Below are 72089 nucleotides of genomic sequence, written 5' to 3' on the forward strand. Positions count from 1 at the left end.
TTTTGGGGAAAAATTTTCAAAAAATGGAGGAGGAAGTTAAGAAATGAATAGCAGATATAAATGTAACTACACCATCTGCAATTGTTATTTAATGCAAGTACATAGAAAAAGTACGTAAAAAAAACTCAATCTGACCTTTGATAGTTTGGCGGTATGCCTGACACTGCTGAAAATTATAATAATTTTTAATACAAAAAAAAATTATTATTGCTGGGCTAACTGGTTGTATGAAAATTAATAAAGAGTTATAATAAATTGACATCTTGTGAGTGTTATACACACTCTTTGTTCATTTAAAGTTAATTTATGTATGTATATAGCATACCATATGTATAACATTGGAAAACGTATAAACACTTTCTGAAAATTACTCGTTTACTTATCCATTTCTGTTCTTGAGGCAGATTATTTCAGATTAATTTAGATTTTAGTGTATAAATTTTTTTAAAACTTTGCTACAATAAAAAAAAAAATGCTCATGTTTACTGACCTAGACCATTAGTGGTGCTATAAAGTCATGAATGTCAAGTTTGAATTATTTATCATAATTTACTTCAATGAGCTTTAATAATATCTGCCATTTATTCATACTATATTTACAGCTTAAGCTAATTCATTTGATTTTAATACAAAGTACTATAGAAATATAATACAATTTTTTCTAAAAACATTTTAGAAATCTTTATAAAAATAAAATATTACATAGAAACTGAAATTTACATGAATGGTTTTTTAATACTTGAAGTGATTTCTTTGATTAAAAAAATAATGATCATTAATTGTGATCAGCCTTTATTAAATAAAGACTGATATTACGAATTTTAATTTACTATTAAGGTTTTGAACTAATTTAGCATAAAATAGAATATGTGTTATATAGTGATAACTCTTGAGTTTCAATGAAGATCTCTTCCTGCAGCAGTAGATTTTTTTTATTCTTATTTAGTAGCAGATACAAAACACTCGGTTTGTAACTTTCAAGTAGTGTCCGAGTTGGTATGATGCAAGTGTAGATATAAAGTTTTAAAAATATAATACAGTATTTTAAATACAAATAGATGGTCAGCAAGTAAATTAAAGGCCAGTATAATCAGAAAACTATGCAAGAAAATTTGTAACAATTTGATAACTATTATAGATCACTGGTGATACTTAATTACTGTTTCTTTTTTCTTTTTTAAGGAACATTAAAACCAAAATTAATTTTCAGGAGAGGTTAAAACTTTTTTTTGTCGTTTGTTTAATAATACAGTTCTATAAATTCCCTCCACTTAGCAATCTGTCAGAGTTTACTAATGGAATTCTATGCTTTGTACCAAATTTATTTCTTTTTATCTTTTATGTTTTCTTCCTAAAATGTTTTCTCCTGTTAATGTCATTAACAGGAGAAAACATTTTCAACTGTAGCACATTTCGTTGAGTCCTACAGGTGGTTAAGCGTTTTTAATCAAGACTCATTAAACACTGTTTCTGTAAGAAATTCAAGGAAACGTGCGCTTTCAACTATTTGTGATTTATTGGATGTTTCACTGAATGGTATGAGGAAAAAAGTTTCCATTTAAAAATTTTTATTTTTAATTTTGTTTTCATGTTTTCCATTTAATTTTGGTATACATATTATTTTCATATATATTCTTATTCAGTTAATATTAATATTTCATATTAAATTCATATTTAAATTTAAGTTCTTTTTACATTTTCATAGATATAATTAATCAGAAATAATTGAATTATTAGAAACAAATATGATTTTATACAGTTTCTTTACTCTCTGGTTGCAGCTTTCTTGTAGCCCAAAATTGTTCACAGAATTAACCATGATTTTTTAACCACCTCCCTTAAATTTGACTCAAAATATGGATTGCTATATATTAAATATTGTCGCCGAATGGCTTCGACGGCACATTGCACTTACTAACCTTATGGTAGCCCTGGAAAGGACCGTTTTTTTCATCGATTGGTTTTGACAGCTCATTGTAGTCACTAACCTTATGGTAGCTCAGAGAAGGGTTGTTGTTGTCAAATGGCTTTGATGGCTCGTAATTCATAACCTTGTGATAGCCCTGAAAAGGGCTGTTTCTTGTGTTAGCTCTGAGAAGAGCTGTTCAGTCTGGAAGCTGGTCTCTGGCGAAGTCGGGGAGTTGTGGCTTTTCCATTGAAGTGAGACTGGGCTTCCCCTCAGCGGCAGTTAGGTCTCCACTACAGCGTGGTAGTGGTGGCCCCCAGAGCCCCGCAGTGTTGGGTCAGCATCAGTCATCCTTCACCAGCACAGCTGAGGTGGTTTCTCCTTGAGCGATCCTACACTGGGAACAAAACATTTCCTAAAATGTTTTCTCCTGTTAATGTCATTAACAGGAGAGAATTTTAGGAAGAAAACATAAAAGATAAAAAGAAATAAATTTGGTACAAAGCACAGAATTCCATTAGTAAACTCTGACAGATTGCTAAGTGGAGGGTATTTATAGAACTGTATTATTAAACAAACGACAAAAAAAAGTTTTAACCTCTCCTGAAAATTAATTTTGGTTTTAATGTTCCTTAAAAAAAAAAAAGAAACAGTAATTAAGTGTCACCAGTGATCTATAATAGTTATCAAATTGTTACAAATTTTCTTGCATAGTTTTCTGATTATACTGGCCTTTAATTTACTTGCTGACCATCCATTTGAATTTAAAATACTGTATTATATTTTTAAAACTTTATATCTACACTTGCATCATACCAACTCGGACACTACTTGAAAGTTACAAACCGAGTGTTTTGTATCTGCTACTAAATAAGAATAAAAAAAATCTACTGCTGCAGGAAGAGATCTTCATTGAAACTCAAGAGTTATCACTATATAACACATATTCTATTTTATGCTAAATTAGTTCAAAACCTTAATAGTAAATTAAAATTCGTAATATCAGTCTTTATTTAATAAAGGCTGATCACAATTAATCATTAATTGGCATAAAATATCATTAGCAAAAAATAGAATATGTGTTATATAGTGATAACTCTTGAGTTTCAATGAAGATCTCTTCCTGCAGCAGTAGATTTTTTTTATTCTTATTTAGTAGCAGATACAAAACACTCGGTTTGTAACTTTCAAGTAGTGTCCGAGTTGGTATGATGCAAGTGTAGATATAAAGTTTTAAAAATATAATACAGTATTTTAAATACAAATAGATGATCAGCAAGTAAATTAAAGGCCAGTATAATCAGAACCTTAATAGTAAATTAAAATTCTTAATATCAGTCTTTATTTAATAAAGGCTGATCACAATTCCGGACGATAATTATAGATTGCTCATACTCAAATTGTTTCATTCGGACTATTTGTATTGCTACTACTAAGAGAGTGATACCCATGATCTGTGATGTCTTCATTGTCAATGCTATTATTGTTATTATTATAACTGACTTCATTATTTGCATCATGCACCTCATTACCAAACTGTTTACTGTAAAGTCTGAAAAAAAGCATAAATGGATCTCTTAAAATTCATAACTAATTTTACTCATTAAAAAATTAAATTAAAGAAAAATTTATTAGTACATAAATTTGTTATACAAGAAGTATAAATTTGTTACACAAGAAGTATAAATTTGTTATACAATTTGTTAGTACATATATTTGTTATAAAGGCAATCAGTCTGCCTTTATAAAAAGGTCTGCTAATCTGGAAGAACACCATTTAAAAGACTATCACCTTACTTTTCCAATCTGCTGGGATTATTACCATTAAATTAACAAAAAAACACCAGTTGGCAGATCTCAAAGAGTTTCCTCAAGTGAAAAATGTAGATTTTATTTTATTTTTAAAAAAATTTAGAATAAAGTAAAAATTCCAATTAATTTAAAACAATATGTTTTTGCTGTTTCACAAATCCTGGAAAATAGATTTGTAATAACATACATTACCATTTGAAACAAGTCTGTGACATGTATGATTCTACTTTCATTTGTATGACAGGTCTGTGATACACTGGAGTTTTGATTTCGACACAAGAATATAATGGCATAATAATTTTTATGATTTATTAACCAAAATTGAAATAATTTTCAATAGCTTTATTTAACATTTTTTACAGAAATTATTTTAGTTGTACAAAAAAAATTAATCATGAAATATTTCAGAAAAAATAAATAAATGAATGCAGTCAAAGAAATGTTTTCAAAATAATATAATCATTAGAAAAATCCTTTCTAATAATAAGTAACAACCTTCATAGATGGAAGGTATTTTTATTATTTTTCCATTGTTGTGATTAATTTGTTCTAAAAATACAACTCAAAAATGCATTTAAATATAAGAGTAAGTTGGAAAGGAGCATTATCTTTTTAACCCAAGTAATACGAGGGCAAGTCCATTATTATCTGCAATTTAGTTATATTTTTGTTTGTTTACGCTGGTAGTACTGTCGTGTTGTGTAGATGACGCATGCGTGGTTTTAATTGTTGTGATGTCTGTGCAGGTTTGATGCTGCTAGGTTAGTTCCATCATCGCTGCCCTGCCATTAACCATGGCTGCTCCGCTTTCTATTTGCACCAAAGAAGAGCAACGTTCAGCGATCTGTTTTTTGTGGTCGGAAGGTATATCAGGGGCCAAAATTCATTGAAGACTTTTGGTACATTACGGGAACAGTGTGTTACCACAATGGAGTATCTACAAATGGATTCAAAAATTCAAAAATGGTCGCAGAAGTGTTACACATGACGAAGGAGGAGGACGTTCCTGGTTTGCAGCTCAACCAAAAACCTTCTTTTATGAGGGCATCAGAAAGCTTGTGCAATGATGGACCAAGTGCATTAAAATGCAAGGGGACTATGTTGAAAAATGATGGACATGTAAGTTTCCTATTTGTATTACAATTAAATTTATAACAATATTGCAGATAATAATTGACTTACCCTCGTATTTCATTAAATTTAACACTAAAAGAGGCAAATCCAGGGTGAGGTGGTAAATTACATCTCTTTACAACATGATACTTCTACAATGTTTAAAATGCCTTAGGAAATAGTGTTCTGTAAATTGAAAGATAAAATACCAGTGGTAGAAGTCATATATGATTTTTTATAAACAATTAAAGATTAGTTCAATATCACTTAAAAATCAAGCAGGGGTAGAAGTTAACGTTTCATAAAAAATTCAAATTTATTTCTTAAAAAAACAAAATGTAAGCCAGTCATCACGTAATTTTTCACACAATGTTATTATGAAAATTAATAATAAAAGGGACTTCAAATGAACTCCTATAAAAAAATTAAAAGTTAGGATATACATACAAAATAGCAATTATTGGGAAGAATTTTATAAATAAAAATTAGAAGATTTATTTAGGTGGTCTTCCACCTTATTAGGTGGAAGACCACCTAATAATAATATTTACCCTTAAATATTCCCCTAACCTAGTATTTCCTAAGCCTAGATTAACCTAATAATCCCCTAACCCTAGTATCCCACTTTAAGGTGGAATACTTCCATCTAATCCTATTTAGGTGGTCTGGTATTTATTAAAGGGTCTTCACCTAAGGCTGAAAATAACAGATAGACGAATACAAAATAGAATAAATAATAAAGAAAAACCACAAACACAAAACAAAATAAAACATAATCAACAAGTATCCTGTAATATTAAATTAAAAACAGTTTGGAAAAACCAAATTTACATAAGGATAAATACACAAACATCATGACTTCATCCTGTTAATGTCGTAATATATATGTATAATATATTTTTTGAGAACTCAAAATAATTCATTAACATATTGACACCACTATGTTAATAAAATTTAATATTATACAAAATATAAACCATCAAAACACAGTAATTAGATAAGTTATACTTACCATATTAATTTCAAGAATCAATTTTCACAGGGTCTGCATCTTCAGTTATCAATTCTTGGAATTAATGTGGTAAATATAAATTATCTAATTACTATATTTTGGTGGTTTATATTTTGTACAATTATATATATATATATATATATATATATATATAAAACATTTTTTCCACTGTACTGAATTATTATTTAATCAATAATCTAAATGTATACTATTATATAATAAGGAAGAGGGTTCTTGTTTGGTCAGGATAAACAAAAAACTACTTTATCAATTTCAACCAAATTTTTACTTATGCTTCTTGGCATAACTAAGAAGATTTTTAGATATATTTTATCTCAAAAAGAAAACAAAAAAAAAAAAATATATATATAGTGGAAATTTGCCAGTTGAATCACAAACTTTAATGAACTGTGAGTCTTTATCACTGTGCGAGCTGGGTTTGAATTGAATAATTCAAATCAATCAAATGAATAACATTACTCAAACAATCGAATATTAAATTTACGTTAAATAAAATAATATTAAATAAATTTCTGTTTAATAATAATGGCCTTCTTGGGGGACTGTATGTGAGGCTAGAGTGGCAAGGAATGCGAGCACCTCATGGGAGGCTAGACCAATCATCACCATCAACTGATAATGAACAGGGTGCTTCTGGGGCACTGTTTTGGGAGATGCAATGGGATGCTGTTATAATATATCTGTAAACAATCATCCAATTTCCAAATTTCAAACGGGGTATTTGTTAGTAGATTGAAGGCTAACTTTTGCATGCATCAGATACACTTTCCATCTAGCAGATCATGGTTATTCAGAAATGTATATATACATATATATATAGTTTGTCTGTCTGTTTGTTATTGCATCAAGTGAAAACTAACTGACCGATTATTTTCAAATTTGCAGGATGCATTTTGTATTATCCCAGGGAAGGTTTCAAGCCTTTGACTGAGGCCCTAGCTCCCTTGAAGGTTAAGATATTAAAAATACTTATTATTGCTTCACTTCCAAGGAGAGTGAAGTTGTGAATTAAAGATATTCATTCAAGAAAAAAAAAATAATTCTTTTACTTCATTAGGATATTTATGCCACCATAGCAAAGAAATAAGTTTTGAATTTTTCATCATCAAAGGTGTGGGTACTTTAGTTACCATAGTTACTATTCTATCTTTTGTAATTTAGTTTCTTTTTCAGGTTTCTATAAAGCCTGAAAACTGTAATTATTATTTATCAGTATTATTCTCACAACCATGAGAGTAAGTGCAGTGAGGTGGTCCAGGGGATGGACCCCTCTGGGTAGATGGGAATGGCAATCAAAGCAAGCTCTGTGGGTGTCCAGGGCGCCAGTCCCCTGCAAAATTGGGAATGGCGAACAAAGAGAGCTCTGGGGCATGAGGTAGTCCCTGGGAGGTCCTGAGGAGCCCCTGAGTTGGTTCTGGGGTTCACCTATGCTGACCTGAGCCCTGAGGGTCCAGGTTCTGACTAGATGGGCTGCTAGTAAAAACTATAAAAACCACCAAATACAGTACATTAAAAAGAAACACGTACCAACTGTAGAAATTGAAGTCAATACTTCATCGTCAGCATAATTTAAATTAAAAATTACGCATGAAAAATATTCGCATCATGCGGATATTTTGCATGTGTGCTTTGTCATTTACTATTAAAACTTCTATTCCATACCATGGCATGACATAGTATCATAATACAATAATACAGAGTGATCATAAAGTCATGCAACCCAAACTTTCTGCTGTGTAGGAATTACAATTAAATTTGTAAAAGATATTTTAATTAGGGTAATTTTTTGTGTGACAGAATAGTGTATGGTAGCACTGCTACATCATGCCTTCAGGCAACAGTGAGAGTGGCACCAAGCAGTTTGTTTAGTCCAAGCAGCAATGTCTTTTATGCAAGAAAAACGTGTCTTTATTGTTGTGAGTTTCTGCAAATCAAAATTGTACGTGAAATGTCAAGAAGATTTTTTTAAATGCTTTTCCAGATGCTAATGTGCCAAACAAATCCACTGTATGTTGTTTATTTAATCGTTTTCAGGATACAGGTAGTTTGCATGACTGTAAGTGTACTGGCTGTCCATGTGTTTTAACTAACATCAGTCTGCAGACGATAATGAAACACTTCTTCGTTCTCCAAAAATGTATCTTCAAAAACTTTCTAACTAAACTGGTCTATCTTATGGAAGTGTTCATAAGGCTACTAAGGTTCTAAAATTACATTCATACTGGATAACATAAGTCATCAGTTCCAAGAACCAGATAAGAAGAAACAAATGCAGTATTGTCCATGGTTAAGAAGTTTCATTTGAAATGACTTATCTGTTCTAGACAAGGTTTTTTCAGTGATGAAGCTTGGTTATATCTTAGCGGATTATGTTAACAGTCAATTGCAGATGTGGTTTTCAAAGAACCCACATGTGTTCTTTGAACAGTCATTATATTTGTAAAAAATTGGCATGTGGTGTGGTGTAACTCATCGAAGAACTCTCAGGCCTATGTTTTTTCACAGACCATCACAGCTGAACAGTAATAATCACAGAAATAATCATGCAGTTTACAGCTTTGCTACAGTCTGATGAAATGATTGCTGGCTACAACTAGATGGAGCAACTGCACACACGATGAACAGTAGCATGTAATTTCTTTGATGACCTAACAATTTCTCCTGGTCTATGGCTGTTCACCAGACCTCGTTCACCGGGATGTAATATGTCAAAGACATAGTTCTGTATGAAGTAAGAAGTTGATTAACAGTATCGTAGTAATTGTCAGATTTCTGTTTGCTGAGAAAATGTTTGCAAATGTCTTTAAATGAAGCCCAAGCTGCACTTTCCACATTATTTAACATTAAGTTAAATACATCATCATCTTTGACCAACTCTATTTGGGGACCAATTAATATTTCTCTTTAATTTTTCCTTCACTTACATTCGGAAATTTCTGCCTGATGTACAACTATCCTTCTTCATTGCTTTTACAAAAGTTTTCATTAGTCCTAGCTTAATACGGAGAGGGAGTAAAAATATTTGTTTGGGTTCAACTAAGGGCTCATGAATAATATTTTTTTTCCATTTGGAGTTAAGTTTTCTCTTTTCATCCACTCTTTGGTAACATAATGTTTATTCCTAGCTCAGCTGTCCCATGTACTTAGTATAGCATAACTGCATGCATAACAAAATAGTTATAACTTTCAAACACCACATATGTTCCAGCTATTTTTTTTTATAATTTATTTTTTCAAGAACATCTTTCATCACAATGTATGTTAATTTCAAATTAATACCATAAGCAATTTGTATTGAAGAATATTTGTTACCATTGTGTAGTAGAACTACTTTTAAATTAACTATACTTGGATGAATCTATGAAAAGGTTCCGGTCCTCAGGCTTATGAACTTGTCCTAAGTGTAACATAAGCTCTTCAATATTTGTGCAATAAACCAAATTACTTTCATCAATAAAGTACTGTGAAAATTCTTTTTGTTGCCTTTGAAAGCCCAACATTTTTGTATTTTTTTTAAGTAAATTCCAATCCTGCAGTCTTGATCCTAACAGTTCAGCTTGATTTTTTGATAAATTTAAATCGCTAACAAAGTCATTTAATTCACCTTGTGATATAAGATATGGCTTATTGGAAGGTAATTCAAAATCAAAATCGTTGTTGTCTTCTTCAGTATTGCCTGATTCTTCATCACTGCTTTCGAAACATACATTCACAGGTGGCTCAGGAACTGGAATAATTTCACAAACATCATATTACCTCACTTTACATCCGCCTGACTGTAGATTGCAATGAAGGATATTTTACAGTATGTTTAGATTTTTTAGAAATTCCAGACACACTTGTTAAACAAAAGTAACAATCAATTACATAATCCTTTGGTTCACGCCAAACCATAGATACATATGTCATAATATGTGACTATGATATGATTTATTGTTTATTTATAGCTTACAAATTATGTTAACAAAGTTAAACAATAAAAAATGAGATAACAAAATACAATATAGGAGCTTAAAATGCTAAATAAGTTGAAAAGTGGAAAAATCCTTTAATTAAAATTTTTCAAAAATGGTGGGTGATAAAAAGATTCTGAGTTTATATTCGTTTTCAGCATCAAAAAACAGATTAAATTCATGTATTGCATGTTAGGAGAGAAAAATTATGTTTATCAATGTTATCTGTTGTAGTTATTACACTTTGCTTAGTGGATCACTAATAACCAGCTTATATGAATAGATTTAATAGAAAAATTAGCTTAAATAAGTTTAATTACCTTAATAGCAAAACAGAGCATTCTTCAAGACTATCTTCACTGTAACTAGTTACAGCTTCTAATATTGTTGGCCATTTAGGAGTAAGCTTCAATAATTTTCTAGTTAGATAAACACAACTTGCAGCTACAAGTGATGGTTTAAACATATTTACATTATAATCTGAAAAAAATTAGAATACAAAAATTGGAGTATGTAATCATAATTTACTAGTTATTTGTTACTAAAATCAACAAAACAGAATTAAATTAAGGTAATATTTAAAAAAAATCAAAGGTGGTAATAGATATAAAATGAAGAATTCCTTACAATTTTTATTATAAAATATATATTTTTTATATTTATTTTGTTATTCTATATTTTAGCTATTCAAAAAGGATTAATACACTTATTGTTTAAGGCTTAAATATATTTTATTCTAATTTTACAAAAGAAAAATATAGATACACTTATGGTTCTTTTTTAGGAGCAGTATTGATGTAAAAGTCAAGATATAGATCAAAGACGTTACCAATCTAATTTAAAGGCAGTAACTTTCTTTAATCTGAAAGTTCCAAATTTGAATCCCAGTCACATATGGTACTTTTTCATGTGCAATAAAAATTATTTTTTTTTCATCATAAGAAAAATAAAAATATATCACAAAACAGTAATTGGGTATGCTTTATCCAATTGGGTATGCAATACCCAGTATTGGCCTGCTTTACTGAAAAGAGAATAATTAAACGAAAAAGATAAAATTATATTCTGCATTATATACAACATAAAAAACCAATAATTTCTATTTAATTTCAATTTATATGAATATTTAAAAAAAAATACTCTCCCCTTTTCTGACTTTTCCTACAGACAACAGTTCAGATATAAACACAGATAAAGATTCTGTACATAAAATCTTCTATTTAACGTATTCAGGCAGTAATATATTGTTACCACATTTATGCCTAATTTAATATTGGCGGATGAACATGCTAGCAATGATGTGAGCTGGCGCACAGTATACCCACGTGCTGATACAAGCATCACTCTCACTGCGTATTTGAGTGTGCAGTTCTCCCACCACAGCAGCCCCATCACTCTCAGGCTCCAATAAAAGAGTGTGCATGAGAGTGAATTTTCAATTCATTGTCTACCACCACCTGAAGAAGACCTAGAAGAAGGAAGAGGAGAAGAAGACAGAAGAAGTTCCCTGGCCGCCTCAACATGGGACCTCCCGGCGGATGCCAACATCCCCGCTGGATTAGCAGGCCTGGCTGGCCCACCAAGGGAGCCACTGGACGTGGATGCTACCTTCCTGCTCCAGCTCGCTGGTCTTCAATTGCCCTGGCCGGCAGACTCCACAGCAGTGGTCGGCCCAGTGTAGGATCGCTCAGGGAGAAACCACCTCAGCTGTGCTGGTGAAGGATGACTGATGCTGACCCAACACTGCGGGGCTCTGGGGGCCACCACTACCACGCTGTAGTGGAGACCTAACTGCCGCTGAGGGGAAGCCCAGTCTCACTTCAATGGAAAAGCCACAACTCTCCGACTTCGCCAGAGACCAGCTTCCAGACTGAACAGCTCTTCTCAGAGCTAACACAAGAAACAGCCCTTTTCAGGGCTATCACAAGGTTATGAATTACGAGCCATCAAAGCCATTTGACAACAACAAACCTTCTCTGGGCTACCATAAGGTTAGTGACTACAATGAGCTGTCAAAACCAATCGATGAAAAAAACGGTCCTTTCCAGGGCTACCATAAGGTTAGTAAGTGCAATGTGCCGTCGAAGCCATTCGGCGACAATATTTAATATATAGCAATCCATATTTTGAGTCAAATTTAAGGGAGGTGGTTAAAAAATCATGGTTAATTCTGTGAACAATTTTGGGCTACAAGAAAGCTGCAACCAGAGTGTAAAGAAACTGTGTAAAATCATATTTGTTTCTAATAATTCAATTATTTCTGATTAATTATATCTATGAAAATGTAAAAAGAACTTAAATTTAAATATGAATTTAATATGAAATATTAATATTAACTGAATAAGAATATATATGAAAATAATATGTATACCAAAATTATGGAAAACATGAAAACAAAATTAAAAATAAAAATTTTCAAAAGGAATTTTTTTACTCATACCATTCAGTGAAACATCCAATAAATCACAAATAGTTGAAAGCGCACGTTTCCTTAAATTTCTTACAGATACAGTGTTTAATGAATCTTGATTAAAAACGCTTAACCACCTGTAGGACTCAACGAAATGTGCTACAGTTGGTCGAGCCAAATTCCAATCAAAAAACTGCAAAATCATCAATTCTAAGGTAACATAATCTTTTTTTGGATATCTGTTTTCAACAAAATTACTCAGTTGTGAAATTTTAGGAAATGATCCATCTTGTTCTTCAAATTTGGCTGAAAAAAAGTAAAATTAAAGATAAATAAATTATTATAATAATTAATACTGAAAATAGAAAAAAGTGGTACTGTAGCTAATTTTAGTTTTGGTTATGTTCATGAAAATAAATCATCCTGATTTCCTTAGGCTGTTTAAAAAATATTTATTATTCTCTTTAACTGCTTAGCATACTAATTATTTTAAACATTGCAATTTTTCTAAGATTCTGTAGAGGGATTCTTAATCAAGACATGTGATCACACCTAGGTCTAGTAACAAGTATGAAAATAAGATTTTTTGTTGCATGATTAAAAAATATCAATGTTACAAAATACTGATTCCCAGATTATGAAACTACATATCAATCTCTGATTTAGAAAATACTTCTGAATGTACATATGCACTATTAGTTGCAGATGGACAGTAGCACTGTCCAAGTTATGTATAAGTTTTTAAAGAACACAGTCATGATCTATATAAAAAGATGGGAAAAGTGAATTTTCACACAATTTAACATTGACATAAACCATTTGTAAAAAGCAAGTGAAAATTCTACAAATGACTAAAATGTTTAGTGACACAAAAGTTGCCAACATAAAATTTATAAAATGTTTATTGCATGAAATTAGAAATGAAAACAAAATTTCAGAACTTTATGTTTTCTGTAACTACTAACTCCAAAAATCTAGATACTATTTTGAAAATTTTTAAATGTTAATGATATTTTTTTTTATAAATGTCCAGTAATTCTTCTCCCCATATAGACTGAACAGAGAGAAATGACCTTTTAAAAATACTAATTTGATGTTGAGCAATGAGCTGGGGAATACTTTTTGCCTGGCCAGTCATACACAAGGTTTAATCAAATGTTTAATTTTAAATTAATAAAAAAAGTAATACATAAATTTAAACAGAGTATAAAAAAAAGTAGAAATTATAAATCTTTCTAAAAAAAAGAAAGTAAAAACTAATATAAAAATGTTATTAATAAACTGTAGTTTTTTTGTTATACTGCACATATGTGCAGTAAAACACTTAATAGAATGTCTAATGCTATAAAAGTAGGAGATATATCCTCATTTACCACTAAGTGAAATGCAAACAAGAGCAACTAGATTAAGTCTACCAGCAATTATGCGATAATTATCCATAAAATAGTCTAATAAATGTACTGCAAGGTGTACTGTAATTGTTGATAGCTCTAACTGCCGACATATGGAACGCATGTTATTAACCAATTGTAATCTATATTGTAACTGTAAAAACAAAAACAAAATTTACATACATTGATAAATATGTCACATATTTTAATTAATTTTTTTTTTCTTTATTGGTATACATAAACAAGTAACATTAAAAAGAATTACAAACTGATTATAAAGCAAAAAGATTATGTTATTTATACAATGACCTCTATAAGTTAATAAAAAAATACAGTCTCCCAGATTTGTCTTCATTTTCATTCTGTTCATCTTGTCCGTTTAAAAAGCAGATGAGATGAAAAAATAACATTTTTCAGTTTTTCTAATGACGATAAAACTAATGCAAAGAAGAGAAGATTACAAATTCTGTTCAGACATAATTTGTAATGTCGTTTTAGAATGAATATTTTAATAATAATAATAAGTCTTATCAGAATAGTTTATTAGATCTGATGATGATAGCATATCATTTTACATAAATTTTAGTACAATATTAAAAATATTACTATCTATGTGAAAAAAATCACTTTGTGAAGATTACACATTGGTCATCCTTTCATTTTGGCACTTCCCTTAAACATTTTTATAAAAGTAACTGCAATTCTTATTTTTCATTATTATAGTGAATAATTTTTTTTATGTAATTTATGTATTTTATGTAAGTGTATAATTTATAAAATAAGTTTATTTTACTTTATAATTCAATTTGAATTTTATTATTGTGAATTATAAAAAATGTTACATCTCATATGTAAAAGATTATTAAGCTATAGCTGTGGTATTTTATGTGTATAATTTTTCCTGTACTTTAAATTAAGTTCAATTTTAAAGATAGAAATCTATTTTTTACTTATATATTTATCTGTTTTTACATTTAATAATTTCAGTCCAACAACTACATGCAGTAACTTTTTTTTTGTTTAACCTTTGGGACCACCATTAGCTATTATTTCAGAGGATGAGATGAACAATTTGTAGTGTGTGTGAAAATGCCATGCCTGACCGGGATTCAAACCCGGGACCTCTGGATGAAAGTACAAAGTGTTCAAAAAGTGATGCAACCTTCTGGAAGAGTGTTTCCTTCTTTGGTTGCCGATTTAATTGAGGAAAATTGAAAAATAGGTTATACAATGCAGCAAAGTTCAGTTCATTGTCTCCCAATACATTAGATGTACCAATTATGCTAAGTTCCAAGAGACAGGGAATGTGGAAGATGCAGCTAAAAGTGGCTGACCGAAAGTGCTAACACCAGAAAAGTTCAACATGTCAACATGCAGACTGTATATCCTGTTAGTCCCAAGAAGTCTGTGTGACACCTATCTAGCCAGTTTCATCTCTCAGTTGATAGTGTCCACAAGGCACTGTACAAGTGTTTAAGGATGCATCCATACAGAATTCATATTCTTCACGAGTTGTTATCTGCAGACACTGGAAAACACGTAGCTTTTTGTTAGTGGTCATGCCATCTGTAATGCCAGATGGTAAAGAACTCATGATTGATTTTTATCTGACATGCCATGGTCCATCTTGATGGATACGTGAATGCCCAGAATTCATGCATTTGTGTATGGAAAATCCAGTTGCATGAGTCCCCCCCATCTGCACAGACAAAAAGTGGGTGTTTGGTGTGCAATGTCATCTAGGCAAATCTTCATGTCATATTTTCATGGCACAGTGAACAGTGAGTGCCACATATAGATGGTGCAACAATTTATGAACATTATACCTGCAGACTGGCTAGAGTACATGTGCTTTCAGCAGGAACCTACGGCTCATACAATCATGACTTTGTTGGAGTAGTGTTTTCATAAACAAGTCATTTTAAAGTGGTTATGTCTTCCTCAGTCTCCTGATCTTTCCCCTCCTCAGGGGAATTGTTGTGGGGATACCCTAAGGATGCTGCTTATAAAACTTATCCTCACCATTCCTGAATTGCAGAGTGAAATTGAACAATCTGTTGCTGTCCTTAACAAATATTAAAACATGTGTTTAAGAGCATGCAATGTCATATTCAATAATGTGAACTGCATAATGGAGGCCACTTTCAACAACTATTGCAACTTACTTATTTTCCCATAAGGTTGTTTCACTTTTTGAACATCTGTTACTTTCATGTATAACAGTGGGTAGCACTTTATAATTTGCAAGAGAAACTAAAAAAAACTAAAATGGAAAATGTGTTTATTTTAAAGGCATAGATATAATCATTAAATTAAAAATAATCAAATTATAAAAATTATGCACATCAATAAATTTAGAATTTAATTTTTGTGTATATTAATGTAAAAATTCAATACCAGTGAAATAAAATATTTTATTGTCAAAAGTACAAATATTACTCTATCAAAAGAAAAATATTATCTTTAATTTTAATTCTGCAATGCTGTTGAAGAATTATTGAATGAAATTCATTTTTTTTTTATCTTCTTTAAATTATTTCACTATTTCAAAGTGCAATAAATACATTCCTGATTTAAAATTACTAATGATGTTACCAAGATAACTAAAGACATAAAAAAAATCAAAAGTTATTAAAAAATATACACAATTTGTAATCAATTTATTACTTGTGTTTACTTGATATCAGTTTTTGTTTTGCAACAAACATTTCTTAATGAGTAATATTAGGTTTATTTGGTATATAATAAGGTCCTTTAAATGTATGAACAGAATAACTACTTTTTAACTCTGGCTGAATATCCTCATTATTAATCGAATTTTTTTTGCAACTGTAATGGAAAAAGCTTAATCACAAAAAAATCTAGAATCAAGTGAATGTAATTTTTTAAATAGTAATTTTTATGTGTTGAATTCATTGTGGTATAATAATCAATTGTAGCAGTGTGAACATTTGTCTAAATAATAAGTTATTTAAAGCGCCACTGTAAATTACTTACTACTTGTGTTATCTGTTGGCTATAAATTGTTTTTGACATTGAAAGTAATGTCTTTAAACACTGAACACAAGAGCCAAAACTAAAATAGTGATGTATTTTTTTTTAAAACAGCTATGTGTTTAGATTAAAATATATAAATATAAAATATATATCTTAATAATGATGTCATGACTTTATGTAACCTAATATATTCTAAAGTTTCACAGCAAATTCTATCCAGTTTATCCCAAGTTTTAATGGTTACATGAGGCCTGGAGTTGTGAAGGAAAATTAATTACATCACTGATTGGCTGATAGTGTCTTTTGTTCTGTAAGCGGCTTTCACTCTTATTTCACACCATTCTTGCAGATTTTGACTCAGTGTAATGACTGACCTGTGTTTCATCACATGTGACTATTCGATGGAAAAAATTATTTCTCTCTTATCAAAATCAATTCAGCAGCCTTGGTGAATTTCCTGGTAGATCTGTTTCTGATTTTGGGTAAAAAATCATGGCATCCACCTCAGATAGATTTTGCAGAACCCAAGGTGTTTTGTTTTAATGGAATGGACACTTCTGTGATTAATACTCCAAAGTAACCTTATTAACCCAAAGGTGTCGATTGTCTTTAATGAGGCCATGGATAGATTGAATGTTATTATTCGTCAACTGATAAAAGTCTGTGAGACTCAATTTCTATAGCTTCATGGCCTTCTTTAAATTTTCTGCTAGTTGTAGTCTTGATATGCAACATCATTTCCCAAACTGTCACACAGTCTAGTCAAAATTTTGGAGAATACCACATCCTTTATTTGTGAGAAATTTCATGATAATATGCTTATTCTGACATGACACAATGACCAGAGAGATGCATCTGGAGTGACCATTTCCTCCCTACATCTCCACCATCAACATCTCTCCAATCAGCAAACTTATTTTCATACATGAGCCATGAAGTTAAAATATGGTTCATATTTGATTGCCTCATATTATTAAAGTAACAGTGGATTGTAGAAGATCTAACATGAGAAGTTTAGATACTAATGTGGGTTTGAGGCGGGGTCTCTTACCTTCCCTGTCTAATGTTTATGTTAGTGACTTGAGTAGATACCAGAAACAACAAATTAACAAAGGAATTAAACTGAATCAAGAAAGAAGCATAATTCTTATTCTGTTTGCCAACTTATAATGCAAGAGTTGGAGGTTGATCCTGAAAGAACTCCTGGCCAATTAATTCTTATTACTTCAAACTATAATTTACAAATTTCAGCTGAAAAACCAGCTACAAAAAGTCATGATTATTGTTTTACATAATCAATTATCTACAGTTTTTTTTTATGAATATATTCTTATAATGAATCAGTCACTGTATTGTGTAATTCATCATTAGAATAAATACTATAGGTAGTAGAGGAGCACATTCTTTTTGTGCACCATTGCACAGAACTTAAGCAGTGCAGAAAGTAGCTTCAACTTGCACACAATTATTTTAAACAATATACACTGAATTTAGAAAAAAAAAAATCTAATAAAAATAATACTGCAATATGAACCTGAGGTGCTCGGCACAAAAATGGCATGCATTCACTTTCCTTTTTTTTTAAGTAACTATCAATTTCTATAGCATATGGTGCATGTTCCAATATAGTTTTAAGTTCTGCACAAGATCCAGTAAATGGCATCTAAAACAAAATGAAATGCAGATTATATCTTCTTTACACAAACTTGAGTCTACTGATTTTCTGTGTAATCAGTTAAATAAATAAAAGTGGGAAGGGTGTTTAGAAACTTAAAAATTATTAATAATAATGATGAAAGCAAAATAATTTTTATTTCAAACACAATTTAATGTTAAAAGAAAGTTTACCAATAATCCAAGTAGTCAATAATATTTTATAAAAAAATCCCACTACCATTTTCAGTTTTATTACCTGTAACACCTTACCTAATATCCATTCAGAAATCTCCATAGCATTTCTTTCCATAAAAAGATAAATGCTTTATTGCTTCAATATATTTGCTGTTATACCAGTCTTGGTAAGTTGTTCTACAGATACCTTCTACAATATGAACAACTGTAGTCTGATTGGGTGATTTCACCCTTTTATCATCCTTGCTATCTCTGCACTTTCATAAGAAAGGTGCTCACTGTGCACAACTGTACTCAACTGAATTGATTTTATGGGGGTTTTGAACATAGGTAGTTACTCACATATCGGTAAGTTGTTTTTATGCTTTTCCATCACATTTTTATTATTACAAATTGTACCCATTTTTTTTAAATAAAAGAGTTTTTTGTTTTTATTTTAAAAATTATAATTTATATGTGTATATATATAATATGTACATTTAAATAATCATATAAAATATGAGCTAAACATGAATTATTAAAATAAACTAGCAAAGGGAAATGAACAAGAACTGTTTAAATAAAAATACAAGTGTATTTTGACTGTAAAACATCCATCATCATTAAATGTACAGTAATAATTAGTAGAAATAAATAAATACATAAACAAAACTTAAAAGAATAATTTTAAATATTTGTGGTTTCAAGTTTTGTTTATGCATTTTTTAAAAATTTATGGATTGTTTAACCATTGTAAACATAAACTTTTCATCTTCTAAGCAGAAACTACAATCTAAATACACTTTTATTAAAACAAAAAATTAAAACCTTTTTTGATGCTATTGTGGTACATCATAATTATTTTGGATATTTAATTCACAAGTAAGTTTAAATCATATGTAACAGAAGAATACAAGCATGGCAAGCCTAACTTGGAATGAAATGCCAAGGATGATTGCCAAGGATGATATTTTCCATGTGAAAGGGAAAGATGCAACTACTACATGGTAAAAATGAAAATGTATATCAATCTATTAATACCAGGCTAACTAATTATTTTATCAATTTTGTTTATAGAAAAATATTTAAAATACATACTTGTGCTGCAGATCTAATTACTGGGGTAGTAATTTTGAAACAAAGTCTTTATTCATAATAATAAAATATATGTATAAATTAAAATTTCTTAAGTGTGATTTTTGCATTACTCAAATAATGATAATGGTAAACTGAATTGGCAGTTCTCTTTTGTCATTGTTATCATATTTTCAAGGTCTATTTTTTGATCAAATTAAATGTTTTCTTGTTCATTTCCTTAATTTTATTTGATATCATGGGTTTCTTCTTTTTGTTAGCAATAAAAAAAATGTTATTTTTAAAAGAAATATTGAGATTATAGTTTCTGTAGAAAATCAGTTTTGAAAACTGTATAAATGCTTTACAAAATGGTAATTTTATGTCAAATTATTAACTTGGAAGAAAAGGTTTGTAACCCAAAAATATGTAGAATGGTTACTTTATGGTTTTGCATTTAAGAAAATTATTGTGGGCTGTAGTTACTTCATAAAAACAATTCTTTCATCATATAAAATGTACAAAATGCAGCTGAACAATTCTTTGAAATTAGGCTAGCAGAAGAAGGTAAGCACTGGCATTTCAAAAAGTGTTATGTTAGTAGATAAAAGACAGATGTTAAAGTGTGGAAGTACATCTAAGTCAAGTAATTTGTCAGCTAAGTCGTTCAGGAAGGAATCTCAAAAATGCCATTAAACAGAATCTCATAAAGGGATAAAAGTATTCATGTAAAACAAAATTATGTAGAATCTTTACTCTGGAGATTATAATTTTTTAGATGGGCTATAAAACAATAAATGTGTATGAAAACCAAATACTTCTACTAATATTGCTTTAATTTGAAAACAGAAAATTTTATAAGATATATGGGAAAAAATATGAACAAGCAAAGATATAAATAAAATGAATTGAGAAAGACTGTAAAAGCACAAACATTGTGAAAATAACATTGTAGAAATGTATGATGAGACTATGAAAAATATACAGGTTGTATATAAATTAAAAGTGTAACATTTAGAAATTATGGAAATCATAAAATAAAATTCATGTAATCTTATATTTATATTAACAGTTATATTTAAGTCATGAAAAACCATCTTGATAAAAAGAAAAAAATCTAATTACCATACCAAAAATTGCTACACAAAAAATGTAGCTAATTGTATAAATAAAATATTTAAAGTGCTTTTATCTGGCACTTATTTAAAATATAATATAACTCCTTTAATTCTTAAAATAAACTTCTTTATCCAGAAAATACTGTATAACACAAGAGACAACGAACATATCGTTTATGGTCATCTTCGAGTTTAATATAAAAATTATAACTTTGTTTATTGTCACATTGTGTAGTTAAAAACAAATATTTTTACAACCAAATCACAAGATCATAAATTCTGGTCAGAAAGAAAATTTACCAGAAAATATTATGTTAAAATTACAAATGATCTTACTTCTATATAAGAATTCAACGACCACTGTGTTTTCAACAAACCTTAATATAACATAATATTACTTGTTATATTTAACTCGATCTTACATGCACGTAAAAAAATCAAATCACATGTGCCAACCATTTATAGCGTTGCCAACTCTTGAAACAATCATCTAGTTCCTGAATATTCGAGTTACATGTTAAATTCAATAAATATTTTTAATTAAAATGAGAATATTTATTTTTAATTTTAATCCTCCAAATTTATTTTATGAACATAAATTATTGAAATATAACCTGTTTTTTTTTAGGTAACAGTTTGATGAGCTTTATGTTGTAGTCTTGTTTGTTGATGCAACAGCAGTGTGTGTTACGAAGAGAGTGAGGTTATATTTATTATCACCATTTATACTTTTAATAGTTTTTTATTTAACACATATAATGGCAGGCGAAGTTGTTGTTGACGCTTTACCGTATATAGATCAAGGGTATGATGAACCTGGTGTTCGAGAAGCTGTAAGTTTGTAAATTTTAACCTGTGTAATTAATTATTTGCGATATTGAAGTAATATTTTATAAATAAATTTACATCGGTATGAGCGTGTTCATCGCTGGATTTCAAACAGCATCCTATCTATTAGGGTGAAATATTATTTCGTAAGTGTTTAAAAAGATCAGTATCCAGTTCTAAATTAGATGAGTGCCTAAAATTGTTTAAAGAATACCGTCATGTTCTGTAATCAACCAGTAATCATTTTTGAGAACAACCTGACACAATTAGACGTAGTCAGGTTTATCAGGAGGTAGCAAATTTCTAATTAGATTTTACGAAGAAGTATATTCTAATTTTATGCAACAGTTATGTCTATCTTAAATGTACCTCAATGACAAATCTACCTTTGTCATTGAGAAAACTAAACTTTTTTTAACGGAACATAAAAAATAACATTTCTTGCTAACGAGTCCCTGAAACATTGTCTTTTCATGATTTTCCCTTCTCATTGATAATCCACATTAGTTTCTTCACTGTGAAACAAATTAATAATTGTGTTACAGTCTTCATGATGTTGTTCACAGTCGAAATCTTGGTCAAAGACAGTGTCCAAATATTATCAAACAGGCAGTTAAGTTAATAGAGAATTAAATGTGTGGTGATGTTGTGTACTTAGTACAAGATTCATAAAGTCCTTGTCATCTCAGTTTTAGAGGTGTTAAGCCCATTCTGAATTTCAGTTAATGTGCTTTGCCATTCAGATTGCCTCTTTTCAGATTAATTAGCTCTTCTGTGATTATTTTTCAGGGTACCTCCACAGAATTCAGTCAACATTTCTCATAATTTATTTATAATTTGTGCTTATGTTTAATCTGATTCATTGGGTCTATTTGAAATTAAATATTGCTAATTACATCACAGACTGCATTAGCTCATACGTGATATATGGTCTTTATAGTCATTCAGTATAATTCCATGTATTATTAAAAAAAGAAAGATTATATTACTCTAGAATAATTTGAAATATGATGTATATTAAACTATCTTTTTTTCAGTTTCTAGGACAAATTTTGTGGATAGTCTTAGCTTGTCTTTCAATACCTTTAGTGTAATTAAATAATGTTTATTATTATTACATTTTTTTAAATCAAAACTTTTTTTGATAAATGTATGTTTAATGCCCTACCAAAATAATCTGTTTTAGTACTTTATGGTAAGTTACCATTTACTAAATTTTTACTGGTATTTTTATTTTTTAACTTCACACTTAATTTTTTTTAACTACTACTGGTATAAATTTTCCAAGTTAGAAATTCAGTTCAATCCTTAAATTTTTTAAATCATGAAATAGTTTTAGAATTTGAGTTGGATCATAGAGCTTAATCAGCAAATATGTAAATAACCAAACTTTTTTATTATTTAACTTTGTAGTTTTACTCATATTATTAATTAAAAATGATTATATTTTTCCAGGCTTTGGCTATGGTTGAAGAAGAGACAAGACGTTACAGACCTACCAAAAATTATCTAGAACATTTGCCTGGCTTGAATCTTACTGCCTTTGAGGTGAGGAAAAACGTGCTATTTCTGTGTATGTAAATATTTGGAAATGAAGATCATGGCATAATTTGGCTATCTACACTGCACTTTCAAGATTAATAATAATCATTTTAGATAAATAATTACATTTTCAGCATCTCTTGTTAGGATAAACATTTTTATCTTTTTTAAAATTTTGTTTACCCTTCACTGTTTTGTTTGGTTTTTTGTAGTATTCAGAGCCTCAAGAAAGCCATGAAAAAAAAACACAAAATTGTGTCTTTAAACACTAATAAGTGGATGAAATTTTGCACTGCTTTTTCAAGAAATAAAATCTCAAACTGTGCTGGTCTTAAAATTTTATTAATTTTTCATTGAAATGCCTGTAACCCAGAATATCTTCTTCAGATAATTGTTAAACTTGAGATATCTAAATTTCCTTGGTTGAGACTGTTAAGATATCTTCTACAGAAAGCAGTTTTGTTAGAATTAAAAATTAATTATATACTAACCAATTTTTTCATTTAATCCTTCAGCATATCTCTTCACACGTTACTATGCTGTACCTGTTAATTATTTTACAGAAAATTGGCCATTCAGAACAAATATTTTTTTGAAATTTCTATTAGAACTAAATAGACCTAATTACAAATGAATGTTTTTATTTATATTAGACCCATTTTCAGTTAAAGATAAAAAGATTGAATGTTCTATTTTTAAATGACTAAATGAATGAAATTTAGCTAGCTGAAGTAAAAGACCCAGACCATGTAATAATATAAAACAGGTTTACTACCTATTGTTCATACCAGCTGTGAATGGGCATGCTGATCTATCTAACGCTGTTATTGATGAAATTATTTTTGAAGCAGTCAAGGCGTCAGTTCACAACGTATTTCTAAGTGGTTCGTAGTTTCACATTTGGTGGTTTGAAGAACACTTTAACAAAGTTTAAACTTATCATAAACATCTATACTCAGGAGATTGTCCGTTTCCTTTGGAGTTCTGAAATTTACAACTCTACAAGTATGTTTTGTTTAGAGATGAGGCAAATTTTACTCAGGTGTCAACAACTTATGCAATGAGCATACATGGGCAGAAGTAAATCCTCATGCAAAGGTGGAAGGCAATTTTCGATACCGATTTAGTGTCAATGTATGGTGTGGGTTCTTCAAGTCAAATGTTTGGATTCATATTACCTGGCTGCTTAAATGCTGAAGTACTCTTGCACTTTCTTCTGGAAGAATTGCCACAGCTTCTTGAAATTGTTACTCTACTGCTGAGATGCAAAGCATACTTTGGCACACCTTCCCACTTCTCTTGTGCCGTTTCCACTCACTTAAATCATTTCCCTGAGAAATGAATTGGCTGTGGAGGTCTACATTCCTGGTCACCTAGGTCACCTGATCTAACATCTTTAGATTTTTGTATTTGGGATGGATGAAAAATATTTTATACAAAACAAAAATAAATTTTCATGAGGAATTAATGTCCACTTATGGATGTGTTTGAGCAACTTACGGACAGTCCTGAAGGACTAAAAAGAGCATCAAAAGCAGTACAGAAACCTGCCAACAAATGTGTTGAAAATGGCAGGCTCATTTTTGAACATTTTTTATAAATTGGTAAAGAACTGGCCCCAATAAAACCCTGTAAAAGCATCAATAAAACCCTGTATAACAGTAAACGTGATGAAATAGTGGAGAAGAGGCGTCAAGCTTAGCTATTACACCAATCCCAAAAATCGAAATATCCTTCCAAAATCTAGTAAAAAAAAGAAACCACCTGTACCCTAAGGAAAATAAAAAAAGACACCATAAAGATTCACTGAAATCAATGGAAGAAGAATTCAACAACACATATGTATATAAAGACTACCACAAAGCCTTAAAAAAAATATGAACCCCCAACCCTACTAATGAAAGATGAAAAACATAATCTGGCCCATAACAATAAAGACAGTGTGGAAATCCTAGCTAAATATTTCAACAAAATTCCAGTAATATCAGTGGAAAACATCAATCCTTCCACAATAAAAAAAGTCTACCTAGCGTTGAGTGAGGTGAAAATTACAAAGCAGCAGAAGATCAGACCTTTGTAGAGATCTGCAAACATGTAAGAAAACCAGCAAAAATTGCCCTTCATCAACAGCTTATCAACATCTGGATCAAAAAGAACACTACCAGAACACTGGACGACAGCCCTCATACACCCGCTACCCAAAAAAGCGGACAAAACAGACCCTAATAACTGCAGGGAAGTCTATCTCACTCCTAGACATAATATACAAAATTCTTTCAAGAATCATCCTCAATAGGATTGGTTTACAACTTGAGAAAGAACTACAAGAATACCAGGGAGGTTTCAGACATGGAATCAACGGTCTGGAGGAACTATCCAGACCAGATCATGAGTCTCAAGCTAATAATGAATTACAACAGAAAAAGAAGCTTAGAATTTGTGATAATGTTTGTAGACTTCAAGGAAGCATATGATTGCATCCACAAAGAATCCCTACTAAAGATTCTAAGACACCTCGGAGTATATCTCAAATTAATAACCATGATAAAACTGACCCTCACAAACACTATCAAAAGTGAAATTCAGAGGTGAACTCTTGGAACCATTTGAGATCAAAACAGGACTGTGCCAAGGCGATGGACTCTCACTGCTACTATTCAGCTGCACTCTGGGAGTGGTAATGAGGGAATGCCTCAAAAAATGTCCCCAAAAAGTCAAAATAATTTGTCTTGGTTTTGACAACTTGGCACTGCTAGCACACTTGATATTGATGAAGCTAAAACACAGATATTAGAACTTCAAAACATTGCAAATAAAACTACTTCAAAATATCACTTGAAAAGACAGAAATTATGCCCCAAAAACCAACACAATTAAAAGATGTAAACATAAATAAAGTTGAAATAATAACCCAATTTAAATACCTCGGGAAAATAATAATAAGCAACCTAAATGAAAAAACCTCAATCCAAACAAGAACAAACAAACTAGCTAAAGCACTAAAATTAATGTTGTACATCTATAGTAAAAAAGTCTATTCATAAATGAAAAAATAAGACACAACACAACTATAAAACCTGAAGCTGTATATGCAGCAGAAACAATTTTCCACCTTAGCAGACAATCAGAGGTCGACATACTCCAATAAATCGAAATAATTGGAAGATCTTGCATCAACAAAAAGTACCAGAAAGATGGGCAGTGGTGGATAGTGCTCAACAAATTTGTGTATAAAAATTTAGAACCCATCACTGATACCAGACGTAAGGGAGACCAGAATGCTCTGAACACATGAGGATGTAAGATTCGAGACTTCTGAAACAGCTGGTACAGTACAATATTAACTTGAAAAACATCAGACAGTATGCAGATGGATCAGAGAAATAAGAGAGGATCTGAAGGAAATTGGTCTTAACCAGAAGACACCACAAACAAGATAAAATTAAACAAAAAAATTAAGGACAAAAACACTTACTTTACACACAACACGAACATTTTCAACACTGGAAGGATTGGAAGGCCCTGAACATTACCTTCAAAGAGACTCATATAATGGACTGACTAAAGTCATTTCATGGGGTCATAAAAGATGAAAAAAAACTGGTACATTACAGTGCACTTTGGTTTAGTGCATTGTTTCTAAATAAAATTTGAATTTTTCTAACTCTTCTTTGTTTTATTCAACTTATCTTACACCACTTGTTCAAAATTAAATTCTCTACAAGTTTTGTTTCTAATTTTTATAAGTTTATTACACAAAAAAAAAAATTATTGTACATTAAACATAAAAAATAGGGTTTTTTACCTGAGATTTCTCAAAAACTACTCCCAATATGGTTTTGAGACCTATTTTATTCAATTTTTCAGATAAAAAACCATGAATCACTAAGTCTGCCCCTTAATTAACGGCCTAAAAATTTCAGTACAACCTCATTTCACCAGAGTAGATGAAATCCAAGCAAAATCTTTCACTAGCTGTAACTTGTAAATGAAGCGTTTTAGCACATATGTTAATATGTACTTTTAAAATTATTTTCAGGAGTGGATTAGGTTATGAAAGTCCTGGGAGAACTTTGGGATACATTCTGTATAAAAGAAATTATTTTGCTTGTTCTGAAGAATCTTTTCTTTTTTTAATTTATAGACTGAAATAATGAGAAATGAGTTTGAAAGGATGCAACAGCGACTTCCTATGGATGTATTAAGTATGAAACGTTATGAACTGCCTCCACCTCCAGCTGGTAAAATGACTGATATTGCAGCTTGGAATGAATGTGTTGAAAATTCAATGGCACAATTGGAACATCAAGCAACACGGTAAGTAGGTGTTAACATTTGCATGAATAATATTTTATAGTAATTTATATATATTAATTAATCCAGTCATGTCATTTATTTGTTACTACATGTTCATTTACTGACTACATGCATGAGTGATACTTCACTCATGCATGTAGTCAGTTCACTTCATGATTCTGCAATGAATGATTTAACCAGCTTCAGTAATTATTTATTTAAAACTTTAATTTAATTTAATTAATTTTTTTGTGTTTCACAATCTAATTAAAAAAAATTAATTTATTAATGTTTCCATCTACGTGGGTGTTTTTAATTTTTACTGGTTTGCTTAAGCAGAATAATACATATTTATTTACAACCATATATTTATGGAAATGAGTACTTATGAAATAGATATTTCACTTTTGTTGTATAGTATTATACTGGGCTTTTAAAAAGTCAAAATGACAAACATCAGACAATATTTTAAATAAAAAACTAAAATCATTATAATTGGTCAGTTACATGCCAGCAAATGTTAAAGAGTACTAAAAAAATGATGTGTATTACATTTCAATAATAATAAAATAAAGCATGAATAGTTAAAATTTTAGAAATTAAGTAGAAAAGAATCATGAAAATATTGACAAAAATAATTAAAACAAATTAATAATGATTAATTGAAGATATACATTAAATATAGTAATGAAAATTATTTAAAAATTATATTTAAATAATTATTGTAAAATCAGAAGAAAAATACCAGAAATATTGTTACAAATTCAATAAATATGATTAAAGAGAAAGCTAATTTTTATTAATAAGATATCAAACTTTTCATCTTGATCTTCTTAGTGACATTGGACATACCAATTTGAAGAAATGTTTAAAAATTATTTAAAATTATATTTCTTTGTTTCTAAGATGTATATTTTTTCAATTTAACTCAATGTCAACAAATGTAAGACGTCATTTGTTCTCAGTAAGCATTTTTGTCATAAACTGTTGCTACCTTACCTTTTAGTTACACATTGCATGTCATAAAGGCTAGTAACTGGTAAGAGAGATTGTTTCATTAAACTAGTAAGAGAAAATAGAAAAAAGAATTGAAAGGTGATATGTTAACGTGAAGGTGTAAGTTTGTGTTACTTCAGAGACATTTTACGATATCTTATGCTGGTTATTGTAGCTAATCTTGTTGAGATACATTTTATTTGTAAGCCATCTTAAGCACATTGTGGTGTTATAGATAGTAAAATATGTCTTTAAAATGAATACATTACATTACAACGTTATAATGAGATAAACATTTTTTTTTAGGGAGAACTAAGTTGTTAAAAAAACAATTGCTGCATAAATTAAATACATGTTGGCAAAAAAAAGATCAAGAAGTAATCTTTACTCTAATAAATAAATAAATAAATTCTTTACACTAGTAAATATTTGTTTTTCTTTGTTTACATGTTTAAATTTCTTAGCTATAATTCTCAATTTATATTAAATGACTAGTTTTAATTATAATACTATTTTTAATAAAATAATTTCTAAATATTTAAATATTAAAAGCTTAATCATTTATAAATTTGGGATACATCTTGCGATTGCTTGCATCTTAGAATCAAAGATCTCTACACATTACTATTCATAAAGCATCTACAGTAGTTATTTCCAGCGCAGCAACTCAGCCAGAAGAAATCATATAGATTTAATCTTTTTTTTCCTTTATGTATTTTTAATATTTATGTTTTCTAAATTTTATTAACAACTGTAATGTGAAATTCATTCTTGTTGGGTTTTTATGATAATTTTCACATTCTATATTTTTAAGAGTTATATCTCATTTTTAACTAACTTATTTTCTTTGTCAAAGAAAATTAAAGTCTTGTTTAAAGTCAGTGATATATGTTACTGGTATTTGAAAAAAAATTTTCTTGAGGTATGTTATTCTGTAAATTCGTTGCTTAACTGTGATCAACTTCACTTAATTCAAGTTATTATTTGAAGGTACATTAGAAAGTGTTTCTTATGGGTTCCTTTTGGAATTCACAAAAAAAAAAAATGTTATGCCCAAATATTCAATGAAATATTTCTTTAGATTTTTATTCAAATAACTACCTAAATATATTACTGAATTTATTATTTCTAAATAGTTTACAGATAATAATGAATATTTGTTTGAATTTTATTTATATATTTGCTGCTCACTTGATCTAATGCCCATACACAACATACAAACAAGAAGAATTGTTGATGCAGGTTGTGGATAAATATTGAAGGACACTTTTGTTCTTGAAACTTTCTGTTGACACCATATGACTTCCTTATACACATTTTTAAAAGTACATAAAATTTTATTTCAATAATAACTTATGATTATTTTTCATATTTTTTTAATATTGTTTTTGAATTATTATTTTTTTTACAATCACAGGTTAATAATTATTAATTAGTCAATATATTTAAATTAAAAAAAAGGAAATGAAGTCAAATTTGAACCAATGTGCCTTCCCCTTGTAAAATTAAAATATTTCATTAATTAAATTTTTATTTGGCTCTAACTCTGGAACCAATGAAAATGAGTGCCACTTACATATTGTTGAAAAGCTCACAATGAGGGCTTATTATTGTAGTTAAGTAAGAGTCCAAAATCCAAATTTTTTTTCTGATTTTTGGGCTTTTTTGGACATTTTTGGTCAAGTTGATTGCAATCAAAAGGGGAGGGGTGCATAACTAGATGTTACAACAGTCCTAAATCCAAAATTTCAATATCCTACGGCTAATCATTTTTGAGTTATGCGAGATACATATATACAGATGTCACCCTGAAACTAGTCAAAATGGATATTTTTCTTGAAAACTGAAAACCAAAATTTTTTGCGGTCACAGTACTTCCTTTACTTCATACAAGGAAGTAAAAAATGAATCAAGTGTTATTTAGTTCGTTGTTTTTGAGGTACACATCTCATGCTGTATCAACTCTCATACTAATATTTCTGTATATTAATTTTAAACAGCAGATATCCAAGAAGAAATATCAAGATTAAAAAAAATGTGTGGGGTTAAATCATAAAAGAATTAACAATGTAGAAAAAATGTACATTCATTATAAACAAAACTAAAAAGGGAAAATCTGACTTAAAACTATACATTAGTATATTGCAATGTAAAAAAAGGAGTTATAAAAAATTAGTATTAGTTGCTGTACATATTGGAAGGTCTTTTTTTTTGCTCAGTTTTTCGCTCTTATTTGATTTTAGGTAACACAGCCTGGAAGTTGCATTTTCCATCTGGCATAAGACTGTATTGTGGAAGAAAATTAGCACGAGTGTTAATATTAATTTATCACCTTGTGATGTAAACATTTGTTTTAATTCAAAAAATAATTTTTTTGTTATTAGCATTACTCTCTAAATAGAATCTATTTTACTTAAATTATTAAATATTTTTTTCTGAAAATTCAAATATTTTATCATCATAGTTACTATTGTCTTAATTGATCTTAATATGATGTTGTAAACACCAAACACAGTTGTAAACAATTAATAAACCTCCTAGAGTTAACTTTTGCGATTATCCCGCATTACCAGTTGGTGATTAATATTAGGTTGATTAATATTTAGTATTATCAATATGAATTGGATAATCGCAAAAATTAACTCTTGGAAGTTTATTAAATGTTTACATAACTGTGTTTGTTGTTTTTCTTTACTACATCATATAATAGAAAAGTTATAATTTTAGATGTAAATATTAAAATAAATGAAAACAGACAGATAATAACTACAGTGTATAAAATACCTACTTCAAACGAAATTATTATAAACAAAAATTCTAACCATCCATGGTCTCAAAAAATTAATAAAATAGAGCATTAATAAATAGGGCAATAAAAACAAATGATAAAAGGGAATTGCATAACAAAATAAATAGTATAAAGAATGTTGCTATTAAAAATGGATATGATACCTGATTGTTAGATAATATTTATAAAAAATATAACTCAAAATACTTAATATAAACATCACTACATTAAAACTCATAAATGGAAACAAATGCAAGGAAAATATTTTTATAAATTACTCCTATACTAATAAAACTATAGAAAACTTAATTAATGCATATAATGATAAAAAATATAAACCTGATAACTATGTAATAAAGCATTTAAAATATTATAATGTTAAAAAAAAATAAATAAATGATTTTTCTGGTATTTATAAAATAAAATGCAATTATTGTTAAAAAATATATATATTGTAAAAACAAATATGTCTTTTAAGAATAGATTTAATGAACATTTTAGATCATTGAAAAATAAAAAAAATCCTTTTTGAAATGCAGCTGACCATTTTATAACCAATAAACATAATATAACTAGTTTGGAGAATAATTTAGAAATAATTGAAAAAGTAAATATTAGAAATTTTAGAAAAATTTTATATATAAAAAATAAAAACGTGAATTTAGCTTCATGAATCTGCAGACAGAATTTGTTGGGGATATTTTTATAAGAATTATTTAAGTTGGTAATATGTTTGATAAGATTTTAAATAAAATTAAATAATTGATTACAGTACTGTATAACATTATATAAAACAACATATTGAAAGAAATTTTAAATAAATTTTGGTAAATTTTAGTAAAAAATGTTAATCTTAATTGTAATTTTTAGTAGATGTTTTTAAATTTTTTGAATGAACAAATGTATGTTCTGTAAGTGTTTAAAATTTCTTATAGTTTTACTCAATAACCAAAAGTGTAAAGGTGTTGAATGTAGTTATATGTGTAAATGTAAATGAAGATAAATCAGAAAACATTACTGAGAATGGTGCCTGACCAAAAGTGCTCTAATGTAAAGGAAATAAAGTAAAGAAAAAAAGGTAAGAATGTTTCTTTAATTCTGTACTTGGCAGATTGGCTGGAAAAAACTTTTTCAATATATATATATATATATATATATATATATATATTTCTGATTTATATATAAATCTGATTTTTAGAGCTTTACATTATACAAGGAACAATGATAACAAACTTAGGAAGGAAGGCAATAGATGCAATAAAACAAATAGCAGCATTTAATGGGTTTGATGTTGAAGTTATAGAAAAGACATACAGAAATCAGAGAATTAAGTACCATGATCATTTTACACAATTGCAACAAGAAAATAACGTAGAGATTATTGATAGTTTTTTCTTAAAATACATTATTCAAATAAAATAATAAAAAAATTACTAATGTTAATGATAAAAATAAATTAAAAAAGCTTACAAACCAAATAACCATAATATAAAATATTTAAGGAATAATAATAAAAGTGATTGAGAGGATTTAAGAGAAATATATAAAATTAAATGTAATGTGTGCAATAAAATTTATATTGGTAAAACAAACAGATCTTTTAAAAAGAGATTTATGGAACATACAATGCTTACGGAAGCTGAAAGAAAGGTGTGTCTAAAATGGCCAACCATTTGTTGTTGTGTAAGCATAGTACCGATAATAAATAATTTAGAAATTTTGGAAATTTGTAACAGTAGAAGATTGGGTATATTTGAAATATGTTATATTTATAAATCTAAACAAAAGTATGAAATGATTAATCAACAGATTGTTTTTAAAGATGATGATTAAATTAAAGACAGTTGATTGTAGTAGTTTGCAAGTGTTTATGTACATAGTTGCGTGACGTTTTAAATTTATTGTCATTCCAGTTGACGTTGAGTTATGTTGTTCAAGTTTTGTGGTTATTAAGGTTTATGGTTACTAAATGTTTAGTTTTTATTTATTTATTTTTTGTTTGATGTAATTTTGGAATTTTGTACCAACTGAAACTCTCGCAATAGTTGACTTTTGGTTTTAGTTTTCTGGATTCCGTTACTGTATTTGGTGGTATTTTTTTTCTTGTTAGTTGAGGTTATTTGGCACAGTGGTCAGTATGTTGATGAATTATTTGAATTTTCACAAAGTTTTATATATATGTATATTTATAGAAATTTTTTTTTCCAGAATTTGTAACTTAGAACTGATGTTAGATTATGGTTGTGAATCCTGGAAATGTTATCTTGAATTGTTAGTCAAATGTGTTTCACAAGCCCAAAAACAATTACAGGTATTAAGGTATGTAGATATTGTAATTTTCTTATGGTATTTAGCTTTTTTTTTTCAATTAGAATTATATTTGTTAAAATTGAACTTGCTGTTGGCGAAATGTCTTTTGGTTCCTTGATAATCTTTAGTATTGATATTTAATTGTTATTATAAAACTTCAGTGATAATAACATGTGTATGTAAAAAATTATAATTAATTTTAAAAAAATTGCAGTTCTGAGCTTTTAGGCTTGAAAGTATAAAACAAACATATATCAAATATGACAGTTTGAAATTTCTCTTAATTTAAAACCGTATTTTCTCTTAATATTTTTTTCAAATATTCTAATATTACATTTATTATCATTATTGTTAGCAATAAAAAATACTTGAGATTAAAACTGAAATGCTATATGATTGATGTAAGAGAGATTCAAATGTTAAATTTGGTTCATTGAATACCAAAGGAAATTTGATAATGTAAAAGTTTAAAATTTTTTAACATTAAACAACTCTCTCTCAAATTAATGGAATTTTCCTTCCAAAGACCTTTTGGAACTAATTATTCGCACTTTCTTCATTGGAGTATCTCGTTCCATGAGTTAATGATACATACTTTAAAAGGGTTATTGAATATTCCTTAAGTAATGGACCTAATTGTATGAATCTGGTCTACATGAATTTGCTTGATTATTATACAGTTTTGTCAAATTTACTGTAGTTTTAAATTTTATATTGCTCATGTGTGAAATCTGCTTGATTTGATTAACCAGTTTATGTGCATTTATTGCCTACTTTATCTTCTTTTAATTTGTATCTTGTCTGTCTGATGTAATATTTAGTGTATTCACTGTTATATACTTTTTATTCTATTGGATTTCTGTGATTATTGATCTTCTTGTTGGTATGCTTGTTTCTTATTGTCTACTTTGTTTTTTTTTTTTTTTTTTGTACAAAAACTGTAATTTATCTTGGGTAAAATTTGGTTAACTGTTAATTCTTAATTTTTAATATGATTTTAGTGATAATTTTACATATATTGTTATGAAATTGACCAAAAATATTATTATTATTACTATTATTATTATTTAAAGCTTATTATTTCCTTTAAAGTGTTATTTATGTTGATGTAAGTTATTATTTTGAAGACTGGTTTCACATGACTCATCAGTGATATCATGTTTTATTTAAAACTAATGCAACCTTGGCAAGGTGCTCATCGTGGTCTACATTTATGAATAGGATGATATTTTTTCTTTAGAATTGTTCATTTTTGGATAATTAGCTTGACTGTATTGGTAATTATATAATGGATTAACCTGACATAAATGTATAGAACAAAATTTCCATGCCTTTTATGATGTGCTGACTAACAGTTATATATATCCTGGGCCATCAATAGAACAATAAAACTGTGTTGCCTATTTAGGATTTATTTATACTTTTTACTTTACTTTTTAACATATTTATACTTCCTTAACTTTTTCTTATTGTCTTTTAATTTATCTAACTGACTTTATGTTGTTTAGGTCAGATTTAGTGTAGTGTTTCCAGTTGCTGAAAAAATACATGTATGCTTATTCATACATAAATTAGTCATTTATTTAGCATTGTCACTGTATATTCCCTTAAGAGGTAATGGTGACTTTATATATTTTATTAATGAACTTAGACTGATCTTTAAACTGAGACTATAGTTACAGTTTTGTAAAAAATCAGTTATACCATTCATATGTGAATTGCATGTGAAGAAAGACAGATGCGTAAGAAACTCATGCTTACCCTAATCCTACAAAATTCATTGTGGGCTGCAAATGTGGCTTCTCATAGCCATTTTCCAATTGGCAGATAAATGTATATTTTTACTTGACTTCTGATTTAAAATCTCATATGTTGGTAATTGGATGAAGACACTGTGATTTCAGCGTCCAGGTGCACCTGGATGCCGAAAAAAAGTGAAGAATTTATGGCAGTAAAAGTGTGACAGTTGTGATATCAGGAAAAATGATAGGTTTGTGACAACCACTCACATTTTCATTAATAGGTCTTTTAAGATGATGTTTGTATCACAACTGGAGATGTAGATCAGCAGAAGTGACTGTTATTGAGAGTTTGAAGAAAACTTCATTATCTCAATTCTGTGAGAGGTTTATGCTGCAAGGAAACTCATACCACACAATGGTCACCAAGAGTTCAAAATCACCTTCATTTCAAATTTGAAGGATGGCACTGAAGTTGACGCAGTATGGCAAGTATCATCTGAAGGTGAAGGTGAGAACTATAGTGGGGGTGATGAGATTCAATTGATGAGTAGGGCCGATGTTATCATTGCAAAATGGAGTTGATTATTGTTTTAACAAGGTATGTTTCAAAATATTGTAATGTTTATTAATAAATTTTTTTAAAGTGACCAATAGGTCTAATATCTTGTATCTAAACTGCACCTTAATTTCCTCAGTGATTTTGGGTTAAAAACTGCAGCCTATACATGCATAAATACAGTGTATATTTTATTTTAAAAAATTAATTAAAATTGTTACAGGAAAGAAATTCAAGAAATAAACTGGCAACGAAAGGATATGCAAATGCAAGCTGGTGAAAAATTAAAGAAATTAGAATCAATGTGGGTAGGACTTGTAAGTAAAAATTATGAAATTGAACAAGCTTGTGTTCAACTGGAAAAAGAATTAGCCGAAGACCTAGAATCTGAATGACAATAATTAAAACTAAAACTTTGGTTTTGGAAATTTACAACTGTAATAAAGTCGCATGTTAATTTAAGTTAGCTGTGTATTTTGACAGTTGAGTTAAACTCGTATCATAAAGATGATGCTTTATGCAGTGTGATAAAACATAGACCCCAATAAAAGATTATATTTTAGATTACCTTTTTATTTTAAGTTGTGTTTCTTTTAAATGCTAGTGTAAAGATAATAAATACTGTTTATTTTAGTGTTCAAAATTAATCTTCTGCTAAAATATTCATACGAGTAATGTATATGAAATATGAATTGTTTGTAGGTATAATGTGTTTTTTGTCCATTCTGTCAACAATGATTTTCCGTCTGTTACAATTGTATAATTATAAAATTATTTCATGCATCATACAATTCAGTCTCTTTAAATATGTGTATGTAGTATTCATTTATGAAGTCATAAAAATTAAATTAAATTCAATCAATGAATTTGCATTATGAATTTGCTACCCAGAAATTCTCTGAAGATTTTTTACAATGAAAATCACACTTAAAGAATCACTACAATAAAGATTCAAGACTACTACTTTAAAGTAGACTCTCTTTATTAATAAATCTGTAAGCATTATGAATGTGTCAAATTAGCAAAAATGAATGAATTTTGGTTAGCCTCAGCAGAGCTGGCTGCTCTGCTGAGGCTGACCATTCACAGAGTCTTGACCTAGCTGAGACTGACTACTTTGTTGTGCAAAACTTAAGTTGGGAGTGACAGTAGAGGCCTCCAAGTTAGGTCAAAACATGGGATGTCCTGGGCTAAAAATAACCTGCCCCTGCATTTGAGCTACAACTTTTTTGTCAGCGTTATACAATAAGAATAACTTAAGCCCTCTTGAATACAAACCTCACAGAATTTAGACTCACAGAATATTATGACCATACCATTATTGAAAGTTCTGGTCACATTTTGTAAGGTCATCCTGACCCCGTAGGGGAAGACACCCTCTGCCAACCACTTCGTTCCAAGCCTTTCTGAGCTTTCCTGGAGGTCATCTTTGAAACCTAAGCTTTTGACATATTCCAGTCTGCTTCAGCCAGGATGCCACCGATACGAATACCACAAGTGACATTCCCACCGGTGTACTACTATTTAATGAACTCAAAATAAAACACATCTCACTGAATCTTAAGCAAGACTAAAAGGACCTAACTAAACAAAGGAATTGAACTACCTTCTAGTAGAAGGTAAAAGTGAGTTCAACACACAACACGAAACATAAAAATATTACACAGAACAGTAACAACAGAGTAACATTGAGACAAAACAAATGACAAGAACAACAAAAAAAAAAGTAATTTATAAAACAATAAAAACAGAATACAAGAGAAATCCAAGCAGAGCTGTAGATCCCCTCAAAATTTTTTTCTTTGCTAAGTACACTATAAAGCTCTCCATTTGGCCTGGCTTCTCCAGTTTACATGGAAATCCAACACTGACCCGATAAGATCAAGCCAACAGATGGTATCCGTACACATTAACTCGTACTTCGAGCACTCTTAAAGAACATGGTAGGTGTCATCCGATTGTCCAAACTTAGGACACATCCTATAATCTACAAGACCGAATTTCTGCAATGTGTCCCTAAAAGCACCATGGTTGGAAAGAAATTGCATCACATATTTTATGCACCCAAAAGGTGTCCCGCAAACCAACAACATTTGGAGAGAGATCATGTGTATAACGCCCACCATTTTTCTCATCCCATCTGGCTTGCTACAAGGCAGTGCCATATTGTTCAATTTCTCGAACATTATTTGAAGTCAACTCATCAGATTTCTTAGCAAGAAGTCTGATTGTGTCTTAATAGACACAATAAAGTCTATCGGTTTCACGCCTGCTATCACCAAGACTGCCTCCTGTGAAATAGTGTAGTAGACACCTGTTACCGTTAAGGATATTAGGTGTTGAGCCCTTAATAATATGTCCCAATAACTTTTATATTTTAGCCCATCCGCCCAAACAGGTGCCACGTATAGCATAATAGCCTCACACATACCTTTACACAGGATGCTCATGATCTTAAAGTTAAGACTTCAATCAGGATTGACCACATGTTAAATACCAAAGAAGACATTGCAGGCCCTCTCCGCGATGTATTGATGGTGCTTCTTAAATTGCAGTTTCTTGAATCTGCAAGAATCGCCCCAAGATACTTTTGAACTTGAACATACTTTATCTTTATATGCTGGCCTGGCATCAAAACACAGACACGCTGACTCACTGCCAAACGGCCTTTGAGTAGCAACATCATGATCTTTCCCGCGCTAAACGTCATCTTGTGTGGATGACCCCACAGCTCAAGCATCCTGTAAGTCCAAGTAGCTCGGAATTCAACCTCCCTCTGTGAGCTTCCTTTGACCAGCAGGAGCCCATCATCAGCATAAGCCACGATGCAACCCACTGGCAACCTCAGCCACAGAAGAGAATCTAACTCCACCATCCCAACCCCATAGAGGGAAGACATCCATCCACCTTGTGATGTTACCAGTCACCACACCACCCCCTCTGTTCCAAGCCCTGAGGGGCTTTACTGGAAGTCATCATTAGACCCTCTAACTGATTACATCTCACTGTCATTAGCCAGGCCTCGGTCAGGATGCCACTGATGTAAATGCTTTGGCAGACATTTGCATCAGTAAAATACATATCAAATTTTGCCTTCATGAAGGCCTCAAACGGACATCTTCACAACCAACCTAATATGATTCCCTCAAACTAACTGACAAACCGCAAAAATGCGAACCCTGTGCCTAGTATAGATTTGCTAACACAATTCGTGACTGTGAATGCCTCAGAAAATGAATGAGTTTAAAGCTAAATCAGTGCTACACTCATACCAATTAAAATTATGTACTACACAACAGAAATTCAGATCTACATCCAAATAAGTCGACCAACTGAAGTCATCTAACAAGAGGAACGCAACCTCATTCTGCTCCGTGCAGGAGTTGGGGACAAACCCCGCTCCCCCACCTGGTCCCATTATGGTGTCTTGCATGGCATTACCAAGTCACAGGACCACCACTGGCGCCCCTGGTCACACAGGCTACCATACCTCGGCAGCGCAGCCATCCTCACCAGCTGTAGCTCCAAATCAAATCACAAACAATACCAATATAACCATGGCACGATGCCAATGTACCTACCTCTAACCAATCCAATGTCTAAGCTAGAACCCTAGCCACCTGGGATCCTACCACGATCGAATACCTTGATTAAACTCCCTCTGCAGAGCTACACACCACAAGGGCACGAAGAAAACCAGTCACTATAGACCACTCCTCACAGATCATCCAGTTAATATGGAAATCCAGAAAGGAATGTATTCTCTCAAGTTCTCTAACAGCTCGTGAACGTTCGACCTCATATCGGGGACAGATGTAGAGGACGTGGTCCACTGTATCATCATTCCCACAATCCGGGCATTGACTCAAATCCACCAAACAGAACCTAGCCAAACTCGCCCAAAAGGCACCATGCCTGGAGAGAAACTGTGTGACATACCGATTGGGGGGACATCCATCCAATCGCACCTAAATTAGACACTATAGGAAATATACCATATATGTAGTGACCTGATTTGTCCCACCTGACCTGCCAAGACGCAAGGCCCTGGTCTTCAATCGTTTGTTTTCATTCTGATGTCAGTAGGTTATTTACATTGGAAATATAGTGTTCCTTATGCTCATTAGCCAAGATATCTATTGGTTTGACTCTGGCTATAACACAGACTGCCTTCTGCGAGACTTTAATATAACCGCCTATAACAGCCAGCCAGAGGAGTTGCTGGGCCAGCAGTAAAATGTCCATGCAATACTTAAAAGCCATGCAGTGAGCCCAGACAGGAGCAGCATACAGCATAATAGCTTTGCTGACACCTTTATAAAGGATACGCATGGTACGGTAATTCAACCCACAATCAGGATGAATGGCTCTACGTATTTCATAAAAAGCATCAGTGACCTTTTTTGCTACATACTGTAGATGTTTCTTGAAGCAAAAATTCTCATCGAGGATAACATCCTGGTTTTTTGAGTCATAATGTACCGAATGGAGAGACCAGCCATCCGGACCCGGATTCGTCGGGTAGCAGCCAGTTGGCCCTTAAGCAACATCATTGTGGGTTTTTTCTGTGCTGAAAATCATCTTATGTTGGAGACTCCATAGTCGGAGTGTCTCACAAGTACGAGCAGTTCAGAACTCTACCTCAATCAGTAGCAGCGCGTCATCAGCATAAGTGACGACACAACAATCACATGTCAACCTTAGACGCAACATCGAATTGAATTCTATGATCCAAAGAAGGGGACTCAGAACACTGCCCTGAGGGCATCCTTTAGTTAAAGTCTTACAAACCTTTGAGCCACCATCACGCAGGGAAATGGTCTGATGGCTGAAACAACTTGAGAGCACTTCTAGTTCATTTCCTGTACACTTATGCTTCTGTTTCTGCTTTCAGGGCAGAGGACCACCATAAGTTGTTAAATGCCTCAGATATGTCCAGAAAAATTCCTATTACATATTTACATGGACTAAAGGAAGCTACATCCATCACCTTTAGTATGGGATCCTCGGTGCTCTTGCCCAGTCAGAAACATACTGGTTGTCCATTAGAAAATGATCAGTGGCCAATCTAACATTAATACACAAATATAGGATCTTATCAAAAACCTTACCAATCACAGGCAAGAGCTTTAGTGGACGGTAAGAAGAACTAACAGTAGGATCTTTGTTGGCACCTTTGAACAACAACATCAAGTCTCCATGCTTCCCACATGCCAGAAAGTGGCTGGCAAAGAGTAACCTATTATATATTCTAGTTAGAGGACCAAGGACTACTGGAAGTGCTCGGACGAGGAGCTCCACTGTGATGCAGTCATATCCGGGGACCTTGTGCCGTGCCATACTACAGATCACCTGGTACACTTCCATCTCAGAAGATTGTAAGTCAGCCTCGAAAATCGTGACTTCCCGCTTGATACACTGGTGGTATGAAACCTCACCCACCATAGTGTCACCCAGGAGCAAATCATTCAGCAAAATGTTAAGGACACTGTCCTTATCAATTACCACACCCTCACGGGTTGACAAGGCTGACAAGAGGACATATTTTCTGTGCTTATGTCCAAGGGCTCTATACACAATGCATTAAGGTTCTCTAATCCCTTGCTCCTGGACAAAGGAGCGCCAGGATTGTGCTTGGTGGACCCAATGCTATGAAAGTACCTAGCTCTTGTTCTGCAGTAATCTGCAGTTAGAGCCGCACACCGATCAGGATCACCCTCTCGTTGCTTAGCTTTTCTGAGTTGTTTCACAGACTGCTTCATTACTGTCAGATTCTGGGACCACCAACCAGATATACGTTCCCGGCCAGTGCCTTTAGGAATGGCAGAGTCAGTCACTACCACCACCACAGAATTGAAATTTTCTATCAGGACATTAATGGCAGGCCATGAATGTCTTGAGAAAAAAATCTCCAGTCTGGACTCAAACAAAGAGGAGAATTTCGGCCAATCCACCCTCCTATGCAGGAAGCACCCCTACTAAATAGAAAAGTGTTCCTCAAGGCCATCGTGCAGCTCATCTGCTATTTCAAATAGTATCAACCGATGATCGCTAGAACAGTTATTGACCACAGACCAGTCAAGGACCCTGCCAGGGATGTCCCTATCAATGGTGATGTCAATATTTGTACCTGAAAAGGCCCCTCATCTGTTAACCATACTGACGTAAGTGGCCAACTGGTCTGCAACATTAAAGACCTCAAAATTGTGCTGCCCGATGAAACTGTCAGTTAGGCCACCATGATCAGTGATCCTACTGTATCAGAAAAGTGACTTTGCATTAACATCTGCACCAATAAGGATTGGACCATTACCCACAATACAAAGGATCCTATCCAATCTTGCTAGGTGTTCCTCAGTGGGATCCCTGTGTTGGAAATATGAACTAACAACTGTAAGGGTCTGTCCATGAATCGCAAGACTGACCAAATGATGCACATCAGAAACCTGCCATATAAATACACTCCACCACCCACAATAATGGATGGATCCAACACACTGCCCTAGGGACATCCCTTAGACAACATCTTGCCAGCCTCATGGCTGCCCTCGTGGAGCAGCACATCCTGATGACTAAAGTAACATTGTATAACTTGCAATTCACTTACAGTACATTCTCTTTTTTGGAATTGGTAAGTAGCAGAAGGCCACCATATATTATTAAATTCTCTGAAAATGTCCAGGAAAATCCGCAGGACATATTCCATCTCATTGGTTGTTACCGCACTCATTATACAGGGTATGGCGTCCTCCGTACTCTTTCTGGGATGAAACCCATACTGATTCTCCAGCAACAATCTTTGTGGGGTTAACCTCTCATTTATACATAGATACAGAACCTGTTCAAAGACCTTGCCAATAACCGGAAGTAATGTCAGAGGCCTATACGACTAACTAACAGCAGGATATTTGTCGCCACCTTTATATAATAATTTCACAATTCCCTTCTTCCAATACACAGGGAAGTATTCTCCAAACAACAATTTATTAAATACACTTGTGACAATTCTCACACTCACCCCCAACCAAGCAAACAAGAAGCTTTGCCGTTACTCCATCAAAGCCTGGGGTCTTACCCCTACCTAAACTACAGATAGCTTGAAGCATTTCAGCCTCGGTGATCCCCTGTAGAACTGAACAAACTCTCACAGATTGTATGTGGTCTCTCCAGTCTCATTATCATCAGACAGTAAATCATTTAGTAATTTATGTAAAATCTAAGAAGTATCTGAAATTACAGACAGAAGAATGTCCTTTCATTGTTTGTGTCCCAAGGCCCTATATACTACGCTCCAGGGATCCCTGTTCCTCTGCTCATGAACAAAGGAACGTCAGGAATCCCTTTTTGCAGTCCAGACTTTATGAAAGTAATGACACTTCAGGGTCCTGCATTCAGCAACAAGGATGGCTGATCATCCCCATGTTGAGAAGCTCTTCGCAAATGACAAACCACCCTCTTTATGTTGGACAGCTCCCTATTCCACCATGATGCAATCCTCTCTCAACCGGAACTTCAGGGAATTGAACACTCAGCAGCATCAAGAAAAGCAGTTGACAAACCAACTGCCAGATCTTCCAGATTCAAGACATCCAGGTCGTGTCAAGTCTAACCTCAATCATTTCCATAACAGCTGTTAAAAGAAAATATCTACAGATGGACCTCTGCATGAGCCACGGTTCTAAGTTATTCTGAATATGATGAAGCTAGTGAGTTTTGCAAAGTAAGAATATGGGCGTGTAGAAATCAGAAAGAATTATGTTGAGTTTTCAATATATATATATATTAATGTTAGATGAAAAACCAGTTATTTAAGTTGTAAAACTATCTTACAAAAAATAAAAACAAAGCAACTTGAAGGTGACTGTAGATGCACTAATGAGAAAAATGGGCTGCATTCACAATTTTCATAATTACATCTCACTTCAAAAAAAATGTGACATTATTATTTTAAAATTATTTGTTGTATAAAAACTAAACATTACATGCTTTCAGCCATTATAAAAAAGAAGTGATCTAATGAGAATAAATAAGTTAATGAGTTTTTAAGTAGAGCTGATTAATCAGCTTAATCAAGACAATGACATTATTCTCTGGGTCACTGGATTGCTTTATGGCAGCCAGTGTTAAAAGTGTATATAAATCTAAACTCTAGTTAAGATGATATTGATTTAACTTTATAAATGTTCAAATTAAAATCTACCTTCTGGATGCCTGGACTGCTGAAATCCAAAACTGTTTTTCTTATATTTTTGCTGTATAATAACATTTTTTACAATGATTATTCTACATTATTAATAAAACTTTTAACAATTTTAATATAGAATGTTGCAGATTCATGGCCTCTCAATCACCAAATGTAAAATTTCAGTAATTTTCAGAGGGATCGTTCTAATTAATGACTCATTTTGTGTTTTTTTTATCAAGGAGGTACCAATGAAGCATACGACCTATTGATACTTTTTTTAATTTTATTTTCGTAATGTGTACGTTGCAGTTTGTTCAACTAGTGAACAATAAGTAACCTCCCCACGGCTATGATATGTATGACAGTAAGTGAAGTGTAGTTTAGTACAGACTCGGGCCAACCGTTCCTGAGGTGTGGTTAGTTAGTGTGGTTAACTCCAACCACCAAAGTACACTGGTTTACATTTTCTATACAAAGCCATATAAAAGCAACAAACTTTTAGGAGGATTTGAACCTCAGAACCTTCGACTTCAAAAATCAGCTGTTAAAACAGCTGATTTGCAATGATGAGTTAATCAATAGACCAGTCCAGTGGGCTTCTCAATACATAATTAAATATAAAGAGTTGGAGATTGAATGAACTTGGATCTTATGTTAGGAAATGCATGAGTTTGGAAGAAATTAATAAAACTAAGTAAATAAGTATAACAAGTAAAATTAAGAGAACAGCAGTACAGCACTGCCATACAATTTAGAATTTTTTTAATTAAACATTTTTTATTATAGAATTGACATTCTTTCTAAATTTAATCGTAATATGCTATATTAAATAATGACAGATTTAAAAAAAATATTGATTTTTTTTTGTAGAGCACATTAATTATCACTTGTAGAATATGTACATTATTATATCTAAACAATTTTTTTTTGGATAAAATTTTGTAACAATGATTTGGAAAAAAAAAGTTTATATAAAATGTATTTATTTTATATATTATATATATACATTTTTTTATAAATAAATCATTATAGTAGGTAATCTCTTGTACTGAGTTGAAACAGTTTCTATAATGTATTTTTTCATAATAAAAAGTCATATATTAATTAGTTGTGTTACACAATATGTACCTGTCTTTCTTATGATGTTGACCATGTTATCTCCTTAGGTACTAGAAGCATTAGCAGAATAGAGTTGTTTCACAAGTAGTGATATTAATTATATAGTCAGGCCCTGTGGTAAACAGAAATAAGGTGTACGGCTGTGTTATCACCTGCATTTTCTAATGGGTTTTGCGTGCTAACATGCAGTGGTGATATCAGTTAAGAGAAGAAGACAAAAGGAAACTGTTCACTCATCTATTTTTTTTTTTGTAAGTCTGTCACGGAATATTTGCTATTTCTGTGCACAACTATTTCATTTTCATAAGTGATCTGTGATTACTGTCAGCTCATCTACAACTTCTATGGTTTTTGGCAATGCATGTAAGTTATTTCTTCAATCCCTGTAAATATGTGAAGATGGAAGAGGCCGCTGAATGACTTCTCACAACACTGATATTCCAGTTAATTTTTAAAGATCTATGGGTAACCAGGGATTGAAGAATTCAGAAATTTGGGTTCGAGATGAATAATTGTCTCTTGTCCAACCTACCCAAAATAAATCTCTTGAGCTCCATTGTTTCCTTTGAAAATAATGTGACCAATTTCACCTGGAAAAATGCCATACCCTTCACAGCTGAACTTGAGACTAATCAATTTAAAAGAACATATTGATCACTCTTCAATATGCTAACTAGTTAATATAAAACATTTTCTAGAAGCATGGTCTAAAATAGAGTGCATATGCAAAACTCTTATTTTGTTGCATTCTTTGTTTCACACAAACATAAATTTTATATAAGTGATAAGTTTTAGTTACCAATATATAGCTATAAACTGTATCTCAAGAGTGACTTCTTGAATCTGGATTGCACCAAATCTAATATACATCATATGACTGGTGATATGTAGCTGACTGATATAGAACTCCATTAGGTATCACTTGGTGTGATAAAAATATCACCATATCATGAGTACTATAGAAAGAGTCAGAGTATGGTGGAATGGTTTATAATCAAATTGAACGCTTCCAGATGGAATTTTTATGTCTACAAATTTTTAGGTATTTGTTTATTTCCCAAAAGAGGGTTTTCCTTTAGAAAAAATAACATCTAGAGATAGTTCTTTAGTAAATAGAGGAAAGCAATTTGTTGTAGTATTTGTTTGAGCTGGTAAATCTCACATAATTTATCAGTAATATATGCTTGTATCCCGGGTAGAGAAAACATAGTCGCCTAAGAAATTTTGAATAGGACAGATTTCCACTGCCCGGAGAGATTTTGAAGTATTGTTTTGAATGGGATTATACAGATTATCAGAAGGCTTAGTTTTACCTTTTAAGCACTTCAGCTCCAGATTTACTTTCTTATACGGGTACTGGATATTAATCTTCTGAAAGATTATATGCAGATCTGCTTCTTAGAGTCTGAGATCTAATTCTTAGATCTGCTTCAAGACCTAGAATTCTATAATCCTAGAGGTCTCCACATCCTTAGTTTCACAAACTGATTCACGTATATGTAACCAAACCAGAACCACTTGATGAGAAATATAGAATTGTGAACAAAAAACATCCTTTGTTGCTACTAAGTAGTAAAACTGTAAAATTTAATTAAACTTTTTTAAAGGATAGTTCTACAGCTTCTAAAGTTAGTGAAGCACTGCCTTTTGGGGTTCAGAGTATTTCTATCCAGGATGGGAACACACAACAGTGATTTCGCCTGACCATTAAAAGTAAAGGCTGCAGTGAATTGATTTTGCTTCATGATTGAAGTATACACTCCAAGAAGAGTCCTTAAGGCCAATCTTTGCATATCTTCATAATTTTGGAAGTATCCAATCAAACTTTAAAAGGTTCAAGAAAAACCCTACTGAAGGATTTTGAATTGTAATGTTTATTTTTTTTTTTAGTTTATGTGAGTAAAACCCTTTTCATTTACTAAACCTTTCACATGTCCTGTTTCTCTCATTAGGTTATAAATAATTATGGCTTTGTTGCCTATAGATCTAACTGGTGACACTATTTCCTGAATAGTTGCTGTAAATGTCCCAAATTGTGATAAGATGGTATATGAATGAAGCCGGATCTCATTATGTTCTAACATAAAAAAGTAATCATAATGGTACAGTTAAAATTTACTCACAGGAAAAGCCCTCTGCAATACTCTTTATGCATAAAACTTATAAAGGCTCTTATAAATCTTTGTCTGTCCTACTGTATCCCATAGATATGATAATTTTTATGGGGTTTACCAAAAATTGGGTATTAAAATAAAATTATTCATTATATTGTTTAATTCAATAAAATTAACATTCATTATGTTGATTTTTATCAAAATCTGACTGTTAATTTTTGAATACATTGTTGAGGGAATATAAAATTTATTAGCTATAGTCAAACATTTACAAAAATACTTTTTGTGTTGCAAAACTATAAAATAAAGTTCACCATAAAAAACAATCAGTAAATCTTTTGAAAAGCAGAAAATACTTACTTAACAGTAGTTTTATTACTACCCCCAATTTTATTGACAAAGAAATGTGTTCTGAACTTATTTCCCATTTTTTCTTTGTTTATGATCTAGTCTCAATTTGAAATACATTTATTTGTATCACTATTATTTTATTACTAGTGCATATGTAATGTTAAAATATCATTTTTTTAATACAGAACCTACACTAAATTTTTATTAAATTAAAAAAATAATTGGAGTACATACATTTTGATATTTTTTTCTTACTTTCCGTAAATAATAAATATATTTTAGAAAATGTTTGTCACAGGGAAATATTTAAAATAAAGTTATGTACTTAACAAATTAGACTTTATTTTAAAGATTATTTACAGAAAAGTTTATTACTGCATTTACTTTTTTAAAATAGCACAACAATTTTTAAAAATTGATTAATCTTTCTTCTTTATTGGTATTAAAATGCATTAATTTTATGAATATTGTCATGAAAAATTAACTAATTGTTTACTGTAATTATATTTGTTGTAATAAAATTATGGAAAAATATTTTTTATTAATAAAGATTGCTGATTATTTGGTATAGTTGATTAGAGACTATGTTAAAGTTAGGGTTAGTTTAAAAAAAATTCCGTGGACTCAAATAAAAGCAGCTTATGTTTATTATTATTTCAATAAAAGGTCATGTAACTTCTCTAAAAAAAAAATAAGGTTCTAATTTATTTTTAGTCTACATTTAATTTATGATGAATGTTCTAATACTTATGCTAATAAGAAAAACAATTTATAGGTTGGTTTATCGCCATCTGGACGGTAGAAGTAGATAAGACGTGTTGTCAAAATGTGACTAATTAAATTTTAAGTGACAAAAGTCATCAATTTTAAATAAAAATGTGTTGTAAAACCTGATATCAATCAAATTTGATTTCTTTTTAAACATCTCATATATATTTTTTGTAAGGAGCTCAAGTATATCGGAATGCCAATTGAAAGTGAGGTTAAAAATGAAAAGGCTAAGATTTTATCAGTTAATAGTAATGAGCAAATACACGAGTCGCATAAAAATGAAAAGAAAGAAGCGGTTCCACCAATTGCGATCGGTAAAAAAAATGTGAAATTTTTAAAAAATAATGCTTATGTAAATTTGTCTATGACCAATCAACTTTTGCAAGATTATTGTAATATGTATAATTATCATGATTTCGAAGAAACTAGTGAAAGCTGTAGAAAATATACAGAACTACCTAGTAAAAGAAAAGAAATCTCTCATAAAAGTGTTAGCGATGAGTTACGCGATAAAGTAGACGATCAGAACAGAGCAGATGCTACTAAAAAGAAAGAAAACAATGAAAAACCTGTCACAGAGTTATTTACTCGAAGTGAAAAGTTGGAAGGAGCGGTAGGAACAGAAGCGGTAGATAGCGACTATAGCATTGATGTCTGTGTAGGTAGAAGATTATCTTATACAAGACATAAGATTTTAAAAAAGTTAAGAAAAGAAAGTCCTGAATTATTCAGATTAAATTACGCGGGTACTACTCTAGCAGAAAAATTAAATATAGACGTTCACGATCCCAAATTAAAAGAATTTATTGAAAATATTGGAATCGATGCTGGAAATACCATCGGTGCACGTAAACAACAAAACTGCTTTAAAACAACGCCACCTCATACCGATAATTTACTTTCTGATGACAAAGTAAATTGTGGTGTTGATGGGTTCGAATTAAAAGAGAAATACTCCAATCTTACATTTGAATTGTTATCTAAAATAGTAGTGAATTACGCTGACTTTTTGAAAAAGCATCCTAACGAAGGATATTTAAGTGTAAGTGATATTATTATTAATTCCGACCAAAAACTGAAGAAAGAAGAAAGTGAGAAAATGCGTTTTTATGATGGTTCGCATTTGAAAACACGAGCGAAGAAAGACAGTGGTTTATCAAAAACGTCAAAAATTGACACAGCGGATGTAAAAACTGAACAGAATGAAGATACGAATACGAGTACAAAAGATCTTGACTCTCATGAAACTGAAATTGACCCTAGATTAACCGAAGCTTTAAAACGCTCTAGACGTGCAAAAATGGAACGTAGTGCAAATTTCAGGTATGCTACATCAGATGATTACGGCCCCGGATTAGGATTTACTCGAAAATCCTTTAAAGAAAACAAAAATAAAAAAGAAATCCTTAATTTAGATGAAATTAATCTTACACGAAAAACCGGTTCGTTGAATTTAAGTCATAAATCACTTGTACAAGTACCAGATAGAGTATGGTCCATCGATTTGGTCACCGAAGATGAGAAAAAATCCCTTTCTGGTATTTTATCACAATATGATAAAAGCAGTTGGTACATGTTTAAACCCATATCGACCTTGATATTAAACTACAACAGTTTAACTACATTTTCACCGCAAGGTACGACTTTGTTATCGCTCCGATATTTAAGTGCGACTAATAATATGTTAGACGAGATACCGGAAGAAATCGGAAGTTTTAAAGTTTTAGAACGATTAAATCTTGAAACCAATTATATAAAGGTACTTCCTGAGAGCATTTCTCGTTTAAAAACGCTAGTAATTCTAAAATTAAAAAGAAATTTTTTAGAAAATTTACCTGAAAGCTTAGGAGAATTAGTCAGTTTAAAAAAACTTGATATTTCTTTTAATAAATTATGTAGACTTCCAAACACTCTTGCGGAATTACAAAATTTAGAAGAATTAGATCTATCTTTTAATAAAATTAATATTTTACCAGAAAGAATGAATACTATGAAAAACATTAAAAAAATTAATTTATCACACAATCATATAGATTCATTTCCAGAGCTGAATGATCTCCCAAAACTTTCTATGATGAATGCTATGAGCAATAGAATTAATGTCTTTCCAAATTTTTCTGGTTGCCATTTACTTATTGAATTGAGATTGGATGGTAATAGAATGAAAAATGTGTTAACAAGTAATTTTTTTGGGTGTCCTTTGATTCAGTTCACTGTGTCGAATAATAGAATAGAACGTATCCCTGATGACATGGATAGCATATCAACACTTGTTTTAATAGATTTTTCTAACAATCGATTGTCATGGATTCCGTGGACCTTAGGAAAATTAAAATATTTGACATGTGTAAAAATCGATGGTAATTTTATATCAAATGTCGATCAGTCTATAATAGAAGCCGGTTCAAATAAAATTATGGATTTTCTTAGAAAAAAAATAACTTCGTATGAACTTTACAATTTAAATGGTGAAAATAACTACAAAGATGGTGAGACTAATACTGAAATGTTGTACGAAAAGGATCAAGAAGGAAATTCCACTAATTCAAACACCAAACAGATTTATGAGGAGGAAGATGAAATGGGAAAAACTCATCGATTGGTCCTTAAGGATATGGGACTTACTGTTTTATCGAATGAATTAATGAAAAAAGCAGGAGGAAACAATGTTTATTCAGTAGATTTATCAAAAAATAATTTTTCTTTTATACCGACTGGGTTAAAGGTTTTAATACCGCTTTTGAGTGAACTGATTATACCATACAACAATTTGAAAACGATTCCTGATTTTATCGGTCGAATGAGTCGTTTGCAGTATCTTGACATTGGTAATAATTATATCGAGACGTTTCCTCTAAGTATGAGAACTAGTATCCTTAAAAAATTAATTGCAAACAATAATTGTTTCAGTTTAATTCCAAAAGTTGTCTACTCGATATACACATTAGAACACATAAATTTTTCAGAAAATAAAATAACAGAAATTGATGTAGAAGGATTAAAATGCCTTAAAAAACTAATTCATCTTAATCTACGTGATAATTTAATTACAAAACTGCCTAGTGGACTTGGATATTTAACAAATATTACAGAATTGAATGTGTTTAATAACTGTTTTAAACGCCCTGGTTTTAATATCCTAAAAAAAGGAACGAAATCAATTTTTGAATATTTAAGAGAAAATGAAGATAAGATAGATTTTAAAAATTAAAGATAATTTAATAAATTACCTACCAATTATAAATAACCTTACCTACTAATTACACATCTCTAAAAAAATATTGTTTAAAGAAAATGTGTGTCTATAATTTGTTGAGATTTATCCAAATAATTTATTTTATATTAACATTATATCAGTACACATTATGCTTATCACATTCACATAGCATCATATTGTTATTTTATAATTATATATTTTTTAAAATAAAATGTTTGATACATTTTTCTCTAATTATCCTTCTGTCTATGCAGAAATAAAATTTAGACTGTTCTAAATATTACGCCTACAGCTCTTAATTAAAGTTTTATACAATTAAGTTGAAACTAATTTTATATTGAATGAAACGGACTAATAACACCTTGAAAATCATCTGTGTAGTAAGAAAAATTAAAGAGTCCACAAAAGTAAAAAGGTTTTTTCCTCAGATTGAATCATTTTGATGTTGATTCACCCTTTAATAATTCACATCATAGTTAAGTTGTTTAATTAGTATTTGAAAAAATAAGGAATAATTCAATTCATAACAATAAAATTCTTTTTAATCTGATAAAACAATTTTATTAAAGAATTCATTTTCAAAATATTATTTAATTAAGAATTAATATGGTCGCTGTACTGATTTATTTTATAAAGAATATTAAGTTTTAACATGTGTAAAATTTAATTAAAATATGATAATCTATTCTTGCTTCCTATGTATATATGTTAGGTGTAACCAAAACAATCTAGATGATATGGTCACTCATGAAAATATCACACATACTAAAACATAAAGCATCCTATACCAGGTTTACTATGGGAAATGAGGAGAAAGGTGTTTTTTTGTTGGCCGTTTCTTAATTAGGTGAATATACTATCCTATCTAGTAAACCTTACTAAAACTTAGTTTATATTCAATTCTACATTGTCACTGTCACTTTTTTTCATTGCAAGCAATTAATATATAATAAGTGACACTGTTCATAATTTGAGCCATTTTCTAGAATGCCTAGGATGTTTTATTTGCATCACATGGTTATTAAATACTGAAAAAACAGTGTAAAGAAAAAAAATTGATATCGCTTTCACTGGGAAACATACATGCACTTCCTCCAATCGGTAGGCTAATTGGTTAATTCTTGAGATATGAATAAACAGATAGAAATGAAGAGTTTTTGGATGTGATGTTTATATTCTTATTTTGCTTAGGGAAACATAATATAGAAAAATTGGATGACCTTTACAAAACCACTAAATATAGAAAACCATTATTTTTTACATTCTGTGTAATAAGACTGATTGAAAATTTGTAAGAGTCTATACTGAAAAGATTTTAGTAAAGAAATGTGTAACTCAGAATATCTCAAAGGGAGAAATATAGGCAGCAAATTTTCTTTAGCACCTGAAATTGATAAGTTACTGAATACCTGAATCGCTGAATTTGTGGTTTAAGAGACATGGTGTAGTAGAAATATAGGGCTTCTAGCTGACTAATTTCTATTATTTTTAATGATAACATTATGTTTTTGTCAGGTAAAACTCACTAAAATAAATATATACCAGTTACAAAAAACTAACAGTCAACATACGAGCAAAACACACATAACAAAAACATCTTTACAACAAACTAAATACATATGCTTATTTAATAATATTGCAAACTATAGATTATATTAAAATCCTCTGAAATTAAGTGGGATCTCACAAAAATGAAAAATATGCATAATATATGAAAGAAATATATAAAACGTGTGAACATTTTACATAAATATTAATACTCCTTGATAGTTTTATTTTTTAATTTGTAATTAACTCATTATTTTCAAAATATTATGTAGCACATTAACTAATACATGATTATCATCATATTGCAGGGTAATTGTATAGAAGTACTAACAAAGTTTTTGTTTTACTTCATTCAACTTAACGAGTAACTTTGTATTACTATACGATAGCGAGCATATTTTTACTTATTTTTTTTTTGAGATGTATGTTCATCTACTTCTAAGGTATTAGCCCCAGTCACATTGTTTAAAAATAATGTAAAATTATTAAAAGGATGATCAGATATAAGGGTATACAGGTCCCTTACATTTACATAAAACACAAAATTAAATTTAACATTAAATGTTAAGTTTAATTTTTTTATAAAAATACACATTTATAAAATATACAAATTTCTAGACAATACCAAATAAACTGTTGACCTTATTCTCAGGTGTAAAGGGCCTTCACTCAGGATATCTGCAGTCAAGCATAAAGACAATTTTTTTTACCAAAAGCTTACTACAAATGGGTCAGTAATCCGCTGTCATGAAGGTAAGCAACCATGTATCTTTGTTGCCATTTTCTAAATTAGCAACAATATTTTTTAAACCATTCCTCTCTCTGAGGTTTTTTATACATTGTTCACTCTTTAAACAGATACTTAAACATGAGCAGTTTGTTAGATATAGTACACATTGGTCTTTCTTTACCAGTAGCGTTTGTTGATCATGTGTGACCGATACTAAGTCTTATCAACACCACTTGTTCCTGGTGAGTCAGTCAGTATCACATTGCTCTTCCATTTACATGAAGTACTTAATTTGGTGTTCACATTCAAACAATTACATTTAATTTGGTGTTTAATCGTTTCTATTCTTTACACCAAATGCTTCTAATAATGTTGGTTTGAAATCTGGTTTTGAATATGCATTATGTCTGTACTTAACAATTTTTTACCATTCCAGTGGCTTCATCTGCGCTTTCATTTTCTGAGATACCTGGATGCTCTGAAGTCCATACCAATACTTATCACTGTCTCATTTGGTTTAATATGTGTAGAATGGACAATATGTTAGCGATAATGGCATCCTCAATGTTTTTGTTACAAATAACAATTAATGCATTTAAAGTGTAAGAACATAAGTGTCTCCTTTCACAGAAATGTTCTCTATATCAAAGAGCTTGCTGTAGAAATGAACTCTTCCATATAAACGCTGACTACATTTGGCAGTTTCCAAGAATGAGCTTCACCATTAACATATATAGTGCATCTAACACCATGTTCAATTTTAGAACAATCAGTATAAATTTTTGTATAGCCTTCATAGTTACTGAGAATTTATTAAAATTCCTTTTGGATGATCACTGCTGGTTTGTCTTCTTTTTCCATAGGATAGATGGAAATTTATATTTGGCAAAAGCCATGGTTTTATTTCACTGGCAGAAATTGCTAATGAATCCAGCAAAGTTAATTTTGATGCTAAATGCATTGTTGCTCATCTGTAATACTTTTGATAGCATGGTATTCATTTAAACCTGCCAATGAATTGTTATTGAAAGATTTATAATTATTATATGATTATGATAGGCTCATGTATTTGCTGTATATCTTCATAATAGAATCTTTTTTCTATAATGTAATTATATTGCATTATTATGTTTAATGCCACCTTCAGACATTAAACTAATCACCTGGCTTTTGCGGAAAACACCAGTGGCACTTTTAAGCTAATTTTGTTGAAGTGTAAGATTTCTATATTATATGTGACTTTCTAGCAGATGAATATGCAATACACCTGATTGAGGGCTTATGTAACGTAATGTTGAGGGCTTTGTTGTAACTAATACTTAAATCCTATATACATAGCCCACAAGTAAAAGATTTATATAATATTAGGCCAAAAAATTCTATATTATCTTTGTACTGAATTAGACGGTCATCAGTGGTCAAAACAGGATTATGATGAGGATTCTCTTCCCACAGAAGTGTACATGGCAAGTTTTCTCTTGTGAAAAACTGAATCCATTATTCTTTGCAACTTCATTGAGAGCGTTTATCGCTTGTTTGGATATTTACTTCAACATAATTGTATTGTTACTGGTATATACAATTGCCAGATCATCAATATAAACACTTTTGCTGATTTCTCCTGGATGGGCTAATAACAGTTTAATAATGGTGACTATTGTGGATAAGGTACCATTCAATGGTGAGCCTTGTGGTATACCATTTTCTAACCTTTTTTCAGATTATTTTAATAATTTTATAATAATAATAAAGCACTGAGGTAGATAATCACATGTTTGATACATACAAACTATGTTCCACATTCAGGTTAGTAACAGTTGATCATCAATACAACACATGAAGTGGGCTAAATGGGCTTCATTTATTTTCCTCAGAAATGTGATCATACACTTCACCTGACTTTGATCCAGAGGTCACTAAGCAAAACGTTTCCTTCTTGGAGAAAATATTTCAAAAGTTAAGTGCTTCCAAAGTCCTGTAAAATCAAAACTCACAATCTCCCAAAACATGGTTTTTGGTAAATTGCAAAAAAACTTCTATGGAATGATCTGAATATTTATACACAATCTAAATGACTGATATTTGTTTCACATAGCCTAAAATACAATAAACAACAAATCAAAGTACAAAATATTTGAAGTAGTTACGTTAAACAAAATTTTTTGAGCATTTTAAATTTGGATAATGTGACTTTTGACTCTCAGTTGTGGACATTATGAGTTTTGATTTTTATCTTGCACCATACTGGAAATAATTTTTTTAAATGAATGCAGTAATTAATAATGAAATAATTTAAATCAACCACATGATTACAGTATAAAGAGATGTGACACGTATAAAAAATAAATTATATTAAAAATTTTAATATTATGGATTTTATTAAACTTTTTTACACAAAGCATAATATTTCAATGAAATTTTACAAAGTTGATGTTTCTAAAAAGTTAATTATCAAAATCAAAGTTAATTAAACACAATTAAATTAGAATACATCTTAAGGCAAATAGAATTGCTATGAACGGAATTGTCAAATTTAAATATAAAAAACAATTAAAAATTTAATAATAAATAAGTACTTTCATTTCATATTAAAATTGAGGGCAGTTCATCATAAGGTTCGCAAATATTTTCTTCACCTTCATTATTAATATTATAACGCACACTATAAACACAACCCTTGAATAAAAAAATAATTTTTCCTTTTAACGACAATCAGTACTGAAGTGATTATCTAGCAGTTTAGTAATATCCATCTTCTTTTCTTCATTAATACTATTTCCCTCGGTCACTTAAAAAACGATCAAGTCAAGAGGAGTTTTTTCCAATGAATATTGACTTGAATTTACTGATGTCAGTTTTATAATGTAGTTCTGCTTTTACTGAAACAGACCAGTTAATTTTCTTGCCATTTACTCTTTTTATCTGCAAAATCTGAAAATGCCACGACAAAGTATTTTTTATTATATGTTTCATGGCATCTTTGAAGTTATAAGCTTTACAGTCTCTGCCAACTAGTTTCACTTTAGAATAATCTCCAATTATATCTAGTATATTATAGGGGAAATAATGGTTTCTTTAGAATGTACCTCTTTTTCAATGTAGCTGAACATCCTGTCTGGAGGAATATAGTTTTGCCCAATGACAGGATAAATAATTTCTACCTCATTAATGTGTTCAGGAGCTTTTGTATAAACCAGAGTAGAAACACTCAAAGAATGATAGAATTTTTGTTCTGAGATGAATAACCATCTACTATAATATGAATTGCAGTATATTTTGAAAAGTCAGTTTCTGTTTGAAGAGCATCAAATAAGCATGACGTGATAGTGTTTGAACTTTTGGTATATTGGGTTTTCGATCCAACAGTACGACACAACATTATCAGGAGAAAGTTTGGAATGGCTGTGACTCTTAACAATTGTAAAAATAAACAGGTAAATCTGATGGCAATAATAAACACATTGATCAGGAAGTTTTGGCAATGTCTGATTTTTTTGACAATCCATTAATAAAATTAGAACATTATTAGTTACAACTCTTAATAACTCATAAAAACGCATTATTTCTTTTCCTGCAAACTAATTTTTCAGTCTTTTATTTATTTTTTTATTTTTCTAACTTTGCTGATTTTATGTTTTCATCAAATTCTTAACACTGAGAACAAACATTGGTTTGCAGGTTACCAAATCCCAAATTATAATGGGTATTAAAAATCATTCTGAAAAATCTGTCTTTAACCAGTGTTGTCAGGTTAGTTGCAATATATTTCATACAATTTTTTAATCCTGAGATCACTGCTTAAATATTTACGATTCATTTATCCCGACAGTAGTGACTTTCAGTGCAATTTTACCTTATTAAACTTCATAACACTTTCCTTTTGTTCATTGTATTTATTACCCATTTTAAAACCACCTATTTTTTAAAAAATAAACCCTTTGTCATGATACTTATACGGTTAATTCTAAATCTAGACACATTTAAAATATCAATAAAAGATATTTATTAATATCTTTTATTGATATCTTATTATAATAGATATTTTATTAATAACTTTTATACAGGAACAAGCTGCGTTTTATGGTCATAAATAAAATATTTGCAATGTACAATTTTTTTCTTCATGTTTCTTATTCGAATGTGATGGTCGACGTCATTAATTTTTTTCACTTGTATGTGTTTTAGAATAAAATTATCTTGGTGTATCTTTTCCGTTTTTAGATAGAATGTATTACATGATCACACGCTGGAAAATTAGACAAAGAAGCTAGTTTATCTCTCTCTCTCTCTCTCTCTCTCTCTCTTTCTCTGCAAAACATTTTTTTCCAAAACTCCTCATTTCTTTTCCTTTTTCTAGTCTTCCACGTAGTTACAGGTGAAACCAACTCATTCATTTTTAGTTAATGTACTAAAGATAACTTAATAATATGAATTATCAACCGCTCAGCCAGTAAAAACAAAACAATTAATAGGTTATAGAAAAACGGTAACCTAACAGAAACTACACAAACAGCTGATAGTAATTTGATCTCTCTTGACGACCTAATCATTATTATGGTACCAACCTAATTATTGAGTGACAAAAATAAAATTTTATTTCAGTGATACAGTCTATTAAATTAAATACAGGACTGATAATTACAAAAATCATATTCAAATAATATTGTAATAATCATTATCCTAGTATATTGGGCTTCATCAGGAAGCCATGACAGCATCTTGGCCTTTAATGTGGTAGCTTGTCGATTTTTCATCCTGTGGTCCCGGGTTCAAATTCCGGTCAGGCATAGCATTTTTACACACGCTACAAATCATTCATCTCATCTTCCAAAGCAATACCTGACGGTGGTCCCGGAGGTTAAAAAAAAAGAAAAAAGTAACCGTGATAATTTTTTGAGAATCCTGCTTTCTCATTGGCTAAATCAAAAGTTGGTATCAAAACTAACATTATCCAGTGTAGATTGTGAGTTTAAATTCCAACCCTAACTTTAATGCTGTTATTGCATAGGAAATTGTTAGTTTTGATAATTAACAAGTTCAGATTTAGATTCCCCATTAAAATTACTATAAAAATGTATTCATAACCCAAAATGTCAAACAATGGAGATTGTGTTTTGATACTATGTGGCTCATATCTGGATGGGGATTGCTCACGAGGATATCATTCCAAAGTATTAAAAACCAAAGGTGTGGGCAGTTAGAAGCTGTAATAAGAGTAATAGGGATGATAATTTAAAGAGAAAATGAATAGATTAACGCTAGATTTTTTATGACTTATTATGGTAAAGTGGAAAAAACCACAATTACAAGAAACAGCAGCATCACAACCATCAGCTACAACACCAGCATCATTACCATCATCACCGGTATCACCAGTATAAAGAAATATTAGTCACCATTATCACTACTAGAATACATATTATCACCAGTAATAACCCAAGCATCAAAAGCATGACTATTATCACCAGCCTCACCAGAATCACTATTATTACATCACCATTTTGCTATTTTCACCAATATCTAGTGTCACTACTATCTCAAACATCACCAGTATCTATCTGGTAATGTATATGATGCTGTTGATATGGTGATACTGGTGATGCCAGTGTCATCCAAGGCATTATATTACATTGAATATTAATATTAATTATACATTCAGCATTGTGGTTATCAATTGAATGGCTTGTCACATTACTGTGCAAACTATTTTTTACACACTCAGAATATTTAAGTTGTCTTCATCACTAATCAAACCAGTCCTTTTATTTTTTTTGGGCTTGGGAGTTTTGTAATTGGCAGTAGCAGCACTGTCATCACATTTTTTTGATGTGCCTAACAAACTATTTTATTGAAAAGGACGCAATCCGATGTGGCACAGATATTTCTAATTTGTTTCAAGTTTTGAATGAAAAACCTTTTTTTAATGATTTTAATTCTTCATTTTCTTTTGGAAGAATTTGCACTTCAGATTGAACTTGTGATATCTCTCTCTGTATTACACTATTTATCTCTTGAACAGCTACCTGGATAAAAGATTCGATAGATGATGGTTCTAGAGATTCAGTTTCACTCTGATGATTTATATGATTGACAATAAAGGGATTATATGCAACAACATCAAAAATTATTGCAGATGAAGTTGTTTTAATCAGAGTGTCATCATTTATTCTATTTTTCTTTAAGATGCATGATGAACATTTTTAGTCATTATTTGTAGAAAAAATGAGGTTCTAATCATCTGAGATTCTTGAGAAAGAAATATGATATCTGTTTTGATATCTGACAAATGCACATACTTTTGCTTGCCAAAGAAAACTTTGTTGCAAGTGGTACATAATCTTTGCTATTTGCCATTGTGCTTGATGTACAGCTATCTTTATGATATCAGCCTAAGAATATATGTATATAATAGCCTAAGTATATATATATCCAATGGACGTACCAGCCTAAAAATGTGCCGTAATTTTGTTGAAAATGACAATAATATTCAAAGTGGAATGTTAAAGGGGCTTCCCAATTGGGTGCCAGGGAAAGTAGTGGCACAACTCTACTGGTACCGCTATGATCCAGACGCTTTAACTCTTTGGTTGCCTTCTACCCTATTGGGCAGCCAGTAGACTGGGAACCGAGAAGGTGTTGCCTTCACGATGATGATGATGGTGGTGGTAGTGATGATGATGGTCCACACCTTCAGCATGTACCATCTATGTTCCACTTCCAGGGCTGTAACAGCTGAAAATCAGAACAACATACATGGTAATGAGGCTCTGAGTATTTTTGTCAGAAATGTGATCATTTTATTAATTGACTTTCATCTGCAGATCACTAGATGGATGGTGTTCCTCTTGGGAAAAATATTTCAGAAGTAAAATAGTTCCACACTTATATATCTGGGTGGGGACTGCCATGATGATTTCATTCAAAAGCATAAAAAACCAAGGTAATCTTTGAATCATTGTGTGCAAAGTTAGAAGCTTAAATAAGAGTAAAACACTAAATAATTTTAATTTGTTAGATAGTATTTTATTATGTATGTATTTATTAGATATTTAAATTTCATTATAATTAATATCATTAAGATTTATGTCAATCTGATTTTATATAACATATATTATATCTGAAACATCTTCCTGCTGGTTTTTTTTTATTCTTTTCAAGTAAATAAAATTTTATCTATGCCTATTCCATAATTTCACTGCCTAATTTTTACACTCCTGACTATTAAAAAAACTTTATGGTGAAATGGTAGTATGTTGGCCTTTCATAAAGAAGGTTCTGGGACTGAATCCCGATGTGTGGTATTTTTCAATGCTCTGAAATTTTTATCTCCCAATCGTTAAATGTATCCTAGTAACCACTTGAAAGAACAAATAAATAAGTAAGAGAAGGAATATTAATGTCAAAAGTTATACCCCTTGATGAAAAAAATATTCGTTACAAAGCTATGTACATGTGTGTGTATAAATATGTTATTGACATCACAATCTCAGGTTTGGGTAAACCAAAAATTATGAAACTTGATGTTTTATTTGGGTTTAAATGATCAGTTCTAATAGATGTTTTGAAAAATCAGAAAGTTTGAAGAGAGTGTCAAGAGGTTAGAATTTACAAAAACTTTACTTTTTGGTTTTGAGTGTAAAAATATATAATTTTTTACTTTTAAGTCTTGAAGCATTTTAAGTTAAGGTGAAATTTATAATCTTTTTACCTTTATTAGAATGCCAGTCAGAAATGTTAATGATTCTTAAAATAGAGTCTGTGAACCTGTCTAACTTTTTACTGTTCTAATCTATTGAATTCAAACCTAATTTATTATTCTTTTTCTAGGTAAAGTATTAACAGGATGGAAATAATTCTCAATTTAATCACAGTAAATTAATTATTTTTTTACATTAAATTTGTATATTTTAATTTAATTTTCTTTATAAAATTATTATTTTATTTTACGAATATCATTTACCCACCTATTGTCCTATAAACTTGTAGTTGTGTTTGTTCTTTATTGCATCACTCATATTCTATTGTTCTCATACTAAATCTCATGTTTTATGATCTGTCTTTTAAATGAGTAATATTAAAAGTTTTATCTTTTGTTGAGAAATCAATTGTTTATAATTTATTTCAACATAAATAATATAATTTATGCATTCATTTTATCTATGAATTAGGTTTACAGTGTATTTATTAATATGCTCTTGTCTTAAATTTAGAATAGAGCTAATTATTTTGTATTCAGCCTCCCAGATCACTATCCTAAGTAGGCTAAATAGTCAATAATGCTGGTTATTTTAGCATCTAGGAAACATTCATCTTGTTTTTATTTATATTGTGATTCAAGATGGTGTGTTGTTTGCATTTTTGCCCAAAAATATTTTGAAAATGTAACCAGGTGTTTCATAATTTTCTCAATAATTGTTAGTTTTTTATCAATTGTAAGTTATGAAAATAGATTGAAAATTTGTAAAGAATTTGGGGAACAAATAAGTCAATCTATAAAACATTTCAGCATGTCTTTATTTATTTTGATTATATACATAAATAAATATTTATTCAGATTAGTATAAAATTATCATTTCAAGTGTAAGTGCTAACAAGTACTTTTGAATGAGTATCAAAACTTCTAAATGTTAAAGAATATTGTTTCAAGATTTGAGCAAAGGAAGGATTAATAAATATTGTGGAATAACCTTGATCAGAACTACCTTACAAAATCTAAAATTAATAACTAAAATATAAATAAAATAGAATAAACTTTTTGAAAAAATAAGACTTCAAAAAATCATATAAAAATTTTTAAAAAAATGTTCATTTTCAGTCCTATATAAATTTAGATTTAGAAATCAGCTCCAAATTAAAAACTGTTACAAAAAAAAAAAAAAAAAATACTAATTATTAACTTGGTACTGACCTCAAAAAGACAAAACTTTTTTAGCTTCTGGGACCACTGTTAGGCATTGTTTAAGAGGTTGAGATGAAATGAAAATTTTCTAGTGTATAAAAATGCCATGCCTGACTGAGATTTGGACCGGGACTTCTGGATGAAATGTTGAGATGCTACCACTCGTGCCACATAGACTGGTCACAAAAGCAAAATTTGAAGAAAATTATTTAAAAAGTAGTATTCTTATTAGTTTTTGGGCAGTTTTTGAAGTCAGTTTTAATTTATTAAGAAAGCTATTTTTATGTATCATTTCTTTTGTTGGATTTTATTTAAAAAAATAATCAGGCCAACAAAAAAATTCTGTCTGTATGAATCCACTTGCAAGGACCATAAAATTAAAAAAAAAGTTCATTATTAAGATAAATAAACATATATTTGCAATAATATTTTATAAGAAAAATCTTTTGTTAAATTATTTTACTTGCCCGTAAAAATGAAGTGAATATTTATTAGGCTTTATTAAATATTTCAGTATCATATATTTGTATAAATCTGAACCCTTGCAGCTTTTAGCATATTACTTAGTTATATCACACAGTTATTAACTGTGTTATTACAGCATAGTGTAAGTATAAATTCTATATATCTTTACACTGGTGTTAAAGGAATTCTATATTAAACAAATTTAAAAAAAAATGTTGGTAGAAAGATTATAACAAAGTGGATTGGTTTATGTAATGTACCTACCTAACGGTAGTTGGCATCCACACATACTTGAAAATTACATCAAAAGAACCATAGTCATTTTTAAAGAATAACTAGTGTCCCATGTCAGGCTTACTAAGGAAAGTGAAAAGTGAGAAACCACTCACTTCTCAACAGGAAAGTTTCTATCACCAGCTTCACTGAGCCAAATGTACTTGAATCATACACAAAATTAACACCTTCACTCTGTTCATCACAGGGACTAGCTATGTAGTGAACATCAACAGCATTATTATGAACTACCTCTTTGTACCTCACATACTGTATGTGCATCTTAACCATAAGAAAGACTGCTACAGGTAACAACAAATTAATTTTCCCTTTTCTTCTCTGAAACAATACATTATTTATGACAATAAATATAATGCACTGGGGAGAAAAAGGAGAGCTATAGGAGTATAATATTTTAAGCATCCAGGATTAGCTAGAAATGGAAGGAAGTGTAGAGGGTCAAATCTATAAGAATAAATAAAAATTATATATATTCTAGCTCCCCGTCGTAGCTTTGCCTGTGCTATTTGGTTACTTGTGTTTCCTGTAGCAGTCAATCTTTTTATTTTATGTCTTTTAGTCAAGTAACTGGAGGAAAGTGCAATCAGTCACACATACAGTAATGGTGGCAGTGGCTGTGTTGATTGAGCAACAGCGCTGTATACTTTTGCATCCCTTAAAAAAATCAAAATTAAAAATCCCCAAAATGGTTTTTAAATATTTATCTGAAGAGCAAGCCCAAATCTACTGAATATCTTGTTTAGTATAGCTGGATTGGGAAATTTACAATCATTGTTCAAAATTCTTTACCTTTCTTCACCCCCTTTCAAGTTCAAATTTAAAAAATCTAGGAATTGATTTATTCACATGAAGATTTCACTCACCAAAAATCAGGTTGATTTCTTCATTTGTTATCAAGAAATTAAAAAAATAGTAGAGTTTCAAAAATAATTCAAAAATCCATTTTAACCCTTGAAAATTGGAATTTCAAAAAAATCTAGAAATTGATTTTTAGGTATTCAAATGAAGTTGCACACACACAAAAATCAAGCTGATATCTTCATTTTAAGAAATCTAATCTCATATCTGTCACAAATTAAAAAAAGTAGTAAGTAAATTACGTTGTTACTCCATTTTACCACTTTAAACTTGGTATTTCAAATAATCCTTCTTAGTGTGCAGTTATATCGTAAGAAGAACATGCATACAAATTTTCATCAATTTATCTTCACTAGTTTTTGTTTAGTGTTAATAATGAATCATTCACGAAATGTTGTCTTCAGTTTCTAACGGTGAGCTGTTCACCGTAAGAAAGGAGTATGAGAATTTAGCGGCTCTCCACCTAGCGGCCCAAATGAAAAGTGCAGCACCATAACAGATTATTTATTATTTACATGTTTTAATAAATAATTTTTCATTTAAATAAATTTTCATTTTTAGATAACATTTCTGAATAACCATGATCTGGTAGATTAAGAGTGTACCTGATCGTGCAAAGTTAGCCTTCAACCTAATAACAAATACCCTGTTTGAGTTTTGAAAATCAGATGATTGTTTGCAGGAATATTATAAGAGCACTCCATTACACCTTTCAAATCAGCGCCCCAGGGGTACTCTGTTTGTTACCAGTTGATGGTGATGATTGGTCTAGCCTCCCATGAAGTTCTCTCATACCTCACCACTTTAGCCTTACATGCAGTTCCCCCAGGAAGCCCATTATTATTAAACAGAAATTTTTAAAATTTATTTAGTACTATTTTATTTAAGGTAAAGTTAATTCTATTATTTTTATAATATTATTCATTCGATTGATTCGAATCATTCAGTTCAAACCCAGCTCACACAGTGATAGAAACTCACAGTTCATTAATTCAATTCTTTAAAGTTTGTGCTCAACCGGCAAATCATCACTTCTACATATATATATATATATATATATATATATATATATATATATTTCAGAGATTTTTCAAGATGAGATATATCTAAAACCTCAGAGCTATGCCAAGAAACATGGGTAAAAATTTGGATGCGATTGATCGAGTAGATTTTTATTTATCCCAAACAAACAAAAATCCTTCTCCTCTTTATATAGTAATATAGATGTGTGTGTGTGTGTGTGTGTGTGTGTGTGTGTGTGTATATGTATACATATATGGACACATCTATATTACTATATATATATATAATATATATATATGTATATATATATAAATATATACATAGACAATAAATATAGTCGACAAGCTAACTATTAGAACCACTAGATTAGGTTAACTTTTTGTTGCAAGTCAGTTGCTTAAAAGCTGATTTTCGAATTCCACGGTTCTAAGGTTCAAATCCTAGTAAAAGTTATTTGCTTTTAAAAGGATTTGAACACAAATAGTGCTAGTCGATGTACTTTGGTGGTTGGAGTTCAGCTAACCATAATTCTCAGGAGAGGCGGCCTGAGTCTGTACTAGACTGCACCTCATTTACATATGATACACACCATCCTCATCTCATTTCGTCATTGGAAGGTTGTTTATTGTTCACTAGTAGGAAAAATTGCAAAAAGTACACATTAGGAAGAAAAAACAAATTGCTCTAAAAGATTGCTAATCTGAGCTGTTTTTAATAATACTTAGTGATAATTTAGGTACAAACAACATAGTTAAGTTTTTGTAAATTTATACATTTTTACAAGCTTAACAAATCGTTCTAAAATACATTTAATAAATTTTTATTTTAATAAGAAAATAAGTAAGGTAAAATAATTTTAATTCTATCATTGAGTGAGAAATTAAATTGTATACATTTTCTCAGGAGATTTCATCAACACTTTTCTTACCTTTTTATTAAATGATAACAAAACATCACAAAACAATATTGTTGAAACTTTTCGATATTTATGCAGAAATTAAAGTTTCAATAAAAAAAATTATTATTAATTCCTTTCAGAAATCTAACTGATTTCGGTATTCAGATAATTCTTTAAACGTATTCCATTTGATTAATGCTTGTTTCAGGATTCTATTCCTCTTCTATAGTTCCAGGCAAATTACTGCTTGGCATAAGAATAACGGCGTCCTCAGAAGGGTAATCGTTTTTTCATTTCGACATGTCTCCACGGTACTTGACAACCCCTACAATTGATTTGGATTAGTGTTCATCCCCAATTTTCTCTATGTTCAGTTTATTCGTTGAAAGATAACTGCTGTTCTAAAGGCTTCCGTAACTTCCCGAGATATTACGCGATATCACCTGAAGTTACCTACCGATTATATGTTTCCTACCATTTATACTTTCTTCCCGTTTCCAGAGAGTATATACGACCATTTATTAATAACTGTTGACGTATCGGCATTCTTAGCTTCAACATAAAAGCTTTTGAGTTTTGTAATATTTATCGAACTCGTTTTGAGAAATTTTCCGATATTCCAGAATCAAAGGTTTTTTCCAATTGTCGAACCGGTTGTAACAAATCGATTAAATTTCACTCTGATAGATCTAGAATAATTTTCAGCCTTCCTGAGCGATGTTCTCGCTCTTTTCTCGAACTAATAATCATAATTTTATTTTATTTATAATATTTTTTCGATGTCATCGTAGGGCTTGTAATTAAGGAACATTACAAATGACAGGTTTTGCCTTATTTCTGTATTCTCCTAAATAATTCCCGATACTAAACCGGGTTTTAACACTTTACATCGTGTTTTAGTAATTTATTAAAGTTTGATTACTTTTATGAATTAATACCAACATATAATTAATGATTTTACATGATCTAAATTAAAGTTAGTTAATCTTCAGCGTTTAAAAATGTCTTTGAAATATTAAAAATGAACTTTGAAATATTCTTCCATGTAATTCTTGGACCCGGTTTTAATTCTAATTCGCTAATTTTCAATACCATCTAAAGAATAGAAAATATCTAACCCTATTCCAAGAATAGTAATTCATGCTCCTTTTTTTACAAAGAAAAAGAAACTATTTGAAGCACTACTTAACATGCCGATACCACTGTGGTAACCAGTTAGGTCGGCTTTCATTGTTACCGTAACTCACTACTGTATTCCTTCCAGGTCACTGTCTCTAATGCAACTTTTATTTATTTATTTAAAAAAAAGGAATATACATTTTATATACATATATATATATATATATATATATATATATATATATATATATATATATATATATTAGAAATATTATTTTTTAACGTCTTATGTTAAAAAAAAATCCTTAGGTAAAATGTCTATCCTTAAGTTGAAAAATATTTTTAATAAAACTTCTTAAGTTGAGAATTATTTATACTCTGGTAATGAATAACTCAAAGAAAATAGTATGTTAACACCATGCGCGTGCACGTACAATTCGCGTAAAGTTTTTATAAATTTTAATTTTTGAAATTTAACATCCTTTCAATACCTTACTACTCTTTATCCGATATTTTCAAAAAATTAATAGAATCAGTTTGCTTAATATACCAGCTACGTGTTAGATTTCATAGGTTGTAACTTTCTTCGTTCCGGAGTTTAGATGCAACAAAAATGTTGATAAACTTGTTTTTAGATAGCTAAATAGACATATCCAAACATACTGAATTTTTTAATTAGGAATTTGAAATTTTTGAAGCGTAAACTTAGAGAAGCGTAAAATGTTGATAAATATACAAATTTTCGTTTATTTATTTATTAATAATAGTTTCCCTTTGACGTATGCAAAAAAAAAACACAAGAAAGTAAAAAATACTTAGCAACTTTCATCTTACAAATTTTGCGTAAAGCAATTATTTTTAATTATATTTGAATTTCTCTTTTACTGTTGAATTTTTATCGTTAGTATTTAATTAATAGTATTTTTCAGATATAGGTGGCCTTAGTTTGGGCATAAATGAATACCAGTTGAGCTAGAACTCTGTGGTGATATAACATTGTATTAATTGTAAAAAGGATAGTTTCGTAAAAAAATTCTGAATATTTTTTTATATTTCTTTAATTTTATGCAGAAAATATTAGTTTTAAGCTTCAAAACCATCATTTTGAGTTTTTTTACGTAATTCTAGTAATTATATCAAAACATAAGACAAAAAAAAACGCGGTTATCCGTTACATAACATTTATTACAATATTTCAGTATTATGTATTCCAGTTTCTAATTTTTATAATTCTACTATAAATTATTATTCCATCAAATCTTTATGTACGTATTGCTTTTTTTATCGATAATATATAATACTTTTTTATCTTCCTAAACCGCGAACCGTTGTTGGACGTTTTGTGGTGAAACACGGAAGAATTAACCAGCAGTGAGGAGTATGTATGCGTTTGGGTGTACGTTAAGAGAGAGGAAGAATATGAATAAGAAGGATAGGAAAAAGAAGAGACTTGTGAGGTTAAGTAGTAGGAGGAAGGAGAGAACTGGCCAGTGGATACGCGGAGTACCGGAGAAGAAAGAAGAAAAAAAGAAGGAGGTAAAAAGGTAGTGTGTATAACGAAGACAAAGAGAGAGAAATAATAAAACGAAGAAGAAATTGTCTGAAAGAATTCCACCGGTAGTGCAGGTAGGTGCCACAAGATGGCGGTGTATTGGAAAATACTTGAAAGTGGAGGTAGCCAGCTAGCGAAGTAGCGACGGCAGTTCAACTCTCTCGGTAACCGCGGGTAACAGAAAACGATTTCGCGGCATTCAGTCTGTGTTTTGTTGTGTTAGAATAAGGATGTTGTGGTCTTCTTTAACAATGTTAAGGATTAGTATAATTATTGTTAGTGCCTGTATTTTACTGGTGAATGTACGCGGTGAAAATGATACGTCAACTACACAAGGTAGAATTTTATCTCCTTTTTTAAATAGTTTTTTACTGTTACTTTCTATACCATCGTTTGAATCTATTTGTTATTTATAATCATATTTTTAGGTAGCTATGATGTTAAATCCTTAAATAATTTCGTTGTTGCTACACAATTTATCTTTACTCTTACCTTTTTCTTTTAGAATAAACTGCAAATAATTAACATTCAGATTTACTAAATTTTTAATCTTATTTTTTTTTAAATTATAGTACTGAAAATAATTTTATAAGTTTTGCATATCTGTTAGCAATGTCTGCTATTTTAATAATATAACGAAACAAAAATCTCAGTTAAATCATTCTCCTGTTTGGAATTTAATTAATACAAATAACTGACGTTAATTATTTTATACAAGTACTATCATAACTTAAAAATACCTATTTAATGGAGCTTTTATCCAAGTAATCACGAAGAACTTTCACCATTAAACAAATACTGTCATTTTTAAGAAATTCTTTTTGTTATAATTTTTTTTTGGATCACAGGATTTACCACATTTTATTTTGGGTTACCTAGTCTGAAAATATAATATCCAGTCAAATAATCCAGAATATTATAAAAATTAGATTAAATCCAGAATATCTTTATACATATTTCCTGGTATTCTTTGACAAGTGATCATATTTTGTCTTTACACCAAGTCTAAGTTTTTAAAAAAAAGGCCATATACATTTTGAAAAGAATACAAATTAATGCTTTTAATTCTTTTACTATATTTTGGGTGGGGATTTTAGGATATGGGGGGGAAGGGATGTATAAACATTTTCCAATGAAAATACTGTGAAGATCAAAATAAACATTTTCTATTATTTTTTTATGTCTGGTGTTATTCTTGTAACTCCTACTCAAAATTACTTCCTAAATGCAAATGATCTGGAACCAAGCTCGAAATAAAAAATAAAATTTTTATTTTAATGTATATTTTCAAGATTGCGAGATATTTAGCGATTATAAAAAGTATTTTCTACCGGTTTTTGGAAAATTTATTTCATAAATACTTTGATTACATTTATTCTAAACTACTAAATCCCTCCTCACAAAAAGCATAATTCCCCGTCCCACAAAAGCATAATATTATCAAGAAAAAGGTGATGAAATTTCCAGTCTCAAAATACGTAACGTACATTTCATTCAACTTAAGATAAATATTCGTTTTGAAAATTTCAGGAAAAACAATTCAGTTGCTTTCGTATTATACTTAAATAAACATATTTAAATCAATAAAATTCGATAATTTTCTCGATAATGAAATTTAAATCTATAAAAATAGGTTGATTCTGAGCCCAATAAAATCTTCCAATCTTTAAAAATGTATTTTTATAAAATATTTCTATTCCTTACTGGTTAGAGGAAGTATGTATGGTGGGTTATTTCTTGACAGTACTGGGTAAATTAACTTATATTTTTTTATATTATCTGTTCAGTCTTGTGTTAATATCCGTGACTCACGTTAATCAACGACGTATAAAAAACACCAATGAGATTAATGATATTCAGTACACTGCTAATCTCGTAATGACAGGAGGAAAGGTGTACTCGTAGCTTGCAGATTGAATAACGTCTGCATTCGAGTGGGCTTAGCCCGGTGTTGCGCATTATTATATTCTGTAATTAAAAAAAAGCTACGGTAAATAAGTCCAAGCCTTAATTTTTCTAATAAGTCTGGCATTTATAAGCTTTTAATTTTGAGAATTGTTAAACACTTTCGAAAATGACTTGTGTTTATATGCCAGATTACCTATAACCTTTTGGTTACAGTAGGTAACAGGAGATTTTTTGTATTATAGTAGAGAATACAGTAAAAGCTTCATATTTAGGTTAGGTTTTTTCGAATTAGATGTTTTGTTAGCATAACTGTTTTTGTTATTATTGCTCTTTGACGTGATATTCGGAAAGGGTCATTTAACCATAATTTCAAACTTACCTTTATACCTGTCCTACACACGACTTTCTCTTTATAGGTACACATATGGAGAAATTAATTAATTAGTTGAATTTAACGATTCGCATTATACGTAACATATCAGCTGTAATAAAATGTTTTTGTATTTACTCCAGGATAACGGTTTAGCCGACCTTCGTGGCAGAGACTCGGCCTTTCATCCTGAGGTTCCGGTCAGGCATAGCATTTTCAAATGCTACAAAATTGCCATTTCATCTCATCCTCTAAAGCAATACCTAATGGTGGTCCTAAAAAAAAGTTAGCAGTTTAAACTAAAATTTTACTTATTCAAGTTGAATATCCTTTTCACTTAGTATGTTGGGATATAATTAAAATGATTGTATTAGGAATTTTTCGCCTCAAACTGGATAACTAGTAATTATTGAGCTTATTGTCTTTTATAGAGTAATATCTCTATCAAAGAAAAGTAAAAATAGGAACTATGTGAAAAAAAAAGTTTTTTTTTTTACTAAATATTTTTTACTAAAAATTCACATAATTTTTATTGTTGTGTGATATAAACGTATAATTTTGAAGGTGGGACATGAATATAATGTAATTGATAAAACTATGAACATAATAAAAGCTTGTAATAAAGGCTATAATATGATTGCGTGGAAAAGTTAACAAATATATGTAAATACAAAAACTTTCGGTTCAAAACTCATTAATAACAAATAAATTTTGACTCTGATAACATGTTTTCTGTACTGGCAATAACAGATAAAGATTAATAGAATTTTAATCAGTTTAGGCGTAAACTTAGACCGGATAACATGGAAATTTGCTAGCGTGCTTCTTTTAAATATATACATTAATATGTAATATTGTGATGTATTGTTATGTGTTTTTTGTATAAAAGACTGACGAAACGTGATATGGATAATTTTCATTCCCTGATAATGATACATTGATGCGGCGAAACATGTAGGAAATTCAAATGAAA

At 30.3% G+C, this 72089-nt stretch overlaps 3 protein-coding genes across 7 annotated transcripts in view; 2 read left to right on the forward strand and 1 right to left on the reverse strand.

Moving 5' to 3' along the window:
• Positions 1-3301: 3301 nt before the first annotated feature.
• On the reverse strand, positions 3302-18566 carry CycJ (Cyclin J). The gene is made up of 6 exons (XM_075367717.1): positions 18528-18566; positions 18150-18278; positions 13601-13772; positions 12258-12533; positions 10138-10297; positions 3302-3458 (listed from the first exon to the last, which is right to left on the reverse strand). The coding sequence occupies exons 1-6, from the start codon at positions 18564-18566 to the stop codon at positions 3302-3304; spliced, it is 933 nt and encodes a 310-aa protein (XP_075223832.1).
• A 2726-nt stretch (positions 18567-21292) lies between these two features.
• On the forward strand, positions 21293-36270 carry BCAS2 (BCAS2 pre-mRNA processing factor). 3 transcript variants are annotated; one of them, XM_075366367.1, is made up of 5 exons: positions 21297-21470; positions 22921-23013; positions 27152-27324; positions 33296-33406; positions 35919-36270. In XM_075366367.1, the coding sequence occupies exons 1-5, from the start codon at positions 21396-21398 to the stop codon at positions 36088-36090; spliced, it is 624 nt and encodes a 207-aa protein (XP_075222482.1). In that variant the 5' UTR covers positions 21297-21395; the 3' UTR covers positions 36091-36270. The 3 variants fall into 3 exon arrangements, with proteins under 3 accessions (XP_075222484.1, XP_075222482.1, XP_075222483.1); XM_075366368.1 differs by lacking the exon at positions 21297-21470 and adding an exon at positions 21471-21611; XM_075366369.1 differs by lacking the exon at positions 33296-33406 and having other exon boundaries at positions 21293-21470.
• A 32543-nt stretch (positions 36271-68813) lies between these two features.
• sas (stranded at second transmembrane protein) overlaps positions 68814-72089 on the forward strand; it is a 329651-nt gene continuing 326375 nt past the window's right edge. For all 3 annotated transcript variants that reach the window (XM_075366372.1, XM_075366370.1, XM_075366371.1), the window contains exon 1: positions 68814-69174. In XM_075366372.1, the coding sequence (XP_075222487.1) occupies positions 69069-69174 (106 nt within the window). In that variant the 5' untranslated portion in view covers positions 68814-69068. The remainder of the gene's footprint in view (positions 69175-72089) is intronic.

Source organism: Lycorma delicatula, chromosome 5, assembly GCF_047948215.1.
Source record: "Lycorma delicatula isolate Av1 chromosome 5, ASM4794821v1, whole genome shotgun sequence".
NCBI lineage: Eukaryota > Metazoa > Arthropoda > Insecta > Hemiptera > Fulgoridae > Lycorma > Lycorma delicatula.

What these genes read in the sequence shown, in the direction of transcription:
- BCAS2 (XM_075366367.1), top strand. Translation starts at nt 21,396, where the DNA reads ATGGCAGGCGAAGTTGTTGTTGACGCTTTACCGTATATAGATCAAGGG. An exon ending in AACCTGGTGTTCGAGAAGCT is followed by an intron (nt 21,471 to 22,920) that starts GTAAGTTTGTAA and finishes ATATTTTTCCAG; the next exon opens with GCTTTGGCTATGGTTGAAGA. An exon ending in TTGGAACATCAAGCAACACG is followed by an intron (nt 27,325 to 33,295) that starts GTAAGTAGGTGT and finishes TTTTTTTTCCAG; the next exon opens with AATTTGTAACTTAGAACTGA.
- CycJ (XM_075367717.1), bottom strand. Translation starts at nt 18,566, where the DNA reads ATGGAGATTTCTGAATGGATATTAGGTAAGGTGTTACAG. An exon ending in TATTAGGTAAGGTGTTACAG is followed by an intron (nt 18,279 to 18,527) that starts GTAATAAAACTG and finishes ATTTTGTTTTAG; the next exon opens with ATGCCATTTACTGGATCTTG. An exon ending in TGTTTGCATTTCACTTAGTG is followed by an intron (nt 12,534 to 13,600) that starts GTAAATGAGGAT and finishes ACTTTTTTTCAG; the next exon opens with CCAAATTTGAAGAACAAGAT.